The 72089-nt window shown below is 32.3% G+C and overlaps 1 protein-coding gene and 1 long non-coding RNA gene across 2 annotated transcripts; one reads left to right on the plus strand and one right to left on the minus strand.

Moving 5' to 3' along the window:
• Nucleotides 1–15387: 15387 nt before the first annotated feature.
• Nucleotides 15388–29452, minus strand: LOC133189426 (uncharacterized). The gene is made up of 3 exons (XM_061324798.1): nucleotides 28519–29452; nucleotides 16420–16525; nucleotides 15388–15697 (listed from the first exon to the last, which is right to left on the minus strand). The coding sequence occupies exons 1-3, from the start codon at nucleotides 29450–29452 to the stop codon at nucleotides 15388–15390; spliced, it is 1350 nt and encodes a 449-aa protein (XP_061180782.1).
• Nucleotides 29453–49619: 20167 nt separating this feature from the next.
• LOC133189487 (uncharacterized) lies at nucleotides 49620–67548 on the plus strand. Its single transcript, XR_009721481.1, has 6 exons — nucleotides 49620–49726; nucleotides 49993–50139; nucleotides 55864–56083; nucleotides 58595–58694; nucleotides 65495–65579; nucleotides 67325–67548. It is a non-coding gene; the product is annotated as an uncharacterized LOC133189487 (long non-coding RNA).
• Nucleotides 67549–72089: the final 4541 nt, after the last annotated feature.

Genomic DNA, 72089 nt, shown 5'->3' on the forward strand with positions numbered 1-72089 from the left:
GGAGTTTACTAGGTAAAATACTTAGATATTTTTCAAATCCAAAATCACTCTTAAAAATTTTGTAAATTTGACCTTTTGATGAATTATTTATATCACTATGCCATTTTTGAATAAATTGGTCGCTTAGTCTTTGCTTCACTGCTGCAAGTACCCAATTCCTGTCAATGGGACTTTGTTCATACCAAATGTTGGAGAACCCACAAGAGGTTAAAATTTTATAAATGAAATCTACCCATAGGTTTTTTGGACCTCCTTGAAAATATTGAGAACATAGATATTTATACAAAACACAAACTATTTTGTTTTCTAAAAAAATCGGGGTAAGTAATTTTAACCAGTAGGAGATCATTCTTGTATAAATATTAATATACAATGGGAATCGCCCAGTCTCCCCATACACCATATACGAGGGCGTACTACTCTTTAAATGGAAAATATGTTTTAAAAATTTTAAATGTACACGTTCAATGATGTCGAGATTTTCATAACCCCAAATTTCACAGCCATAAGTCAAAATTGGAACAACAACTTTATCAAAAAGATCTAACTGACATTCAATTGGTAAGTTAAATTGTCTTATCTTCCTTATAACACCATACATTGCTTTCTGTGCTTGTTCACATAAATGTTTTTTGGCCTTACAAAATGAACCTGAGCGTGAAAATATTATCCCAAGATACTTGAATTCTTTTACATTTTCAATTGCATTATTATTATAATAAAATACCTTTTTTGACATTGGTCCTTTAGAAAACACTAGAATTTCTGTCTTACTAACATTAACATTAAGTTTTCATTGTGAACAATACAAATAAAAATCATCCAAAGCCTTTTGCAGATCTACATCTGTTTCAGCCAAGATAAGAGTATCGTCTGCATATAACAGGTATGTCTTGGGGAGTGATATTCATTAGTGTTTTTTGAGCATCCCTTAAAAAGACTGTGCTAAGGTATTCTGATCAGACACTTACGGAAAGTGTAAAGATTAACAGAGAATACTTCGAGGAATTAGAAATATATATATATATATATATAAAAATGCTTTTCCATTTTTCCCTCAGAATTTTGAAGACCTTTTATATTACTAATTGAACGACCCTCGTATAAATTTATTGCTATAATTTTCTATAATGGTACTGTCGACTAAAACTTTTCAATGTAAAATTTTTCGTTATAAAAGAAATTATAAAATTTTGTTGTACCATGTGATTTGACAAAGAAGTGACAAAAGAGAATTTGCTCGATTCTTGGTTCACGAGCATAGAGATAAGCCACGAATTGCTCGTTTCTTGGTTCACGAGCATAGAGATAAGCCACGAATTGCTCGATTCTTGGTTCACGAGCATAGAGATAAGCCACGAATTATGGGGAAAGGCAATTGATGTCTTTATTTAAAAAAAAAAAATCTTACACAAAGCTATATACGTGGTGTATTCACTTTCCTTAACCCCGTATCCTTTCATATCACATTGAAATTCTCAAGTATCCCTTCCCATTGATTATAAATAAAGAGAGAGATATGGACGTTAACGGTCACTTGAGTTTAAAACGCAACTTTAAAGGATAATTTAACAAAATGCTAAGTACGTGAACATTTGATCAAAGAGCAAGAAAATATATGAAATGGTCATATGAAAGAGTTTTCAAGGTAAACTATACCAAACCACATACAAAATATGTCCGGGTGGGTTAGGGGCATAGTTCAGTGTGTTATTTCTAATCATTAATGACAAATGAATATTAATAGAACTAGAGCCGAGCTCGTTGCAGAGCAAGGAATAGGTCTTCCGTTGGAGTAGTGACCTTGAGTCAAGGTCATGCCATATTCTAAGATGATTAATAATCTTTTAAGGGACGATCAACTTGCAATGCTTCCCAGTAGAAAGACAATAAAATAATGTACACTTTCTATTTCGTGACCTTGAACTTGTCCAGATGACCTTGCGTCAAGCCATGACGCACTCTGGTTATGACGCAAACCTATCTGTGTTACCGACTTGACAAGTTAACATATGTTCTTTCAGATCACACATCCAGTAAAAGCATCTTGTTCTTAGTGACCTTGAACTTGAGTCAAGGCCGTGACACAGTCTGTATGATACCAACAATACCAATTTTGAGTGTTTCCAACATGACAAGTATACACATGTTTTTTTTTTTTTATTTTTTTTTTTTTATTTCGTTTCCATATAGTTGTAATTTATTATTGTAACTAAGTCTAAAAGTGATTAGCTATTTATTTGCTACGGCATTGAATATAGTTCATGCCAAAAAAAAAAAAAAAAAAAAAAAAAAAAAAAAAACAATCCAGGGATAGTAAGACTGCGATAGAATCTAAGAATCAAATAGAAATGCAGTACGTGATTTCAACAATCCTTCGAAAGAGGCTTCAGTCTATCATATCAGCAATTGTCAGTCTACACCATCCATTTTGGAATACCGATCCCATTGTATTTTCATAGTACTTAAATTTCAGTTTTTGTGTTTTCTTTATTTCATACAGTGTCAAAATACATTGTCATGAGCTCATAAACATGTATAACTGTTAATTATCAAACCCTGCCTCTGTAATTTCAAAAGACATAAGTTAAATTTAACCCCCCGCAGTATATTTTACAAAATAGGTCAAAGGTCAAGGTCAAGTGGACTGTAATGCTAGTATTTTTCAAAATGTTTTATGACAAACAGTGCACATACTAAATAGCATACACTTACCTCATAAATATCAAAAAGAAGTTGTATATCGGCATTATTGGTTATTTTGAAAAGTAGGTCAAAGGTCAAGTTCAAGGATATCTAGGTCGGAAGCCATGGAAAAATACAAAAGCCATAGTCTCAGACTATATGTGATAATTATCAAATTCATACCTCTTACATTTCTCGAGATATAAGGTGTGACAGACGGACGGACAGCAAGACAGACGCCAGGTAAATTGATCGCTAAGTGCTGTTCTGCTCTGCAGGCGACACAAAAATGTTTGTTTGATTGTCTGTTTGTTGTTTAACGTCCCTTGAGCTGCCAGCATTTTCCAATGGAGGACTGCAAATTCAGACCTATACTCGACACTCAAGGCCATTGAGCAGTGGGGGATTTTTTTCATGCCGGCACCTACTGCTACACGGGATATCGGTTTATACGGCCTCATCCGAAGGACCATACTCCACGTTCCGTAATGAAATTGTTTGTTTGTTTGTGTGTTAACGTCCCCGTCGAGATTTTTCACTCATATCGAAACGCCACCACTTGCTAGTGGAGGGCTGTAAATTCGACACTCAAGGCCATTGAGCAGTGAGGGATCTTTTTCATCCCAGCACCTACTGCTACACGGGACCTCGGTTTATACGGTCTCATCCGAAGGACCAGTCTCCACGTCCCGTAGTAGAATAGTTTGTGTGTTGTTTAACGTCCCTCTCGGATTTTTCACTCATATGGAAACGCCACCACTTGCCGGTGGAGGGCTGCAAATTCAGACCTATACTCGACACTCAAGGCCATTGAACAGTGAGGGATCTCTTTCGTGTCAGCATCTACTGCTACACGGGATCTCGGTTTATACAGTCTCATGCAAAGGACCGGTCTCCACGTCCCTCAGAGGGAGTTGAACAACCCGCGACGTAAAGATTAAATCCTTACTCCGCGACTCTAGAGCAAACCCTCAAACCTCTGCGTCACGGGCGACGTGGTGGTATTCGAAACCACGACTACGAATCGTAGGGGTAAAAACATTTTGATAAAGGTACTATCATTATGGAAATCATGTTCTGACTTAAGCCTGTAGAAAGCAATTTCATTTTTTTCTGGGACGGGGCACAAACAATTAATTTTTTTTTATATCTAAGCAAAAAAATTAAATAAAAAATTAAAAAAAACATAATTGCGGGGGGGGGGGGGGGGCACAACCATATAGCTTTAAGCTATATAGTGACTAAGAAGGAATAACTTGTCATTTGTCAAAGTCTTTTACCTAAACTCTTCACCTTTAATTGTCAATAACAGATTCTTGTTACAAAGTGAAAAGTATACATTTATATGTAGTACAGGTATCCATCTCATATGCATAATCTATTTAATCAATCATTTTATCCTAAAGGGAAAGTGAAATCTCAATCAAAATTTGTCACAAATACTGGACTCTCCGATTAATTATAATATAGATGTAAGAACGGATCGTCAATTAGGACTGCAGGTTTGATAAATTCACAGCATGCATCTTCAGCCTTAATATTAAAACGTTGTTCGAAATATTACACTGTATCTATAAAAGTGAAAATTAGAATTGACCTAAAGAATATTTTACACCACAGTGGAAATGCTTCCGTGGCACCAGAAGTTTACAATTTTGATTGACAGGTGTAGCGCCGTGCATGGATTTCATGTAACTATGTACAAATAAGAAATGAATGGATCTAAAGAAAAGAGTTATTGTGATTGACATTGTAAAATAAAACAGAGACAATTAAGAGTAGTTTGGCTGTGCTGGCCTTTCTGACATTTGAAGTAAAGTTTTAGAAAAACTTATCATTGAAATGAAGTTGTAAAAGTGTACTATTGATTATTTTCATTTTCATCATTAGATGTGTACTAATAAGTGTGTTATATTCAAGTCCATGTATATGTACTCTTGTACATTTTTTTCTTTTGAACCGAGTGGAATTAAATTATAAAAAGTTAACATACTTCTTAAATGCATGGCATTTACGTTACACAGTTCTGAACATTAGATATAATTAAGCTTATAGTGTTGGCGATATTTTATCGCATGCTTAAAAATATGTATTACATAAAACATGTATTTTAAAAAATTCAGCACAATATACCCTTTCAGAAACTTATACATACAAATCAAATTACATATAATATGAAATATTTTATTGAATATTATGATCTCTTCGCTGTAAACAGGTATGTTTTGAAGAGGACATTGTAGGCGAAAAGGGGCTCGAATAGCCGCCAGTTTTTTTTTCTTCGGAAAGCTGTACAGTTATCTTGGACGACATATCGCGTACAAGTACAGTGTGCAAAACAGTAGTGAAAATAAAATAATGAATTCAAAGTTTAATTATCCCTCTCAATTATTTTGTGAAATATAATTACCAACAAATATATAAGTTTTTACCAGAGTGTTTACAAAGCGACTTTTCAAGCGGTACATGAAAGCGTTTGACGCGTGACCAGGTACGTGTAATTGCTTTCAAAGCATGCAAACTCAGACTACAGTATCAGGTAGCACAGGTTGCTGGCCTGTCAATCAAATCAGCAGCTATTGTTTTTTTTTTTTTTTTTTTTTTTGTATGATTGTCGGGCGGTATATTATCGATCTCAAGCTAGGTAGATTTTGTGGGCGTTAATGGAAAATTGGGTGTTTAATAAAAGCACATGTACTTGTCATATGCTGGAGTTACAAAACTATAAGCGACAGAGTTTTTCACATAGCATGTTCAGAGTTGGTGTAATCATAAAGATAGCCATTTTAAAAAGAAATAATGTAAAAGTGTTTAGCAATGCGTCTTATTGTTTTCAAAATATATCTCTTTTGAATTCTTTGTCTCCTTGTGTGTCAAGTTAGAATTATCTGCAGAATTAACCACACGTAATGAATTTCCGAAATTAAACACATAATAGCACATAATTGAGAAATAAATCGTTTATTAAATACATGTATGCAGTTTAAAGATTAGGATTCATGAAATGGGGACCTTTATACGTTCTTAATAAAATGTTTTGGATTGAAATTAAATCAAATTAAGATAAGAATAAATGATTTAATTGAATAATTTAAAAAATAATTTTCTGTAAATCATTGTGTCAGCAAAATGAATATATGTGTATGAACACTAATAGCTGCTCCCTCGGCTGCATCATTAGGTTACGTAATTGTAAACAAACACAAAACCCGGGTATATGTGAAACGCAGTTAAATGCAGTTAAAGACTGATTTAATTTTTGCTTCTTTTTTTTTAGATTTAATATAGTGTATGTTTCATCATTAAAAGACGAAAAGATGTTTTGTTTACGAACGCAGGTCGCTGGTTCACACGCAATGGATCTCTTGTAATTTCGGCCACAATAATTTATTAATAAGTATATCACTAACATGACCAACATAGATACGATGAAATAATTTGAAAGATCCGATATGATTAAAAAAAAACAATTATCCGTACATAGTTGAGTTTGCAAAATAGATTTAGAACGGCAATGCCTGTTTAGTGTATGGCCACTGATCACTGGATCTAGGTCACGCGTGATCGGGGGATGGCCGGTTACGTAATTATAAACAAAAACAAACCCGGAGACGTATTGAAAATGTGTGACTCAATAATTTGGAATGAAACAACAGAACACGTAAAAACTTATTTTAAAGTAATATTAGTGTTTATTTTGGATTGGTTTATCATTTATAGCAAGTTTATTTCAGTTATGCGCATAAAGATTTCACCTTCACTTGTCTAATGAAACTAGTTACCTGTATATGGATCAAGCTTCTAGCTCATTTATTAAAAAAGACTCGAACAAAATAACAAGTTCATAAGATCAGTAATATGTTAAAGAACAACTTTGTAGCGACAGCTATTTCGAAATATTTACCGTTTTTGAGTTATAAAACGAAAACTTTCAAGGACCCTAGATCCCTAATTTAAGGGACCAGCCCCTTTTTGGTGGTGCCAAATGAAAGACCTTAAAATTGTGCACAACTTTTATTCAACATGTCTTAACAAAATATTTTTAGTTTAAAAGATACATAGGAAAATATGTGTAAATTTTCGCGCTTTTATGCGTTCTAATTTTTGACCCCTACCTAGTGCCATTTTGAACACAGAAATCAAAAAACAAAAATAGATGTGCACAACTTCAATGCTTCTATTATTTAAATTCGGTAGAATTTCTACTCCAGCTTTTGTAGTCTCGAAGCCTTTATCTGGAAATGAAGCCTCCTAAATTTTCAATTAAGGGGAGATAACCCAAAAGCGGAAGTGGATTTTTGACATGTTTGAGAGCATTCTGATAGAGTTTTGTAACGTCTATAAACCCTGCAAATTTGAGTAAAATCCGTTGAGAAATGAGCGAGATATGAGGCCTCAAAGTTGGCGTCTAGAAAGGAGAAGAAAAAAAAAGAATAATAATCTTAACCATCAGAATCAGTAGAAGGTCTTCCGTTGTGACGGAAGACCTTAACAAGGTAGTAACATCACTGCTATTCGAAAACATTTTGAAACGGTCAAAATTCTCTGTTGACGGAGGGTTTCAAAAACCCTGAGACCAGTGACTAGCAAGCCAACTTTAACCTATATCGACCTAAATGAATTTAAAATACGAATTATAAAGGATTTTTTTTAGAAAGACTTTTACCGAAGTCACGCCCTTGCTATTTACAAATGTAAATAAATTACTCATAGAATAACAATATTTACATTAAGAACAAATTTACAAAAACAAGCAGTACGACATATACTACATTCACTTTAGTTCGTCGTAATGGGAGGGTTCACTTATGTCAATTCCTGATATCCTGTGTTATATTTCTATCTGTCAATTTGTGATTGCGTTTGCTGTTAAATTCTGATGGCTATTGACATTTTTGAGTTTTTTTTTAAATAACCAAGCAATATTAAAAAAAAAGAGAGAGAAAAATACATCTAACAAAAATTGTAGTTACGCCTTATAGAGCTGAATAAACTTCTGTTTCACTGCTCTGATTGATTGCTTCAATAGAAAAAAAAAATGATTTGAGAAGAAACAACCAGCAGATTAATACTCGTTTAATTGTTAATGAATATATAAAAAGGCCTAAGAAAAAAAATAACTTGCTTACTGTTGCATGCTGATAAAAACAGGGACTGTATAAAGAATTTTTTATTATTATTTTATTTGTTCGTTACATAAAGTTGAAACACAAAACTTTTAACCGCTTGTCAAGCTCACTTATTTTTACTATTTTTTTCTTTCCATCTTCTCAACAACTCTCACAGTCTAGGGTACTGATGAAATATAAAACATATTGTTCAAAGGAAAACATGCAGGCATGCAATCTCCTATATATATTTTAAGCATTATGGTTGGTGAAAAATTTAAGGGTCTATAAGGTAAATGTAAATATTTCTTTTTAAACTTCATATTAAAATTTTATGTTGCCATCCCTACCCTATCTGCGAAAGGAAACAAAATTGAAAGGCCCTTTTAGCGACCAAAAGTTCATGCTATTGTTCTTGGGAATATTTTAAATCGAAATTTAGTCACTAGGAATAATTATATCCGCACTTTCTTAAAAATGTTTGGGTATATTGTTGTTACCCTGATCCGTCCGTCCGTCCACCAGTCAGCCTGTCACATTCTCTTCTTCCTCAAACTCCTCTTTTATTTTAAGCATTAATCATTGATCTTTTGGAATAAAATAGTGTCCTGTAATTGTGCAATAAGGTTTCTGAATTTTCAATTTTACCACGGGGGCCAACTGAGGATCAAACAATGACGTTTTTTCTACAAAAACCTGGTTCCTTGACCTCCTCTTACATTTTACCCTGTAGCCAAATCACCTTTTGGATGATGATTGTTGATGTCCTGTAGATGTGCAATAAGGTTTCGGAATTTTAATTTTCACCCTAAGGGTCAAATGGGGGTCAAAAATGACGCTTTTCTACATAAACGTGGTTTACAGGACTTCTCTTACATATTATGCAATAGCCAGATCATCTTTTGAAAGATGATTGCTGGTGTCCTGTAGATATGCAATAAGAATTCGGAATTTTCATTTTCTCCCTAGGGGTTAAATGGGGATCGAAAACCACGTATTTTCCTACACCCTCCCCGCCTTGTTCCTAGAGCTCCTGTTACATTTCATGCAATAGTTAAATTATCTGTTGAGAGATGATTGCTGATGTATGGTAGATATGATAAGGTTTCGGAATCATTTTCGCCAACGGGGGTTGAAAACGACACAAAAATTTGGTGCTCAGTGCATTCCTGTCATGTGCAACAAGAATATATCTGCAATTAAGGTTGAAGTCGGAAACATTTTTAAGGGATTTGAACAATTATTAAATGAGATAGGTTATCTGATCCCAACAGAACACTTATTATTTATCAGATGTCTCTGAAGAGAATGTTGCTCTGTTGTATTATAAGTGTAGTCTACTTCTACTCCAAGTCGTATTGAAATCAGACCAAAACTATGTGAGGGACTACTTGTTTTGTTGTTAAAGAATTCAAAATGCTCTTAATTTTAAGTAACCGCGGCAATACTGTTCATTGACATCAGAAAGCGATGAATAAAATCATGTATCTTATATGGTGTATTTGTGTACCAAATCTTACTGAAATTCGACCAAAACTGCTGGAGGAGTAGAGTTTTGAAAGAATGTCTTTGTGTTTTTTTTTTCTTAATATTGCCTCACACATCTAGTGTGCTTCTTGTTATTTACACTAAGATAATGATAATCTAATCCTGACTGGTTCAATTTTTTACAGGTCCTTTGCTACATATATCTCAAATGATTTGAAGTATAAACGCCGTAAGGATATAAAAATTAGCAATATTGAGACAATGTGGCTTGAAATTAATCTAAAAAATTCCAAGCCTATACTTTATTGTTCAGTTTACCGCCCACCATCTGCCCCCTCCTGCTGGGTTGATGATTTTGTCAGGGAGTTACAGTATTTTACCTGCTGTGATGACCAGGAAGTGATTATTGCAGGGGATTTCAATATCAATATGCACAAAGAACCCCCGCAGAGTTGGTCATCTGCAATGGTAGATTTTGGATTAACACAATTAATTAACGCCCCAACAAGAATTACCAATATCTCTAAAACTCTCACTGACCATTTCTACACTAAATACCCTGCTAACATATGTGAAATAGCGGTACCCCCTGTAGCAATGTCTGATCATTATCCAATATGTGCCACAGGAAGGTCTAACAGCATGCAACGCAAAGGCAAACATACTGAAATACAATATCGTGACTTTAAAATTTTAATGAAACAGAATTTTTGCTTGATTTAAACAATGCAAATTTTGATGAATTAACTCTACTGCATGATCCCAATGACATCTTAAACTGTTTTTTATGATATTTTCAATGCTATAATTAATAAGCATGCAAAAGTTAAAACAAAGCGTGTGAAATCATACTTCCGCACTAAATGGTTAACTCCAGAAATAAATGATGCTAGGAATCCATTCCATAAGCAGGGAGACATGAAAAATTTCAGATTGTGGAGGAACAGTCACATTTTTAATTAATGATGCAAAATCTACATATTATAGGGAAGTAATTGAAAATAGTTCTACATCAAAAGAAATTTGGGGTCACTTAAATCAGCTGGCCTCGAAATCAGACAAAAACTCATCCCCTTCCAATATAACATATAACGGGTTATATCTTGATAATTTACAGGATATTGCAAATGCTTTTAATGAACATTTTGCGCAAATTCCAAGAAAATTATTAAACAATCTTTCATTTACTACTTCTGAATCAGAAAACTTGAACAAAAATACACTAAGGCAAAACTTAGAGACCAAGGCTTTTTTGAAATTCCTTTGATTAATGAAGAAAAAGTATTTAATATGTTAAAGAGGCTAAATGTAAACAAATCTGCTGGCATAGATTTTCTTGGACCTAGATTACTTAAACTTTCAGCTTGTATAATATCCAAACCTCTAACACATCTACTAAATTCTAGCATAATCAAGGGGTCTTTTCCTTCACAGTTAAAAGTCGCACAAGTAACTCCTCTATTTTAAAAGGGTGATAAATCAGACCCAGGAAACTATCGCCCAATCTCAATCTTACCAAGTATATCGAAAGTTTTAGAAAAGCATGTAGCAGAAAATATACGCATCTTTACTTCTCACTTTGATTTATTAATGAAAGCACAATCAGAATTTAGAGAATTTCACTCATGTCAGTCAGCTCTCACAAAACTAACTAATAATTGGCTGTATGCAATAGATCAAGGAAATTTTGTTTAAATTACTTATTTGGATTTTAGCAAAGCATTCGATCTTGTTAATCATGATATGTTAATTAGAAATCTTCAATGCTGTCACTTTCATCCAATATCAGTTAAATGATTTCAATCATACTTGTATGATCGAACTCAAAGTGTAAAAATAGGTGCATACACATCTGAACCACTGTCAGTCACAGCAGGCATGCCACAAGGGTCTATATTAGGCCCTGTATTATTTTTATTATACATTAATGTTATACCATTGTCTGTTGAACATTGTAATATTGATATTTTTGCTAATGACACTACAATGCATTTTCATGGTTACAATATTTCACGTTTTGAAACAACTCTTAATCATGACCTGTACCAAATACAAAACTGGTGTCAACAAAATCAGATGCTTTTGAATACTAAAAAACAGTGTATGTTAATGGGAACACAACAAAAGAAATCAAAATTAGAAAACATTAGTCTTCATTTACAACTTTCCGATCATCCCCTTGAAAACGTGGAAATGCAGAAATTATTAGGTGTTCACATTGATCAAACTCTTCAGTATACTTGTCATGTAGATGCAGTTTGCAAAACTCTTACATATAAATTATTTACTTTAAGAAAAATTAAAAAGTTTCCTCCACTGCATACTACAAAACTATTTTATAACGCTTTTATTTTACCATCAATTTTATATTGTCTATCCATTTGGGGTAACTCTCCTCAAACTCACATCAATAGAATATACAGACTTCAAGAACGATCAGCAAGGATTGTCCTGAAAAATATGATTCACCTTCAATGTCTTTATTTAACATTTTAGGCTGGTTAACGTATCATGAACTTCTATATTTACAGAAAAGCATTTTTATGTGCAAAACATTTCATGGTATGTCTCCCGATTACATGAATAGCTTTTTGAATTACAAAGTTCCGGATCATACATGTTACGCTCAGAAACAAATTCCGAACTTCGTTTACCAAAATATAAAAAAAAAAAATTATTTAAAAATTCTTTTCAATATTCAGGGGTTATAATCTGGAATGAGTTAACTATTCGTATAAGGAAATCCAAATCCCTTCCAATTTTTAAAAAAAAAAAGTGTTGAAAAATCTTTACTTACGAAACGTACTAGTTCTACATGAAAATGTGTTACGTTTTTTCTATCTCCCTCTTTTCTTTCCATATTAACTAAGCTTTGATGTTTTTTTTTATTTATTCTGTTGTAACATAGTTTTTATATTTTATTATCTCATAATTGTGATTTTTGTTTATTGTATATATACATTGTATATGTGTTATAAAGAAGGCCCCGAGGAAGACTAGTGCTTGCACTAATTGGGCTACCTTCAATAAATAATGTATTATTATCATTATTATTATTATTATTATTATTATTATTATTAATTAATTAATTAATTAATAAATAATAATAATAATAATAATATATGATGATTACAACCTTAGGGGTATGTTTACCTGTCTGCAAAGAGTCAGTTGAGGGTCCACAGTGAGTAGTTTTCAAGTATTATTTAATTCGTTTCTGCATACTCAAAGTATGAAGACAGTCATGTTTTTTCTAAAAGATTTAAGTCAGGATCTTACATGTTCTTGTGCAATAGGAGTCCCGCGTGAAATTTGAAACAAATCCTGAGAAAAGACTTTGGGCTGTGTTTATTTATAATTAGATGTTTATCAAATACAAGACTGTGAGTAACTTATTTTTTACATTTCTGGGGGGATAACATTCTAGGTGCAGTACACAGGATGAAAAGCCAGCATTCCCAAATTTGGAAACCCGATGGAAACCTTATGGGAATCGTGACATAAGTAGTTTCCATATAGTTTCCATTTTATGGAAACCACATAGTGGTTTCCACGTAGATTCCCGATATGGAAACAATCAACCTGTGGTTTCCCATAAGTTTCCCAATATGGAAAACCGTGGAAACATGCAGTAGTGGTTTTCACGTAGATTCCCGATATAGAAACAATCAACCTGATGTAAACATCAAAAACTTTCAGGACCAAGTACTCATTGTAGGGGTCAAAGAATACTTTCGCAATGAAAAGGTTGAAGAGAAAGTTTCATGACTCTATCTTTAACCATCTTAGAGTAGAGACCGGACAAAATTTCAATATAAATAAAGAAAATCGGGAAACTCGCGACCGGAAGTGACATCATCAAAATAAAAAAAAAATGCCTTACGTTCATGTTTCATGAAAATTCATCCATGCATTTACGAGAAATCGCGTGCACAATGTCGGTAAGAATAATAATAATAAAAAAGTTGAAAAGAAACAACAAAATAATAAGAAGGTCTTCCGTTGAGACGAAAGACCTTAATAATAATAATAATAATAATAATTAAAGCAAAACTCGTTGCAAAGCAACGAGTAGGTCTTCCGTCCGATTTAAGATGTTGACTGTGATAGATTCACTCAAAAAAAGAAGAAGGAAGAACAAGTTTTGAATAAAATTCAAAATTAAGTTTTGATGTATTCAAAATATGTTTAGAAACACATGAAAGAGTAATGTCTTTTAATTTAAACCCATTTCCGGTTCTTTTAAATTTACTTCCGGTATGACACGAAGTGCTCAAAAGGATTTAAAACTCCAAAATGAGTGTGTACAAATCTTTCCTGAAAGTTTGGTTGAAAAATACTCATTTTTGGGCAACTTCCGGTTCAGAAGTACAACTTCCGGTGGAAATGAAATGACTTGAAACACTGTGTATAGCAATGTTATAAAAATTTTAAAATGAAAAAAAAAATAAAAATTGCATATTTTAAAACTACTTCCGGTGGACAAAGGAAGTGACGCCAGAAAAAAAACAAAACAACGGAGACAAATTCACAGATCATGATCTATTATCCCAGAAAGTTTCATGACTCTATCTTTAACCATTTTAGAGGAAAGACCCGGACAAAATTTTAATATAAATAAAGAAAATCAAGAATAACTCGCGACCGGAAGTGACATCACCAAAATAAAAAAAAAATGCCTTAAGTTCATGTAATTTGCTATCATTGCTGAAAGTTTCATGAAAATCCATCCATGCATTTACGAGAAATCGCGTGCACAAAATCGGTAAGAATAACAATAATAAAAAAAAGTTGAAAAGAAACAACACAATAATAAGAAGGTCTTCCCTTGAGACGGAAGACCTTAATAATAATAATAATAATAATAATTAAAGCAAGGCTCGTTGCAAAGCAATATATATATATATATATATATATATATATATATATATATATATATATATATATATATATATATATATATATATATATATATATATATATATATATATATATTGCTCAGTAAAGAGTCATGCTCAAATCCCCATAAGAGTTGAGATTTGTAACGATTTAGGGGCAAGTTTGCATTTGAAATATACATTTCTGTTAGTCTGGTCTTGGTCCTTTATAACTTTTCTGAAGATCTGATCATGCAAATACATTGTCAGAGATTTGTTTGCTACTACAAATGATTCACTTGTAATGAATTTATGTGATGTGTAATTGCATATAAACCAATGCACGGTATTAAACGCTATAGTATATGCACCAAAAGTCATGTAAGGAAATAATGGAAAATAATCAATTCCTAAAAAGAAATGCAAATCATTGCAAATCTCCGTATATTCTACAGCTTCTAGATTTGCACTGCAGATAATGAGTTTTTCCTGCTTTAAAGCATATCTGATTGATTTAGAAAGAAATATGCAGCTTATTCCGTGTTCATAAGAACATACAATCTGTTAAAAAGTCTTAGTCGGGAGCATTCGTTGAACTTCCCTTTCAACATGTTATTATGGGGGATGAAAAAATTTGGGACATTACCTTTGTATACGCATTGTATAATATTCTTAAAACACATCCAAACACAGGAAAGAAGGTTTTCGGTGACCAATCTAAAGGGTTTTCTTGCACTCGCCAGAAAATCATAGTTTTAACAAAGAGCAGAAAGAGGGTTCACCATCTTCAGTTACAACCTCCTTAAAAAAAATAGCTTTAATAAGCCGTATGTTAGAAATTGACAATGGTTAAAAGATTTTATCAAGATATTTTCTGCTTTTGAAAATGATATTCTCAAAAACTCTCAAAAATTGCCTTTTAAAGAAGATGCGATGTCAAGTTCTGTTCAACGAAAGAAAGAATAAGACAGGGTCCATGCAAATGCAAATGCAATAAATTTGTCATCATGTATTGTAAACTTTCGTAAACCACAAAGTTGAGGACATCCAAATAACATTTCCTTCAATGGATATGGATGGAAATAAAATGCCATATGTTTTCATAAAAATCTAAACTCGTGGAGATATGTTGTCGAAGTCAGTTATATAATTATCAACAGAACTATACACTAATTTCAAATAAACAAATCCTGGATGACACGTTACACATTTCAGGTATACTTTTATTGTCAAGCAATTGTTTGAGCAGGAAGATAATGCTCCCTTGGCCCATTTTCTGGAAGCACTACCATATTATCATTCCGAAACATAACATCAATTTCAGATCCTGGCAAACGAAAACCATCTTTCCTGCTCCCATTTAAAGACCAGTGAAAAGACGTTTCGCCAAAGAAAGGGTCTCTTACACACCCAGGAACTGTTGTTATTTCTTCAATATCCATGGCAATTCGTCTTGTTCGTACCTCCCTGTCATTGCCAATAATATTACACAGGCCCTTTAACACGGATCCAGAAAGAATGGATAATGATGCCATTTTCCTGCAATTAGAATAAATCCTACACCTTCATCTGGATTATTCATTTTTTTAATCCATATTTTCTAACTAACGATAAACAGTATACCGAGCAATTATTTTGTAATTTAACATCTTAAAGTTAGCAAATTAATTTCTTTGTTTTCAATTGCTTAGATTTAACTTTACCGAAAAAAAAAAAAAAAAAAAAAAAAAAAAAGTTTACAGTAAATGACTGTGGTAGAACACTGCATATTTTAATGTATTTCTAAGACAGCTGACATGACAATGTTCAGGGTGAATATATTGATCCGAACTGATAAAAAACTCTGCTTTTCGCCTGTATTTATATATTTTTGTTAATTGTTTTAAATAACATTTATATCATACCCTGGTAAGCATGCATTGTATAAATAGTTACTGCAGAACTGTATATCTGATTAAAAAATATATTGACAGACAGGAGAGCTTTGGTGCAATCCATGTAAAAAAAAAACTGTATACATTAAAATACGCTAATGCATGTACATGTTACGAAGTTCCCGGGACGGACGAATTCGCTTCGTTATAAACGTAATTCATTATATCCATTAAGTTCACAATGTATTTTAAAGCCTTGTGGAGTTGAATTCACTTCGTTGTAAGTGTCAATTCATTATAAGCGTATTCACTATAGGTTGATTTACTGTGTATTTATTGCGCACAAAAAATGCTGTCGGTTCTTGAATTATTTCTTCCAGTTCTTACCTCAACTGCACGAAAGTTCCATTTGCTGAAAGATATTCTTTAAGCCAGTAGCAACTATTCTTGCTGTTGACATTTCCACGAAGCGCCTTTGGTCGATTTGTCTTGTCTTACAAAATGGCAGGGAAAATTTGATTTGACATGGTCTCAATTTCACGCCCAAAAGGGCTACATGAATTAACAACAGTTATGGCAAATGTTGTGGAAATAGTTAATATTTAAGACACACGGTTAGTCCAATTTTGAGATGGCAATTAAAATAAACCGAGAAACAGCTCACTTTTTTAGGCAGAATATACACATTTTAATGGATGACAATGTAGCTCTCTGGTCGTCTATCGTTATGTTATCAGACAAGTGAGCTGCAGATCTATATCTTATAAACAATAAAAAGTAAAAATTTGCCGGTTTACTCAGAAAAAAATTATTTGACACATGCACATTTCACAGAGGTTGGAAATAAATAATGATGCGTTTATAAAATATCTATGAATTTGAGGAAGATATTTTGCGGATTTCTGGTATTTGACAACATTTGGCAATTGTACAAAATACCGGTTATACGGTATTCATAATTAAGAATCATAATTCAGAAATTTAGTATGTATTCTAAATAAGGACACAACGATTTTTTTTTTTTTTTTTGGGGGGGGGGTACATTTTTCAAATTTTCACATTGAAGAAATATTGAGGATCTATTAAGTCTTTTTAAAGTGAATTTGAGAAATCCATCAACAATTTACTTTTGAGGAGAAGCAAATATATATGTTCATTATTACATAAAGCAGTAAAATGTTAGAATTAAATAGGAAGAAGCTAATTCAGAGAATTTGAATTTGTGTCCCACGCTTACGGAAAAACAGAAGAGCATGCGCAGTTCGGGGGTGGGGGGTGGGTCGGACCCCCCCCCCCTGGATTTGTAGTATCATTAAATGTATACAGGTATATTCAAAGAAATAAAAATGCCAATATGGATATAAAGATTTGATTGCTGATTCTTTAATATGTGTATAGAAGATTCTTTTTATATAGAATATTTATCTAACTGTGAAAATGATTTTATGATTTTGTACAAGCCAGACGTCGTAACTTTTTCATTTCACTTGCTGAATACTATCATTATATAAATCAAAAAAAAAAAAAAAAAAAAAAAGGATCGTACGGGATTTGAACCCGGGACCTCTCGCTTGCTAAGCGAGAGTCATACCTCCTAAACTACGGAAGCACTTGATAGTACAGCAAATTAAATGCAAACATTAGGTCACATATATTGTTTATATTCACGTTCGATATTTTCAAAATTTGACACAATACATGGTGTCCAATTTAACCTTTTCTAAACAGTTCTAATAGATGTAATTAGAATATAAAATCCGCCGACAACCTGTATTATACGTAATAACTCTCGACATGGCCCTGTGCTAAAAATAGTGCCAAGCGACTTTTAATACAATAAATTTAAAAAAAAAGGGGCGAGAAGGGCCATAGGGAGTTATGAAATAAGATTTCATTACAAAAGGTCAAACGCTTCTTGAGATATCGCCTGGAAACGAAAGCTTTACAAGCAGACGGAATGTATGAATTTACGTATACAACCTTGAACTTTGACCTTTTGACTTCAAAATCAATAGGGTTCTTCTTTATGCCATAGGGAGTTGCTATGCAAAATTTCTTTCCGAAAGCTCAAAGAGGTTTCGAGATATCGCGCGGAAAAGAAAGTGTTACAGACAGACAGAAATACAGACGGACGCACGGGCGGACAGGCAGACCCAAATTAATATCCCCCACTTTCAGTGAAAGTGGGGGACAAAAAGACATATGGTCACATAACTAAGTTTAACTCCGCCATAACCTCTGATAATGTACCGGTACCTAAATATCAGTACTTGTATGAAGTTTTAACAATTCATTTAGATTCTTTATTTTTTGTAAAAATATAAAATGTTTGAACATTCTTGTCAACATTTAGGACTCAGGAAAATGGATTGATCCACTCAATCAACTTAGTTTAGCTACCTCATAGTCTGTGATAATGAAGTTGCAAAACATTTTTTTAAATCATATTAAGTACTTGTTTGAAGTCTGAACATTCCTGTAAACATGAACAAGTTATGAAATAAAATGCCAACTCAGTGAACTTGAAATGAAAGATAACAGTGTCTGACGCATCTGTTTCATATTTGGATATTTTACAAGAAAAATACGTTAAAGGTAACCAAACAAAACTTTATGATAAACGTAATGACTTTAACTTTTCTATTGTCAACTTCCCTTATGTATCAATTTACCCCTATTACCTGCAAATGGAGTCTGTCTCCCAGTTGATTCGATATGCAAGAGTATGCTCTACATACGAACAATTTCTAAAAAGAGGCAAACTTTTGACAAACAAGTTGATGAAACAAGAATATCAACAGTCTCGTTAAAATCATTATTTCGCAAGTTTTATGGTCTATACAATGACCTTGTCAGCAAATAAAATCCATCATTAAGTTGAATACTGACTGACTTTTTTTCAAAATAATTGTTTGGCCATTATTTACACATCATGACAAGGAGCACACATCGAGTGTGACCTTTCGACACGGAATGCATACTCATACATGTCAACTGATCCCACTTAAGAAATTTTTAGAGGTCTGTGATTGCTCTGATCCGATTTGTTCCACTGATCGTCAAATTTCTCTTTTTCACCATTTTTATATGATATATATTTTTGTGTTTGGTAAAAATAACTCAAGTGTGATATCGCAGAGTGCACATTTAGAGGTTTTTCAGTGCATCTAGAAGTATAAATATAATATTTCAACCATAAGATTAAGATATTAGCTATTTCAATATTTTTTCCTCCAATACCTAAAATAAATGATTTTTTTGTTATGGACAAATGGAGGTTTTTCTGCTGGAGATAATATTCAAAGTTTTCAAGGAGTGATTGTACAAGATCACATTCCCATAAGATATGTTCAATTGTCTCTTCTTCTTTTTGACAAAAAGTACATTGCTTTGAAACAACCTTCTTAATTTTGAATAAAAAAAGAATTTGTTGCCAATATTTTATTTAAAATTCTGTACTGAAACCACTGGAGTTTACAGTTTTTTGTGACTTGAAATGGTAATTTATGAATTATTTTGCATTCCTTGCTATCCAAATCAAATAATTCAATTCATTTTTTGTAACCAGCTGTTATAGAAGAATTTTTATTGAGAATTTCATAGAAGTTTTTTGATTTTTTGCATTTTGATACAAGATAAAAGTTAGACATAATAAGAGGATTTTCTGATTTTTGTAAATTTTTATCGAAATTGCTCCTCTTTATCCAAGCTTTAACTGCATGGATCAAGCTAGAATATTCTAAAAAAATAATCTTTATATCTGGATAAGTATTGCAAAAGCATTCATAGCTATAAAAAAAAGCCATCTACTCCAATAATGTCATTAATATATCTAATATTATTGTCAAAAAGTTTTTTACTATAGAAGGTTTTACCTCCAATATGGATCATAGGGTTATAAAACAGATCAAAAAAATATATGGAGACAAAGGGTCTCCTTGTCTGCATCCCCTCTGAATATCAATTACATCAGAAAAATTACCACCTTGATTAACAGTAGCTTTAATATCCGTGTAAAAAAGAGTGACCCATTTTCTGATGGAAGGGCCGAAATTGAAAAAATGTAATGCTTTTTGTATGAAGTTCCAGGAAAGAGAGTCAAAAGCTTTCTCAAAATCGATCAGTAATAAAAGTCCTGGAATATCTTCTTCTTCTGTAAAGTGCATTATATCATATATCAATCTTATGTTTTCTCCAATATATCTGTTGGAGATAAAACCAGTTTGGTCAGGGTTGATTATTTTATCTAAATATTTTTTAAATCTGTTTGGAATAGAGCCAGATGCTATTTTATATACAGTATTTAGCAGTGTAATAGGACGCCAGTTTTTAAGAAAATGTCTTGGCTTGTCACCTTTAGGTAATAATGTTATAACTCCATGTCTTTGTGTAATAGACATGATATCATTCCTGTAACCATAGTTAATAGATCTTACGACAAAGGACCCAATATATTTCCAAAACATTTTAAAAAACTCTGTAGAGAAACCATCGGATCCTGGAGATTTATTAGCCTTCATATTATAAAGAGTATTTGAGGCTTCTAACAAGGTTATTTCACCCTCTAAATGGTTTGATTCTTCACAAGAAAGTTTGGGAACATCAGTATGTATCAACTCATTATCTAAATTTAAGTCTGTATTCCCCTCTTTAATTGTATATAAATTTTCATAGAAAGATTTGATTTCTTTCAAAATCTGTGACTGATCATGAATAACCTCACCATTATTTATTTCTAATCTTGATATGATTTTACTTGTAAAATTCCTTGACTCCAGTTTACAAAAATAGTTTGTGGGCTTTTCCCCTTCCTCAATCCATCTTGCTCTACTTCTTATGTAATTACCTTGTAACTCGTGCTTTCTAATTTTTTCTAATTCTTGTTTTTTATTGTATAGTTCTTCTAAGTTACTTTTAGAAATATTTTCTTCCATATTTTTAATGTCATTGATCAAAGAATTTTCCTCATTTTCTCTCTTCTTTTTGACATATGATGAATAAGAGATAGTTTTACCCCTTATTTCTAACAGTAAGGTTTCCAAAAATAATTGATCATTTATTGTGAAGAATATATTTTCATCTGGCACTGTGTGCATGTTGTCATAATTGTAAACTGGAATTGCATATTGTCTTTTAACCTGTAAGATAACATCCTTAATACAGTTCAAGTACTTTTCATCATAAAGTAATGAGTTATTGAATTTCCACAAGCCGCGACCTCTCTTAAAGTCATTAAATACTAACGAGAGAGAAATGATAGAATGATCTGATCTGTAACTTGGCTCCATTGTACATGTATCTATTCCTGATAAAAGTGGCTCTGACAGTAGGAAAAAATCTAACCTACTTTGTTTTAATGGAGACTTTTTCCTCCATGAATATCTACGAAGTGACCCATGAAGTTGTCTAAAAGGATCTACATAGCCATTAATCTCTATTATTTCTAAGAGTTTGCTCCTTGCATTTGGATTATTTACTTTTTTATAGTTATAATAATCTAACTCGGGATTCAAAACCAAATTGAAATCTCCACACCAGATAATATTACTACACTGCAAATCTTCTATATGATTTTGTATACTTTCAAAAAAATCAGGTTTAAAAAAATTGAATTTTAATGATGGTATGCCCTTGCAAATTTGAATGTATAAGATTTCCATGCCTCTGAAACCATTCTTCTCAATTCCCAATTTTCCACACAATCACCATATAATCTTTTGAAAGTATTGAACACCCCTGAGAGAAGTAATTATGTAAAAATGCTCTAAAATAAGACTAGATAAATAGCAATAGTATGTATAAAAATACGAGATTACTTTTCCTATCTTCCCCGTTATTCTATATATCACAAGTACTATTTACAAAGGTTTCGAGACGAAATAAATTAACAATATGATCACGCCAATATTAATATAAATATTGCATGTAGTTGAGTGTTACATTGAAAATTTTCACCCCAAGAAAACCGTTGTCAACCTCGGCGCAGCCTCGGTTGACAAATTGTTTTCTTGGGGTGAAAATTTTCAATGTTACACTCAACTACATGCAATATTTTCTATATTATACTGAATGTTTTATACAAATGCATATAACAGTGAACCATGCGCGCATAAATCTGTGCAGTCACTATTTTTTTGGGAATATCACCCGTTGTCAAACAATGTTGACTTGCTATGCGTGGTGTGGCTTCATCATTCAGCGGGTAATAGTGTTTTTATGCCCGTGGATCAAAAGATCCCGGGGTTATATTGTTTTTGTCCTCTCTGTCTGTTTATCTGTCTGTCTGTTGTCAACTTTAACCAAGCCCATAACTATTGCGCTGTCAAGGGTAAGTCTTTAATATTTGACATGAGTGTTCATTATGACAAGACCTTTCCTTGGGTACAGTGGCTGCAACGTTATTGTTGACAAACTAATCGTGTAGAATCGTTCTCGTAACGTGCGCGTTCGTTCGTGTAACGTGAGAGATCGTGCGTGTATCAGGCTCAATCATTTGCGGTTCTAATTGTGCGCGATCGTGCATTCAGAAAAGTGCAAATTTCGTTTTGTAAGTTTTTATCGGTTATGTTTTAAACAAGAATTTAGCTGGTCTGTTTTGATTTGTTTTTTTTAAATCCAAATAAAATAAATAAAGCGCGATTTACATAATTGAACGAACTAACATCGCTAGTAAATAAGCAATATAGTAAGTCGTAAAATATTGTATTCTCTTCAATTAAATAGCGTAACCTACAATGGTAAACTGTATTTAAGATGTTTAACAATTGTTTCTCTGATGTAAATTATGTTTACTGCTAACTGTTGTCAAGATATTTTTTTTAATATCAAATCTGTATATTTTTACAATAAAATAAATAATTCCTCATGCTTTATTTACATAAATATTTAGTCTGTAAATGTACACGGCATGATTGTCGGTGTTACTTTTATCCGTGTTTATCTCTGAAACTTCCTTTATTTTTAGTAGCCCGCGTGGCACAGTGGTTAGAGCGTCTGCTCTAGACTCGCGAAGTAGGGAGTTGATCTTTATGTCGCGGGTTCGAATCCCACTTTGGGACGTGGAGACCGGTCCTTCGGATGAGACCGTATAAACCGAGGTCCCGTGTCGGAGTAGGTGCTGGCACGAAAATGATCCCTCACTGCTCAATATCTGTTAGTGCCGAGCATAGGACAAAATTTGCAGCTCTCCACCGGCAAGTGGTGGCGTCTCCATATGAGTGAAAAATTCTCGAGAGGGACGTTAAACAACATATAATCAATCAATTAATCCTTTATTATTTTTTTTTATATAATTTCTGCATATGAATGATTTGTTTGTTTGTTTATTTTTTGTTTATTGTCCCTCTCGAGAATTTTTCACTCATATGAAGACGCCACCACTTGTCGGTTGAGAGCTGCAAATTTTGTCCTATACTCGGCACTCCGGCCATTGAGCAGTGAGGGATCATTTTCGTGCCAGCACCTACTGCGACACGGGACCTCGGTTTATACGGTCTCATCCGATGGACCGGTCTCCACCTCCCACAGTGGGATTCGAACCCGTGACGTAAGGATCAACTCTTTACTCCGCGACTCTAGAGCGAACGCTCTAACCACTGCGCGACGCTGGCGACTGAAATGATTTGTGAAATATTTGTTAATTCTAGAAATAAACAAATGGTAAGATGGATATAGTTATAATTCATTTTAATGCCCTTTTTTAATTTCATCCCCCCTCACTGCATATCATAAAGTGCAAAAGAATCAAAACTCACGGCCCACGTACCTATATCATCTGATAGAACATGCAGCAATGGATCATAAATTAAATCTTTACAAAGCAATCGAAAAGAACAAAATCAATTTTCCTACGTTGGAAAATTACGTAGATATATATTTGTAATCTAAAATTTATTATAGCTAATAAGTCTTATTTAGTTTCAAAAATATCCATTTCAAAATATTTTTTTTCAGTATTCCAAAGTCGATGAATAGTATCAATAATTATTTGGAATTTGATTTTGAAAATATAATAACTCCTAGAGATTTTTAACCATTTTGCGTGAAAAATCGTGCGTTTCCGTTAGCAATCGTGAAAGATCGTGTAACGTGTAGAATCGTGGACGTGAAGGATCGCTCGTGTAACAGGTTTAATCGTGCGTTAGTCGTGCGGAATCGTTCATGAAATGTAATCGTTCGTGTAAGTTGTCAACAATAACGTTGCAGCCACTGTACCACCATATATGACGTTTTGGCCTTGGAGTTTGACCCAGTTTTGCAAAATTTTACCAAACTTTAACCTTGGCCATAACTTTTGAACGTTTGGAGCTAGAGCTTTCATACTTCACATTTAAAATCCTTGTGACAAGACCTTCCTTTGGATACCAAAAACATTGACCCTTTGACCTTGACCTTCGAGTTTGACCTACTTTTGGAAAACTTTAACCTTTGCGATAACTTTTGAACTGTTGGTGCTAGGGCTTTCGTATTTCACATATGTAATGCTTGTGAAAAGACCTTTCTTTGGATACCAACAGCTTTGACCCTTTGACCTTGGAATTTGGCATACTTTTGGAAAACTTTAACCTTTCCATAACGTTTGAAAACAAATCAACCTTTTCTATATCTATTCAATGGTTGCTGCTAGGCCTTTCATATTTTGCAGGTTTATTCCTCGAGATAAGATCTTACTTTGGGTATCAACATATTTGAGTTGCATTGGAGAAAGTTTAACTTTTGCTATAAGTTGCCATAGGGAGGCATCAGTGTTTCGCAGGTTTCACAAAGACATCTTGTTTAACAAATGTTTGTCGACGAATCAGATTCAACTAATTTACATGAAAGTATAATATTAAGGAATATGATGTCTAACAATTCAACGTGTTCTAGTTAGCATAAAACATGCTACTTTAGCTTACAAGTCACGTGACCATTGAGTATTCACAGAGTTACCCGGGCTAAGAAATCACGTGGTGAATTACAATATTCAACATGCCACAGCCAATGATTCTTTTTTCTCTTTTAAAACATGAGTGCATGCTTGTCTATAAATCTCTTTTTTACACAACATTATTAATGCAACTATCAACGATTGTTAAGCGGAGAACAATAGACAAAATGTACTGACTATATATAAAGTCAATGATAGAGTGGGCGTCCTCATTATCGTACAGAGATGTAAGAAATTTTGATGACCCCCGCCTTTGAAAATAACTTCGTACTTTGTAAAGACATACTTTTATTTAATGTAATTACGTAAAGATGTAGATTAGATCTTCATCATTCCTGCAATTAAAAGAAAAAATGTTTGTTTTGAAGGTTTATTTTGTCGCAATTTTCTCATGTCCTTAAGTGCAGTCATCCTATTGAAAATAGACTTATTACATAGTTCGATAGATTTACAAGTTTTGTAAAGATGTCAGCAGGAAATTTAACACTGTTTTTGAAGAGAAATACTACTCAAAACTGAATTGAAATTATCAAGGAAATTTACATTCAAATCAATAGGAATGCTTATCCAAATATAGCAAATCTCCCAGTTTTAGAAACCCGGCTTCTTTAATCCTTCCTGCTTTAATCGGTTTTCCTCTCTCTCTCTCTCTCTCTCTCTCTCTCTCTCTCTCTCTCTCTCTCTCTCTCTCTCATGGCTGCTATATGGGAGCATCAGTGGTTTACAAATTACAAACATATCTTGTTTGTTAAGATATTACGAAATTGTCTTTTTAAACATCAATTTATATTTCAAATGATATGGTAGATACAAATTTTACTATATTTTTTTCTATATTTTATCAATTCATAAAAAAATTGAGCGTCATTTAAATATTGTACATGCTTACAAAACAGATGGTAATTACTTAACAACAAAAAGCTTTATAAATCAAAAGTATTGAAATGTATACAAGAAAAATATGGTATTGCAAAGGTAAGCTAAAATTGTGAATAGAAACAGTTAAAGTTACAAAAAAAAAAAAAAAAAACAAAGGGGGTTATACTTTTATCTGTTTTTATATACGGTTTTCAAAATCTGCAATGTTCTGTAATCTGTGGGCCATTGCATTCTGTATACTGTTAGTATCCTCACTTTTAAGAGCCTTCGCGTAAGAATTTCGCGATCCATGATAATCACCACATTTTTCTTGACAGATCCCAAGTAAACCCCAAGAAATGTCTCGGAGATGTTTTGGGACGTACCTACCATTGTCAAAGTGAACAAGGAAATAGAGTTTATAAAGTGCTCTCTATCTTCTGTCATCATTGTTAAGCTTATCATAGCATCTCAGGTTTAGCGTATACAGAAAAACAAGAGGAGGGATTCGTAAAATTGGGCTCCCTATTCCTGGCAATGCAGGTATGTCAAAGGCAAGGTATTTTCGTAGAGCATCACATGATATTAATACATCCATAATTACCGCCTTCCTACATTTATACTGCAATGTTTTCCCACTGAATTGTTCCAAATAGACGGAGCCGTTAACTTGTCCATTGTAAATCACATACGGTTTCTTCAGCACACTTTTACACTTGCGAAGTAATGCAATAGCATCTTCATATGATTTGCTCATATACATATACAGTGGCGCCGCGTTTATCCGGACGCCATTTATCCGGACGCTTCACCATCCGGACGATATTTTTTGGGAACCGATTTTTTCCACGTTATTTTGTCTCATTAATCCGGAAATTCGCGTTCCGTATCCGGACGGTCAATTTCTACTACAAAACATAATAGTTCATTGAAAAATGACTCGTTTATCCGGACGGTAATTTTTCAAAAACGACTTTTCACACTTATCTTGCATTCGTGTTAATTGTTGTAAAAACATTGGCCATGCAGTCAGTTTGAAGGCGGTTACCTGTGACCTACAAACAATAGCGTCTATAATTAGCGTGTGTTTACCCCAATTCAATCACACGTTTATCTTTATTATGAAGCTCAAAGAATTTAGCTGACACTGTGCATTAATTAAATAATAATCCGTTCAAAATCATATTGCTAACCGTATATACATCGCTAAATTCAGGAGAATTTTGAAGAGTTGTAAATAAAATGAGCAATAAATACCGAGCGATTTCGTAATGCTCTTTATCATGTCGATTACGTTAGTTTAAAATACGATGTTCCATTTCTAAAAAACGTAAATGTATTTGAAACGCTTTTTTCCCACAAGACAGTATACAAAGGAACATAATAGAAGAACCTATCTAATGTGCTACCGTTTACAAACGTCCATTACATATAAAACTGGCGTTACGTACAGATGTTGATTACGTTTTTCAAGGTATTTTTTAATGATCGAAATTCAAACTTAGCGTCTGTAGAAAAAAATAATATTGATAATCATGAAGATGGCTTGTGTTTACGAATGTTTTTAATACTTTTTTTTTATTAGTTTGCAGTGTTCAGTTAATTTTACAGTAACCCTGTGTAATGAATATACGGGGAATATACCGGGTTAGTTTATATTTGAACATTTTCAATGATGGTGCTGAACAGTTCTGTCATATCATATAAGTTTCAATAATTATAATATATGGCAAAATAAAACAACAGTAGATCAAAATTTGCTCAACCCATGAAGTCACATGTCAAAGAGAAGGTGAATTAAAAAAGGAGGTTTCGGCATAAAATTTGCCATCCATTTTTTTTTTTAATTGTGTAAATTACATTTTACTATATTTTTTCATTAATCAATTACTGCTTTTAAAACAATTAACCGAAATATAATTTAAAAGTTTTTTTTTCTTTGCTGTCACATTTGAAACAAGAATGTGCATATATACATGTACATGCTTATATAGAGAGTGCTTTTTGATATGTGATTCAATTATCCGGACGATTCATTTATCCGGACGATTTCGTTGGGGACAGAGGCGTCCGGATAAACGAGGCGCCACTGTACATTGCTTTGTAAAGAGACGTGCTCAAATCTCCAGTTAGTGCTGAGATTTGTAACCAATTATGGGCAAGTTTGTGTTTGAAATACAAATTTCTGTTGGTTTGACCTTCGACCTTTATAATATTCCTAAAGATCTGAGCATGCAAATACATTGTCAGAGATTTGTTTGCTACTACAAATGATTCACTCGTAAGGAATGAACATGATACGTAATTGGATATATACCAAAGTGCGTTATCATAATTTATAACGTCTGCAAAACCAGATATGTACGAAAATAATGGAAAATAATCAATGCCCGAAAAGAAATGCAAATCATTGTGGATCTCCATATTTTCCACAACTTCTAGATTTGTACTGCAATTAATGAGTTTGTCCTGTTTTAAAGCGTTTCTAATTGAGTTAGAAAGAAAGATGCAGGTTATTCCATGTTCATAGAGAACATACAATCTGTTAAAAAGTCTGCATCGGGAACATTCGTTGAACTTCCCTTTCAACATGTTGTTATCCGGTATGAAAAAATTTGGGATATTACCTTTGTATACCCAATGTAAAATTTTCTTATAACACATCCAAACACATGAAAGAAGGTTTTCCGGTGACCAACCTATAGGGTTTTCTTGTATTTGCCATAAAACCACAGTTTTGACAAAATACGAGCAGATAGAGGGTTCACCATCTTCAGTTACAACCTCCTTGAAAAACATCTTTAATAAGCCGTATGTCAGAAATTGACAATGGTTGAAAGATTTTACCAAGATATTTTCTGCCTTTGAAAATGATATTCTCCACTCGCGACTGGCATTTGCGGATTGTTTGCTTCCTATTGCTACAAAATGGCAACCTTCATTGACAATTATTTGAATGGTGTCCTCCTGAGGCCAAATAGTAGATCTAGTGATCCATTCTGTGGCTGTTGGAGGCCAAAAATTGCCCCTCAAAGAGGATGCGAAATATATTTCTGTTCCAACGTGAGAAAACGTCATGCATGGTCCATGATAACGCATGAATATTCTTGCTACATGCTCATTTATCCCTTGGAAAAGTGCTGAATGGTGGACATAGATATTATTTCCGTCAGAAGACGTGCCTTGGGGTAAGATGCCAAGTTTATTTATCATATTCACAAATAGAGATAGCATGTCACAGTCTATTATAAAGTCTTTATAAAAAGAACTATATGCTGTTTTCAAATAAACAAATCCTGGCTGACTTGGTACACATTTCAAGAAGAGTTTTTCTGGCAAATTTTGAGCAGGAAGATAGTGCTCTATCGATCCGTTTTCTGGAAGCACTACTACAAATTCATGCCAAAACATGATATCAATGTCAGATCCTGGCAGACGAAAACCATCTCTCCTGCTTCCATTTAAAGACCAGTAGAAAGACTCTTCGCCAAAGGAAGGGTTTCTTATGCACCCAGGAATTGTTATTTCTTCTATATCCATAGCAATTCGCCTTGTTCGTACCTCCGTATCACTGCCAATAATATTACACAGGCCCTTAAACATGGACTCAGACAGAATAGATAAAGGTGTCATTTTCCTGCAATAAGAAATAAATTCTACACCTTCATCTTGAAATTCATTTTTTAATCCTTATTTTCTAACTAACGATACACAGTATACCGAGCAATTATTTTGTAATTTAACATCTGAAAGTTAGCAAATTAATTTCTTTGTTTTAAAGTGTTGAGATTAAACTTTTACCGCAAAAAACATTTACAGTAAATGTCTGCGGTAGAACACTGCATATTTTCATGTATTTCTAAGACAGCTGACATGACAATGTTCAGGGTGAATATATTAATCCGAATTGATAAGAAACTCTGCTTTTCGCTTGTCTTTATATATTTTTTGGTAATTGTTTTAAATAACATTTATATCATACCCTGGTAAGCATGAATTGTATAAATAGTTACTGCAGAACTGTATATCTCTGATTAGAAGAAATATTGACAGACTGGAGACCTTTGGTGCCGTCCATGGAAAAAAAAAACTGTATACATTAAAATACGTTAATGCATGTACATGTTATGAAGTTCCCGGGACGGACGATTTTGCTTCGTTATAAACGTAATTCGTTATATCTGTTAAGTTCACAATGTAATTGAAATCCTTGGGGAGTTGAATTCACTTCGTTGTAAGTGTCAATTCATTATAACCGTATTCACTTTAGGTTTATTTACTGTGCATTTATTGCGCACAAAAAATGCTATCGGTTCTTGAATTATTTCTTCCAGTTCTTACCTCAACTGCACGAAAGTTCGATTTCATGAAAAATATTCTTTAAAACAGTGGCAACTATTCTTGTGGTTGACATTTGCACGAAGCACGTTGGGACGATTTGTGTTATCTTACAAAATGGCAGTAAAGAATGGCAGGGAAAATTAGAGATGGTCTCAATTTCACCCCAAAGACCTTCAGGAATTAACAACAGTTATGGGAAATGTTGTGGAAATAGTTAATATTTAAGAAACACACGGTTAGTCCAATTTTGAGATGACAGTTAAATAAACCGAGAAACAGCTCACTTTTTGTGGGCAGAATATACACATTTTAATGGATGACAATGTAGCTCTCTGGTCGTCTATGTTATTAGAAACATAAGCTGCAGATCTATATCTAATAAACAATTACAAGTTATAAATTTGCCGTTCACTCAGAAAAAAATAATTTGACACATGCACATTTGACAGCGGGTGGAAATAAATAATGATGCGTTAATAAAATATCTATGAATTTGAAGAATATATTTGGCTGATTTCTGGTATTTGACAACATTGGCAAATGTACAAAATACCGGATGTTCGGTATTCATTATTAAGAATTCAAATTAAAAGAAATTATTATGTGTGTTAAATAAGGGCACAACGATTGTTTTGGGGGGTGGGGTTACATTTCTCAAATTTTCACTTTTAAGAAATATTGAGGATCGATTAAGTCTTATTTAAAGTAAATTTGAGAAATCCATCAACAATTTACTTTTGAGAAAAAAGCAAATATATATGTTCATTACTACATAAAGGAGTAAAATGTTAGAATTAAAAAGGAACAAACTAATTCAGAGAATTTGTGTCCCCCGTTTTAGAGAAAACAGAAGAGCATGAGCGGGGGGGGGGGGGGCTCCCCTGGATTTGTAGAACTATTTAATGAATACATGTATATTGAAGGAAATAAAAATGCCAATATGGATATAAAGATTTGATTGCTTATTCTATAATATGTGTATAGAAGATTCTTTTTTTATAGAATACTTTTCAAACTGTAATAATGATTTTATGATTTTATACAAGCCAGACATCATAACTTTTTCATTTCACATGCTGAATACTATCATTAAATAAATCCAAAAAAGAAAAAGAAGAAAAGAATCGTCCAGGATTTGAACCCGGGACCTCTCGCTTGCTAAGCAAGAGTCATAAATACTAGACCACGGAGGCACTTGATAGTACAGCAAATTAAATGCAAAAATTAGGTCACATATAATGATTATATTCACGCTCGATATTGTCAAAATTTTACACAATACATGGTGTCTAATTTAGCCTTTACTAAACAGTTCTAATAGATGTAATTAGAATATGAAATCCGCCGACAACCTGTATTATACGTAATAACTCTCGACATGCCCCTGTGCTAAAAATAGTGCCAAGCGACTTTTAATACAAGAAATAAACAAAAAAAAGAGGGGGGGGGCAGGGCACCTTGAGAGGGGCCATGGGGAGTTATGGAATAAGATTTCATTGCAAAAGGTCAAAAGCTTCGATCTTGAGATATCGCCTGGAAACGAAAGTGTTACACGCAGACGGAATATATGAATTTACGACTTGAACTTTGAACTCAAAATCAATATGGGGTCTTCCTTAGGCCACAGGGAGTTGTTATGTAAAATTTCATTGAAAAAGCTCAAAAAGTTTGTCAAGATATTGAGCTTAAACGAAAGTATTAAAACAGAGAGAATTTATTAATTTATGACCTTGACCTTTCACCTTTTGACTTCAAAATCGATAGGGTTCTTTTTAAGGCCAAAGGGAGTTGCTATGCAAAATTTCATTGCAAAAGCTCAAAGGGTTCTCGAGATATCGCGCGGAAACGGAAGTGTTACAGACAGACAGAAATACGGACGGACGGACAGTCAGACCCAAATTAATATCCCCCACTTTCAGTGAAAGCGGGGGACAAAAAGGACATATATGGTCATATGGCTAAGTTTAACTCCGCCATAGCCTCTGATAATGTACTGGTACCTAAATGAAATCTATGAAGATAACGAACAATATTCAAACTCAAAAGTCCATTAAACAATACAAAATAGGAGAGAGCAAGCAGGGACCTCTAAACATCAGAGGTGGGAACAGGAGCCATGGAGGACTGAGCATCCCCTGCCGACCGGTCACACCCGTCGTGTGCTCCTTATCATGACCGGGAAATAACGGAAAAATCCGTCGACAATTCAGTGTGTCAGTACTTGTATGAAGTTTAAAAATTCATTTAGATTCTTTATTTTTTTGTAATAATATTAAAATGTTTGAACATTCCTGTCAACATTTAGGACTCAGGAAAATAGACCACTCAATCCACTTAGTTTAGTTACGTCATGGTCTGTGATAATGTAGTTGCAAAACATTATTAAAATCATAAGTACTTCTGTGAAGTCTGAACATTCCTGTCAACATGAACAAGTTATGAAATAAAATGCTGACTCAGTGAACTTGAAATAAAAGATAACACAGTGTCTGACGCATCTGCTTCATATTTGGATATTTTACAAGAAAAAGACGTGAAAGGTAACTAAAGGGAACTTTATGATAAACCTAATGACTTTAACTTTTCGATTGTCAACTTCCCTTATGTATTACCTACAAATGGAGTCTGTCTCTCAGTTGATTCGACATGCAAGAGTATGCTCTACATACGAACAATTTCTAAAAAGAGGCAAACTTTTGACAAACAAGTTGATGAAACAAGAATATCAACAGTCTCGTAAAAATCATCATTTCGCAAGTTTTATGGTCTATACAATGACCTTGTCAGCAAATAAAATCCATCATTAAGTTGAATACTGACTGACTTTTTTCAAAATAATTATTTACACATCATGATACATCAGGAACACACAGGGTGTGGCCTGTGGACACGGGATGCATACTCATACATGTCACCTGATCCCACTTAAGATGTTTTAAGAGATCCGTGTTTGCTTTGATCCGATTTGTATTTGTTTCAATGGACTTTTAAGTTTGATTAATTTTCGTCATCTCTGTATATTATCCATTACTCTGTTTTCAACTCTGCACGTCCAACAAGCCAGTGACGTCATATACACCTGTTGGTACAGCAAGATCATACGACGGACAATATTGTTACATAATATCGGGTCATAGTCAGAGCATGTTTAGGTTATTTTGTGAAAAACTGAACAGAAACATTTTTCTCTTTTTGAGCATTTAGTAGCACAGTATATCTATTTATGTCTAAGCTTACCTATTGATCTTACCTGTGACAAATAGTTGATTTTCCATTATTCGAAACATGCTTTTTTGTTTGTTCGTTTGTTTATCGTTTCTTTGAGAATATTTCACTAATATTGAGACTCCACCACTTGACGGTGGAGGGCTGCAAATTTAGACCTTTACTTCGCACCTACGACTTTGAGCAGCGATGGATCTTTATCCTGTCAGCACCTTCTGCAAAAAAGCCTTCCTGTGTCTTACCGTGGCCTGAACCCGCGAGGTAAGGATAAGCGCCTAATTACTGCAAAACCTATGAGCAAGCAATCAAAGCATTGTGCCATATATAACTATATATACTACTATCACAATCAATCAAGAGGCCCTATAATGGGCTACAGGTTAAGTTTACATGTGTTACCTTTATTTCACAAAATAATCTAAATTGAATATTTTTTTCTTGATAAAAATATGTCCTCAAGCAAGGTTTGATTCATTGAATGATAACTATAATTCAAAGCACTGAACAAATTTTTGCATCTTTCGCTTCTTGGTTATTAAAAAAAAAAAAAAAAAAAAAAAAAAAAAATAAGTTTTGAATTCCATGAATGATGCAAACTAAAAATTATTTTGAAATTATTTATTGTTATAATATTTAAGTTAATGCTTTAAAACCTTAATTACAAAGAAACAAAAAAAAAAAAAAAAAAAAAAAAAAAAAAGGATAATTGAGCAACTTCAAAATATTTTACTCTTTTAACAGGAAAAGAAAAATAACATGCTTGAAATTTTTTTTTTTCTGTTTAAATACGTATAAATGCAGATACTCTGTTATTAGGTAAATTGATATACTATCTTTAGTCAATAACCTAAATTTTGGAAAAATCATCTTGTTTTTGAAATTGGCATGCGTACATCATGTACATGTATGTTATTGATGTTTAAATTGATTTCGCTTTGTTTAAGGTAATTCGAGAGGTGCCATAAATTACATCTTTAAATTAAGAAGTATTTAACATCTGTCCATTCTTTTTTCATGCATTTACATAATTCTTGTATTTCTCTTTGAATACAAGGAGTTATTTTGCAAAAAAAAAAAGGGGGGGTTCATATTCACTTCAAATAGTATCTTATTTCATTTATTTATTTCTGCAAAAAGAAAGTCTCCTCACAATAAAAGAAATATTTATTTCGAAGGTGGGGGAGGCGCAGTCTACTCTTGTCTACAGACATGCCGCTTTTTAAAGTTCGTTGAGGCAAATGCATTTGTTTCAAGAGTATTTTTCACAGACACCTAGGCCTGACAAATGGATGGTGTACCCCGTGCACCTCCATTGAAATTCTACCTCGAAGCGGGGACCCCTGCATGTTGGTAAGACTATTTTCCTTACCTTTAGTATTTTATTTACGGTACCCGTGTAGATGGCCAATCTTCAAAATTTAGCAAAAGCGAAAAATGATATCGGAAAATAGATATTATATGCTAAGAAATCATATATTTTTAATAGTTTAAGTTTAAGCAATCGTGCCTAATAAAATTCTCAGAATATTGGAGGGGGTGGTGTGACAACATGTACATTCAATAGGTGCCTGTGGGATATTTCACGATCTCCAACACCTCAACTAGCAACATACAAGATGATGACTACCAATGTAGCAAAGAAGATCTTGCTGATGGGGAAGTATATACTATTAGACACACAGTGATTTTTTTTTGCCGAACTATTCTTCCAATAAGATAAAGCAAGAATGAAGATGTGGATAAAGAAAGGGTATACATAGACGCGTTGTTTGAAAGTGAATGTGTCTGCAGTGTAAATGATGTAGAAGTATTTTCTGATGCAAAGAAAATACATGTATGTTTTTTTCTCAGAAATACACAAGTTTACCGAAAGTAATTGGGACAGAAATATTTAGTCAAAACTGGAGGATCAGTTGATCATAACGAACAAATCTGTTAGTACGCAAGAAAAGAAAAAGGAGTGAACGTCAAAGATTCCGACATGTTTAAGATGAGCTGGAATATTAATTGCCTAGGAGAAGATATTAGAACTAACACAGTATTGTCTAATTTATCATTTTGGTCAAGGCAAACAGCAGCGTAAATGTCACAAAGAATGCACGACCAGAGCAATAGAAGAACTTTAAAATGCCATGAAACCAAATGGAAGATATCTTAGCTTCAGACTTTTTCTGGGTCCTACGAGAATGTTTAATATATTCGATTTTTTGCAGTACGTAGCTTTTCCCATTCTTTAGCCGCGCCGCTGTTTTCCTACAGACCCAAAAGTTCAATGATATTTAGAATGATTATATGAAAACTTCCCTCTCAGATCATGCCTTCCATGCTACAAAGTTATATAAATGGTATAAAATATATCATTTTCAGTTTTAATTCTTTTTATATCATAATGGGTACATGTATCAAAATAGTCGTCTTTTTGCCCAAAATCATAATTTTTAATTTGTTGTATGCTTGCGTTAGTTTTTGTGATTTGTAAAAATAATTGATCATCAAATCTGTCACTGTACTTTGTGTATAGTTTCCTTTTAACTGTTGACCGGGGACTGGTGGGGACACCTAATGAAGATCTATTGGCTTACCAGTCGATATACCGTACACTGTTTATTTTATCCTGCTTTTCGATGTGCATAAATTTGGTCGAATGTCATCTTTAATCGGATCGGCTCTTCTTTCTGATTTTGATTTTGAAATAACAATCATCAAAGACCGTATATATTTTGATAAATTCTTACTTCTGCATTATTTTGAAAGAAAAAAAAATATGGGTACTTCACCACGAATCAATTCAAATTGTTCATGATGGAATTCAATGATTGGAAATATAATCTTTGCTTTTATTTTTTAAATCTTAAACATTTCTTTACCCAAAGAAAAATTACGAAACTTAAAAATATTTATCCTTTATCCGAAGAAAATTACTATACATTACGACATTTCCTATGAATTCAGCAGGGGAACGTGGTCTTCCACACACGAAAGAAAAATAAAACGTGATTTTAAAAAAATAAATATAAAGCATTCGTTTATGGATGAAAATAATTTTAAAACAATAATTTTATATCTGCTTATTGTACCTAGCTCTCTCAAAAGGGGGGAATCTTAAAAGTATACATGTTAATTAACAATCATTTTGAAGTAAGTAGTTAGCATTGGCATTTTCAAAACTTCTTGATAAAGGGTTGCTTGTGATATGAAGCTCAGGATTATTTCATTTAGAATCCAAGACATAAAGCAAAACTTGCTTTCTTTACAATTAAAGAAAGATAGAGACGGGGGGGGGGGGTTTAAATATGACAATGTCTTCTACATTTGAAAAGAGGGAAAAGAAAATGTGCCAAAGAGATATATACCATCTACAACCCTTTTTATTAAATAGAAACTCGCTGTTATGGTAACAGAAATGTTTTCCGTCTCTTCTTCGTCACCAGAAACGTTTAAAGAAAGATAGAGATTGGAGGGGGGGGGTTAAATATGACAATGTCTTTTACATATGAAAACGAGGGAAATGAAAATGCGCCAACCAGAAATGTACCATATACAACCCTTTTTATTTAATAGAAACTTCTTGTTATGGTAACAGAACTGTTTTCCGTCTCTTCTTCATCACCAGAAAAGTTTTTCCTTTACACTTTGTACTATGCGTCTTACGTCAGTGCAGTCCCCGTAAGCTACATAAATAAAATTAAATGAATAGATTCTAGTGTCTAAGTAACGTTGGTCCCACGTTTTTGGAAAAAAAAAATAATATATTTAATTTCTTCTTAACCATATCAAGAAACTGGTAATATATACATGTAAAAACTTAAATGACGGACCATTACATGCCCTAGGAATATTACAGAAAAAAATAGGAAGACAAAGGAATTATTTATAGCTTTAAAAAGATCAAACATAAACGTACATACAACGTTTTTTGGCCACTCATATCAAAAAACTGCTGATACGAATTTTTCAGTTTGTAAATAGACATCGGCACATAAAAATCATATAAAAATATTAAATAATCCAGTGTTTTCATAAGAACCGACTACCGGCCAAATTGACCACTTCAATTGATATAAATCAACTTAGAAATTAATATTTACAACATAACTGTTATAATGTCCACAAATATTTTATCCATAAACCTCAACCCTACTCATTTACATTTGATCTCAAACCTTTTTATAATAAATTAAAGGGAAAACATCGAGTTATTACAGAAATATGTTGGGGTAAGAAAGGAAAAGTAATTTTTGAAATGAAATTCTGATAGCATACAATGGTCATGTGACACCAACATTTCCTAAATATTTTTTTTTTCTACTTTAATGGCAACATTGGAGAAAATTTTAAATGAAATTTGCACATCTACGAATAGTGATTATTATTTTTGTGGAAATTTTCAATACGATTGTTTAAGCCCTCTACGAGAACATTCGCGGACAGGACCATGTGTGAAAATATCGCAAAATAGATTACTCGACTGCAACTTCTTAAAAATTATTCGTTCTTTTTGTCCATTTTATTCCATTTTTTACAGGAATCACTTTGATATTTTGCAACTAGCAACTGAAAAACAAAACAGATTTGATGAGAATTTACTGAAAAAAGAAAATTAAAAAATATATGACTTTTCCTCTGTTGCCATGGCAATTGCGGCAATTCTGAAAATTTTAAAGGATGTTAGCACAACTACAGTTGGTGATTATCATTTCTACATGCATATAGTTTCATTAAGTTTGTCCAGGACATTTTCGAGAATCTTGCAGGACAAAATCACTAGCAAATGGTTACAAAATTGGTCACGTAACATCAACTTTTCTCAAATCAATCGCAATTTCCGTCCATCCTTTTCCAATTTTTTTGCCATTTTTTTTTTTTTTTTTATAAAACGCAAGGAACACTTCTTTAACATTTCAAAAAGATGGGATTAAAGGTTACTGAGAAAGATGTAATGAAGTTAAAAAAATATCTTTTCTTTCCATGGCAACAGTGGCAACATGGAAAATTTTGAATAAGGATTGCACATGTTTAGTTGATGATCACCCTAACAGTCAAGTTTCATCAAGATCGACTGACCGATCTTTAAAATGTTTTGCGGACAGAGTTATTCGTCGAACAATAGCAGTGTGTCTCCCCGACTTCGTTCGAGGTGACATAAAAATAATAAGAAAGAGAGTAAAAACAAAATGTTCACAAATTTTGTTTGGGGAACATAATTATAAAAGTGAAAAAGAAATCTAAGAATAACAAAAGGGTGTTCTGTAGAGGACGAAAGACCTTTATTTTTTTTTAGTATTATTATCATCATCATCATTATAATTATGAACAAAGTAAAACTAAAATTTGTGCATAAGATGAGACGTTTGTAATGTTTAAAGGTGTTTTAAAGATTTCATGTTTACCTTTTTTTCTTTATCCTTAAAAGTTCATCTTTTAATGCTTAGCAATCAAAAAGTTTATTTTTCAATTTGAATTTTAAATCTTTAACCTACGGGGCTATAGCGGGATATTCTTGCCCCCCCCCCCCCCCATACTAGCTGCAGAACTACCTCCCCGGAAAAATGAAAATTAAAAAACATTGACAGACCGGAGAGCTACAGTGCCACCCATTAAGAAAACTGTATTATAAATGCGCACAACAAATTGCGCTCCAATTTTCATTTTGATGTTGCATGTTAACCTAATAAGGTCACATGTTAACATAATTTTATTGCATGCTGACTTAAATAAGCTGATATCAATATCGCATAATGGCAAAGATATCTTGCATGTAAACAAAGTTAACTCGAATGTTGACATAATTAGGTCGCATGTCGAATTCTCTAAAGAGATTGGTAGCTTGCATGTTAATATTTTTTTTTAGCATGTAGACGTAATTATCTTGCATTCTGACATACTTTTCTTGCATGTTGACATAATTTATCTTGCATGTAGGGAACAGAAATATGTCACTATGTAAGATTGAAGACCGGCTGTTTCAATTTACCTTTATCCTTAATAAGCAGTGTTCAGATACTCCATATGCCAGTTCCTCCGCCTCTGATCACTTATCCAAATGAGCTTTTAATACAAACTGCAAAATTGTCCTTGGTTTTTGTTGTTGTTTTTTTTTTTTCAGAATAAAGGCGGAACAGAATTCTACATAATTAAATTATCCTTTAAATTTCTCATATTTTTCATTATTTCCTTTCTTTATTTTAATGACTACCTTCATTATTTCCGTGATTTATCATTCAAGGGGTGATGGAATTTTCAAATTTGGAAGAGTCACACTTGTTTATTATGACTATGTAGTTCATTTACTTGCGAAATACCCAGGCGCAGAGAATAAAATTTTTCGAAGTTTTCGAAAAAATAATGCATTCTCATTATAAAATCTCCATAAAGCCCCCTCCATACACCGGAACCCTTACTCCATGAACGTAGATATTCACAGCTTTTAAAGAGATACCTGTCCTCATAATAACCATGCATATATTTTTTATACCCAGGTCAGAGAAGATTTGCAAAGAAGTAATGCATTTACACAAATTATATTCAACAGATGTCCGCACACGCACCAATTAAAAGCCTTAACCTAGGGGATTTGGATTTCATTATTTCGGAAGAGGCATTCTTTGTTTATCATAACCGTGTAATTAGTTTGTTTACTAAATATTCAAGGACAGAGAAAAAATTCAAAGAATTTATACATTTTCACTATTTGATCTAAAGCCCTGCCCTTACACCAGAACCCCTGATGCACGGGCCATGAAATTCATATATTTTAAAACTCAGCACAGTTAAGACTGTATAGAGGGTGCGGGGCCTAAATTATACGGGAAATGTTTACTGTAACATCACATAAAAATTGCAATTTCTCACAATTCCAAAAAATGAAATAGGTTGCGATTTTAAACTGTATAAAAGTAATGTACTACATCAAAACTTACCATTTCATTCATTTTTTTTTTTTTTCGCAAGTTAAATCCACTCAGCAAGGTATAAACATGTCACTGATTGCAATGCACTTGTCGACATGACGTCATCGTGGCAAAATTTGAAGCAATTTATTTGCAATGAAAGGCAAATCGAATACTTTTTTCACAGTGGAAAAAGCAGTTTATTAATAAACCGAAAATCACTTTCAGATGTTAGACCACAAATTCCACTGTGAAACCTTTGTTTAGTGCAATTATTTAATCATTATTTAGAGAATGTTTTGAATTAATTTTATCGTGTTTTTGTGTACAGAGTGGGACTGAGATACCTCATTTAATCGCCTTTTCGCAAGGGCATACATATAATAGATCTTGACCATTTATTTTGAATATACATAAAGGAATTATTCCTTAGCTTGATTAATGCTGCTACTTTCCTGAAATCGAGAGCATTATTTAACAAATGCATGCAATACTTGGTAAAGATCATACTTAGTTCAACTTGACCCCAAATACTTGAAATTTAGAGTACTAAAATGAAATTTCTATTTCAAGCAGCAGCACTTTCCAAAAGCTACAAAAATGTAGAAACAATTATTCACCCTTTTTTTTTTAATTTTGACTAGGGTTTGCGATATCGAAATTTGTTTATCAAAGTATTTTTAATATGATTTTAAGATCGTTATATTTCATTTTTTTTCAAATCCCTAGAAACAATTTTCTTTTATTTAAAGAGAATATTACTAGTGAATTTACATATCATTTCAAAAAAGCTACATTATTGACATAATGTTAAAAAAAGAAGGCACTAGCCCATCAAAAATGTTATAGAGAAAAGTTTCATGGTAAATCAAACAATCAAAGAATTAACTAAAGTAAATTATAGTTAACTATAGTAAATTATTATTAGGGTTAGCATATTTTTGGTTGTTTTTTTTTTTTATTAAAGTTGTATTTTTTTTAGCAGTTTATCATAAGACCATAATTAATCCATGTTGTTTTTTTTTCTTCCCCTTTAAACTTGATAAGTGATTTTGTTCGACCATAAAATAGTCTCTTCTTCCGACATTTTCCCTTTTTTTTATTTCAGGAAGCGTAAACATGTTGTAGATTTAACTATTTCTTTTAATATTATTTCCTTATGTTTTTCAGTTTCAATACGCAACCTCTATAGCTTCCTTTTCTGACCGTCACCATTTTCCCATGCATCTCATGCATATGTGTAAATACAAGCCAGCATGATATCTCGGCAGTGTACATTCCATGTATTTACAATTTCATCACATCTAATTTATATTTCTCAGAAAAAAATTCTCTCTCTCTCTCTCTCTCTCTCTCTCTCTCTCTCTCTCTCTCTCTCAGTATTTATGTGTTTGTGTGTGTTACAAATATAATTTCGATTTTAAATCTCATCTTGCTCTTTAGGAAAATGAAACCATATTAATTTATATTTTTTCAGTACTGACCATCTTTTACTGCGCAACTTAATGTCCATGTTTTTGATTGCAAAACAGAAAAAAGAACAAATAGGCCTCTAAGTTTTAAAAACATTATTTTGAATATCAACATCCTTTAACTCTTTTTTTATCACACAATAAGCACAAATTGATTTTGTGTGTGTGTGTGTGTGTGTTTCATGCAATAATTATTGAAAAAATCTTTACTCCAGTTAGTGATTCCTTTGTTCACTTTGACATTACCCCCCCCCCCCCCATCCAAATACATTTTCACTTATTTGTGTTGATTGCAGTAATTGGATAAATCTTTTCAGTAGTTGGTCAATTGAGAAAGTTATTTCTAAAGGGAGATACGCACTCAGATTTATACAATAACACTAAAATCAGTCATATTTAAACGGTCATGTGATAGGAAAACACCAATTTAATGTGATGCATCAATAAGTAGATAATAAATAATTGATATGAGAATGATTGAATTCACTACATGCTTTCCTTGTTTAACTTTTTTTTCTTGAAAATAGCATACACGTCTTTTTTCATAACAGGATGGTGTGCAAAACTTTTGAAATTATGTTTTAATTTTTTTTCATTACGTTGTTATCCTGATCTATTAAAAAGTGAACTTTTATAAACTTTTAATAATAATAATAATAATAATAATAATAATAATAAAATTCAAGTAATTAATATTTTTATTAGTATTAGTAATATTTTGAGATGGCAGTTTTAAAATTCGGAGTAATAAATCCAGGACCGAGCACAATTTGTCGTGCGAAATAAATGCACATTTTTTTCTCTATAAAATGCACTATAGCTCTCTGGTCTGTCAAGGATAGTTTTTTTCTGCAGAGCTACACTTCTGCAGCTACCTATAACTACATACAAATTAAATTATACCAGCTTGCAAGAAAAGTACGTCAACATGCAAGATAATTATGTGTACATGCAAGAAAGTAATGCTGTTCTGCAAGTTACAAATCTTTTTTTTTTTTTTTTTTTTTTTTTTTTTTTTTTGAAAATTTGTATTTCAGGTGGTTAAATTTAATTACTAACCCCAGTATCTGACATCATGGATGGAACATAATTACATGTATATTGACATGCGGTTGATTCATGTTAACATGCGAAATAATTATGTCAACAATCAAGATTATTATTTTGACCAATAAGATACACATAATTATGTTGACAAGCAACTTTTTGGTCAAAATGCAAGATAATTATGTTGACATGCAACGTATTTATGCCAGGAGTCCCATAAAATGACAATTTTTTATATTAATGTTATATGTTGAACTAAAAAGGTCGTATGTTAACGTAATTTTGTTACATGCTGACTTAAAAAAAAATAAGCTGCATATCAACGAACAGTATTTATCTCTCATATTGACATAGATATCTTGAATCTTAACACAATTAAATCGTCTGTTGACATAATTAAGTCGCATTTCAACATAATTATGCTGTATCTTGCATTTACAATGTGAGATACTGACGTTTATAAGTGAATTTCCTATTGTAGAATCAAATTCTCTGAAAAAAGATTGGTATCTTTCATGTTAAGATAATTCTTTTGCATGTAGACATAATTATCTTGTATGCTGAGATCCTTTTCTCGCATACTGACATACTAGTAATTTATCTTACATGTAGTTTTCAAAATATGTCACCATGCTGGATAGATGACCGGCTGATTCCGTTTACCTTAGTCCTTAATTAGCCATGTTCACAAACTCTGTTTGCCATTGTCTCCGTCTCTCATCACTAATCCAAATAAGTTTTAATACAAATTGAAACTTTTCTGCAAATTTGTCCTTGGTTGTTTTCAGAATAAAGGCGGAATAAAATTCTACATAATTAATTTTTCAATTATATTTCTCATTTTTCCATTATTTTCTATGTGCAAACATCCTTTTTTCTTTTTTTAATGACTACCTCCATTATTTCCGCGTTTTATCTTAATTAAATTCCTAGTAATGTTGGTCGATTTTGTGTGTGTGTGTGTGTGGGGGGGGGGGGGTTCTGAACATTTCATGGTACTATGATTTTTATTACGAATATCTTAGCGAATTATCAATGTAAAAATTACATTATGTACGTTGCCTACGACCTTAATGCATAAAACAAAAGAAATCAGTTCACATGTAGCACGTCTTAAGATACTTTAAGGAGGTTATAAACAAATGTTTTTTTTTTTTTTTTTTTTTTTTTTTTTTTTTTTTTTTTTTTTTTTTTAGAACACTAAATCATGCAAAGGTGTTTATAATGAGTTAACTAGTTAATTTCAAAATAAGATACCTGCTTTTTCCCCCGAAAACTGTTCAAAGACAATGGAGGGCCATTACTGAACAGTAAGCACTGCTGACTTGTTTACATACACTGACAATGATTGAAAATACTGTGTTCAATTACATTATCTTATTCTTGTACTATGTGAGACACTGACGTTTGTAAGTGAATTTCCCATTTTAGAATCAAATTATCTGAAAAGATTGGAAGCTTTCATATTGAGATAATCCTTTTGCATGTATACATAATTATCTTGCATGCTGATATGCTTTTTTACCATGTTGATATTATTTATCTTGCATGTAGAGAGCAGAAATATGTCACCATGCTGGATAGATGACAGGCTGATTCTGTTTACCTAAATCCTTAATAAGCAGACTTCATAAAGTTTGTTTGTCAGTGCGTCGTCTCTCATCAATTATCCAAATGAGTTTAATACAAACTGAAACCTTTCTACAAAATTGTCCTTGGGTGTTTTCAGAATAAATACGGAACAAAATTCCACAAATTAAGTTCTCAGTTTTACACTATTTCCTATGTGCAAACATCCTTTCTTGTTTTTTAATGACGACCACCATTATTTCCGCGATTTATTTTAATTAAATTCCTGGTTATGTTGGTCGATTTTTTGGGGGGTCTAAGAACATCTCATGGTACTATGATTTCTTATTTCGAATACCTCAAACTAATTAAAATTAGATGTTCCGAATCCGCTACTGCTTCTCAACATCTAACAACATCCCATTAGGGGTCACGTCAGAGCGACCTTTCGATTATGAATAAGCATAAAAATTGTGGCCAATCAGATTCAACCTTCTGTATACGATTCTAAAATTAGTTCCACGGCTACATCTTTACATTATTGATTTTCAGTAGACTGTCTTACGTTGAATTAAAGTAATTTTGGTATAAATTGAACGTATAGTTCGCCAATCTGGCATTCTTACCTAAATAATGCAAACGAAAATGCACAAATTACATGTATACGTCTATATATCCCGCACGTCACATTCACATATAGCACGGTCTTTCCCATGCATATTTTGTTTACTAAGAAACCCCTCGGGCGTTTAGGTTTTGCAGTGAAATAAAGAAACGCATCCGAACTATAAGCCAAGATTTCAGAGACGGCGATTTCATTGGGTAATCGAAAGGTCGCTCTGACATGACCCCGAATGGGATGTTGTAAGATGTTTGAGAATCGGTAGTGGATTCGGAACATCTAATTTTAATTAGATTGCGAATACCTTAGCATATTATCAATTGGAAAATTACATTCTGTACGTTGCCTACGACCGTAATACATAAAACAAAAGAAATTAGTTCACATGTAGCACGTTTTAAGATATGTTAAGTAGGTTATGAACAACATGGATTATTTTTTGAATTTGAGCACATTTAATCATACAGAGGTGTTCATCTTAAAGGTGCTTGGTCACAGATTTGAAGTAAATATTTTCTCAAATTTTCTGTATAATTTCATGACATGTATTTTGCTACAGCATTTCATACTAAAATATAATAAAAATCTTATTTCATCTCGAACTTATTAAAACTTCGAATTTCTGGACGCGTTGGATTGACACATCCTTGCGCTTTCACATATTTTAATTTTATTCTTTATACTTAAGAAAAGTGGCAATTTTGTTGTGTATTAATGAAAAAAAAATATTAGAACTATAACCCAGAAAATTCAGAGCAGAAATGTTCGATAGCAAACTCCACTCACAGTATTCTAAGTCCGTGCTCAGTGGTGTGTGCATAGTTTAACAATTGAACACACCCGGTGAATCGTAAACATTAACAATAACAGAGCTCGTGCACTGTTTACAAAAACAGTTTACGTTTCACGGGTGTATTCAATTTGTTAAACTCTGTACACATCACAGAGCACGGCCTGACAATACTGATGAGTTGGTTTTTTCTACTCTGAATTTACTGGATTATAGATGTAATATTTTTCATTAATACATAACAAAAGCGCTTCTTTTCTTAAATATTAAGGATAAAGTTAAAATCTGTGTAAGTGCAAAGATGTGTTAATCAAACGCGTCCCGGAATTCGTAGTTCCAATGATTTCCAGATAAAATAAGTTTTAAATTATATTTTCGTGTGAAATGCTATTGCTATATATAAGTCGTGATATTATACAGAAAATTTGAGAAAATATTAAGTTCAAATCTGTGTCTAAGCACCATTAACTAGTAAATTTCAAAATAAGATATCGGCTTTTTTTCCCCCAGAAAACTGTTAAAAGACAATGGAGGAACATTAGTGAACAGTAAGCACTGCTGACTTGTTTACATACATTGACAATGATTGAAAATACTGTATTCAATTACATTATCCTGGTCTTATTTAATGTAAAGAATATTTTTTTTTTTTAATACAAATTTTCGTATTAACTGTATATTCACGTTAAGTCTATCGTAAGTCCAAGGGCAGATCGCTTTAACTGCTTTATTCTACCTTGCAGCTAGAGCTAATTAGTGTTCAGAGTTCAGGACACTTAAACAACTGAATATGTCCATAGCATATTAAGAAATATATATATATATATATATATATATATATATATATATATATATATATATATATATATATATATATATATATATATATATATATATATATATATATATATATATATATATATATATATATATATATATGGTTGTGCCATTTAGGAGACCGCTCATATTTATATATTGGCATTAAGTAGCCTCGTAGAATAAGTGGACCAAAACCGGTCGCCTTAACATTTTGACCCTCTCTGAACAGAAAATTAATGACTTTTTAATATTAAATTGACAATAGTTAATTTTAGTTTAGTATATTTTTGTCCCTTAAATACAAAAAATATGCCAAAATTTTATGATTATAGAAATTTTTAAATTTAAATTTCAAGCAACGTATATATTGGTATTATTATATATCGTCATTATGTAGACCAGCTAAAACTTGCAAAATTAAATAAGATCTGCTATATATGTCTTATTTCTCCTAGTATTTAGTTTTAGATATTGTTCTCCCACTAATTTTGGGTATGTACAATTTGCTAAATAGAATAAAACTTTTTACGAGAAAATGAGCTTTAGAGTTTCGTGTTCATCAACTTCAAGGTTTTCGTGCGCAATGCCTTCCGAAAATTTTCGGAAATCCTCGGTATCCTTTACGACCTTCGGAGAAATAGGAGTCAGACAAAATTTTGGTAAGTAATAACAAATTATGATTTTTTAAAAATACTTATTCATGATACATTGACTATATATTATGCACCCAATATCTTGCGGTTAACGTCTGGTATTTATTCATTGATAAAGACTTACGTATACTTATTAGCATGGAGGAAATTCGAATTGTAGTTTACCAACAGCGTGGTTTCAACAGATCGTTTGTTTGTTTTGAACATATTTTATTGACATAAGCAAATGGATCGGAAACAAGTTCTTACAACTTACTTGTTCCTAACAATTGATTACATGTACTTGAACAAAATAATTGTAATCTCTGCTTATTCATAAATATATACTGAATAGCATAATATTAGGCTGGTGGTATCGTTCTTGCGGAGATAAATTAAATATTCGATAATTTACCTGAAATACTAACTCTAATTTCCTATTATATGTGGGGTAGGGTTGGGTTGGAAATGGGAGTAAGGTGTTTCTAGGTTCAAACTTTTTTCACAGCCTAATCCAACCAGCCTTTCCTGAACAATTTTAATAGTAAAAGATTAATTGGGGGAGGGGAGGAGCCCCCCCCCCCCCCCTCCAACCACGATATCACATCTCTGATGTCTATGGCAGCGGATACATACATGCATACATGTACATACAAATTTATGTATCTGACAGCATCCCCCTTAGATTTCTTGTACATAAAACATAAAGTTGATTTGGACAAGCCCAATATAGCAACAATTTTGAAATATCTTCAAAAATAAAGAGGAATTAAGGGCTACAAACTGCTAAAAAATTCAAAGGGACCAGATTAATATTTTTGATCGGGTTAGAAGTGGGGTTTGGGTGCAGGATGTGTGGAAATATTTTGTGGTGTATATTCCATATAGGCAAAAAGGCTGTAGGCTATGACACATCAATTTTTTAAGGATAGAAATTTGGTTGAAAAGGGGGGAGGAAAGTTGATGATAAATGTTATCTATTAATTTCATTTTGTTGCAAATGCCAAAAAAAAGAAGCATTTTTGACAATGCGCATTTTTGTACCCATACTTACAGTCTAACTTTCTGTTTAATGACAAAAATATTCCTACAACTGGAAATAAAAATTAAGCCAAAATTCAAGTATTATATTAGGTCTGCATCAGCCTCCTTGCTTACCCATTATTTGCGCCTCAAGTTAACTCTGTGACATCACACTAGCCGACACATTACATGTAGTAGAAAGTAATAATATTATTATACACCAATGATATTCTAAACAATCTATTACACTGTACCTTTTGGCATGAATGGAGGATTAATTAACAGGTTATATCAGAGATGAGCATATCAGTTAATAGTTATATGTATTACACTTTCCATGATTGAGTAACAAAAGATATACTGTGTAATTCTTGCAATATTTTTTCTATAATAGTAGACTCAGTTAACATCACCACCGTTAAAGAGTTTCGATCTACAGCACTGCTGATTTAATTTCTCAGATTTTATTAGAGATCTACAAGTACCTTTACAGGTCACTTAATTAGTACATGTATCTCAAATTTAATTGGGCAAATGAGAATTTTGTCTTTAACAACTTAAATGAATCAAAAATGTATTGCATGTTCAACATGTTCAGGGTAAATTATTTCCTTTATCATGAATTTATTCTAATTTTATGGGAGAATATATTTATAATTATGAAAGTACTAGTAAATCAGTCTACACATAAGTAAGAATTACCTCAACTATTTGAATTACTTTGCAGAATTTATTGCATTGTCTTTATTACTTAACAATCATGTAAAACTTTATTTCATGGCCGTAGGAACGGGGGGGGGGGTGCCCCCAATAATTTTGCCGAAATATAGAATACTAAAGAAAACATAGCTACTATATGCTTGTGCCCCCTCAATAAAAACGCCTGATGACTTTTTTTTTTTTTTTTTTTTTAAGCTTGTCAAGGAATTTTTTGTTGTTAGTGCCCCCCAAAGAAAATGCATGGCTGTCCCCCCTCCCCCAAACTGAAATTGCTTCTTACGGGCCTGTATTTATTGATTTTTTTTTAATGTTTCATTTATTTATAAACCTATTAAGTGTTTCATTTTGAAAAGAAATATTAGAAGATAATCATAATTTCAGAAAGAAGTTGAAATTAAATAATAAAAGAGACCCTAAGAAAAATTGCTTGTTGTCATTGTCAAGCTTGAACAAGTCCTGATTCATATGAAACAGATCCTGATCAATTTAAGCAGAAACATATAATGAAAAAAAATACTGTTTATCTTATGCAGTTGCCATGGAGAAATTAACTTGCTTATACTCTCAATTTAGTTATAAAACCATATAACAAGCAATAATTTTTTTTATTTTAATAAAATTGTTATGCAGAGTCTACATATATTACTTGTATATCTACATATGTAGATTAGAAACTTTCGGTCGGGTTCAGTTTAATTTTGATCGGGTTAGTTAATACATTGTTGAGTCTTTTGATCAGCATGGACATGGTTTGATGGTATGATAATATTTTTACAGTTTCAATTTCTAAACTTTCCAGGAAAGTTTAATTCCTGCATTTTGTACAATGGCTATATATATGCCGTATATTTTCCCATGAATTTTTTTTTGAAATTATATTTTTAAAATTCTGACAAGATTTCTGAGGAAATTTTTAACTGCCTAGGGTGAGATTTATGACAGTCTGAGACATTTTAAACCAAGTCTCTGAATAAATTAGATTTTGTTGACTTGTTTGCATTTATGCATTTATTTTTATTATAGTGTGTTCGGTACCACATAACATGCGAGAATACCTTCTCCGGTATGTTGGAGAGAAGATTAGCAAGAAAAAATCGCGTGAGAAAATGAGAAGTTGACAGAAAAAGATTTTTTTCATTATCGAAAGGGACATGTACAACATCCATAATGGTAAGAAAAGATAATTATTTATAGTCATATTTATTTGTTTCTATAATGTTTCTTTCGATAACTTTTCACTCATATTGAAAAGCCAGCACTTGTGAACCTCTGTACTCAGGACCCTTGAGCAATGAGTAATTTTGTTCATGCCAGCACCTAATACAACATGGGACCTCAGTTTCATTTGAACACCGGTCTCCACATCCTGCAGTGGGATTCGAACCTGTGATGTTAGGATCAACTCCTTTATCTGTGACTCTAAAGCAAACACTTAAACCACTGCGCCATGCAAGCAGCTAGTCATACATGTATTCCTTCACAAGATGAAACACTTCCTTTAAGTTTGGCTTAATGGTGGCTTATAGGTCCTTAATGATGGTTTAATGGTTGTCACCATTAAGCACCTTTAAGCTACATTTAAGTTATAAATAAACCACCATTAAGTTACCATTAAGCCATATCAAAGTCCTTAATGGATGCTTAAAGGTAGCTTAATGGTGGCTTAATGGTGGCTTATAGGTGCTTAATGGTAGCTTCAAGACAATCATTAAGTCACCATTAAGCCACCATTAAGCCAGACTTATAGGTGCTTAATGTCCAAACTCCATTAAGCTACCATTAAACCACCTTTAAGCCACCATTAAGTCACCATTACGCAGTCGATAAAACTGCTTTTACGGGTTAAATATTATTTTTATAATGATTTCTTCTCAAAAATTATAAATGTCGAGTTTATACATTTGTTAATTGAGCGAAAATAATGTAAAAGAAAGAAAATTAAAAAAAATAAATAAATGAAAAAAAAGCATTCCCAACAGGATTCGATCCCGTGAACTTTAGATTGGAGGGCGAGCGCTTTAACCACTGAGCTATCGAGGCTGTTTAAATCTAATTGAAAAATAAAACCTTTATTTTTAACAAAACTTGTTTGGAATGGTTACAGGTACCTGTATATGTATTTTTTTCTGATGTTTATATTTATTAATCAATAATACGAATAATTATATTTATATATATATATATATATATATATATATATATATATATATATATATATATATATATATATATATATATATATATAAAAGAAATTTTGATAAAGTTTTATATTACGTTAACATTTCTTAACCGTGGACAGGAGTTCGGTGTGATGGTGTGAAACAACTTTTTGATTTTAAGTAATTCCTCGTTCTGTTATTTGCAGATTTATAAGCATGAAAAGATTGAAATTCAACAGATATAACAAATTTTTTTTATTAAAAAGGAATATATCATCGAAAGAGAACGATTGGGGGAAAAAAAAAACAGATTATAGTTCTTATAAATATGCTGCGGATTTTTGACAATCTTTGCGTAACAATTAAGTTATAAAATATTTTTGTAACATATCATCTTCAGTTTTAATTCTTTTTATATCATTATGGGTATCAAAATAATTGTCTTTTTGTGTACAATTATAATTTCTAATTTGTTATATGCTTGCGTAAATTTTAAGTTTTGTAAAAAAAAAAAAAAAAAATAGATCATCAAAATCTGTCACTGTACGTTCCCGTGTATAGTTTCCTGTTAATTGACCGGGGATTGGTGGGGACACCTAATTAAGGTCTATTGTCTAACTAGTCGATATACTGTACACTGATTATTTTACCCCGCTTCTCAATGTGTATAAATCTGGTCGGATAACCTGTTTAATCTGATCGGCTGTTCTTCTGAAAATTGATTTTGAAATAACAAACATTGAAGACCGACTATATTTTGATTAGTTCTTACTTCTGCATTATTTTAAAGAAATTCTTACTTCTGCAGTATTTTAAAAGAAAGGAAAAAATAATGACACTTAACCACGAATTAATTCAAATTATTCATGAATTAATTCAAAAATTGGCAATATAATCTATACCTATATATTTTTTTTATATCTTAAACATTTCTCTACCCAAAGAAAAATTAAGAGACTTTGTTCCAGAAGAAAATGACTCTAATTACATTTCCTACGAATTCGGCAGTGGAACGTGGCTCTCCAAACACGAAAGAAAAATATGTGATTTTTTTTAAATTAATATATATTATGTATTTATGGAGAAAAATAATTTTAAAACAAGTATTCAAACAAACTGATTTTAGGGAGCGAAAATCTTAAGGCATTTGGTGAAGCTGTTCTCAGTTCCCGAGTTTATCCGCATTGACAAAGATGTTAGAAATAGCGAGAAAAAATTACGAATTGAATAAGTATTTGCGTAAATGATACTGAAACAACTTCAAACTTAACAAGTTAGTTTAAAGACTTGATACTGGATGCGTTAAGGTGGATTAATTAAGTTTGGACATTAAGTCACCATTAAGCTGCAGCTTAAAGGTGGCTTAATGGTAGCTTAATGAAGTTTGGACATTAAGCACCTAGAAGCTGCAGCTTAATGGTGGCTTAATGGTGGCTTAAAGGAATTAACGTCTATAAGCCACCATTAAGCTACCATTAAGCCACCATTAAGCGATTACTTAAAGATGGTCTTTCGTCCTGTGCCTTATGATGTGAGCTAGCATTATTTATGAAAATTACATGTGCTGTAGATCATAGGTTGCTACATAGTTCTTTGTGTGTTGCGCTTAAAAAATATGGTGTTCATCAATGATTCATTTTGGTGTGCATCCTGCGTAAAGTATGCACAAATTTTGCTCAGGACGCATTATTTTAATAAATGTGCATCCCAATGGACGCAATAAATTTATAGAAGAACGTGTATTATTTGGTATAATCCGATTTTAAACTTGACCGATTGCATCATATCCATGTGCTAAGCGATATGCATGAACAATTTTAACAGGTATATATAAGGTTGCCAACAACAGGTCAGATTTCACAATTGCAGCCAATTAACCAGCAATTATCAGAAAATATTTGAAAGTTAGATAACATAGTTCGATTATCACTGATTATGTCTATACTGTGGAACATTTCTGAAGCGAATACTATGTAAAAGCTATACATGTAACCTGTATCATTTTTTTGTTTTTGTTTTTTCCTTACAAGCTAAGAAGTTTAAAATTTAATCATTTTTATTTCTGACTGTTTTTTTCATTTCTTCTTAAAATTTCTTTGCTTCATTCTGCTTCTGTGCATTTTATGACTGATACATTACAATGTGTGAGATCGTATGTACGATCTAAAAGTAGAACCAAAGTGCACAGTTGACAATATATTATATTTATGACACAAAATCATGTAGTCTTACTTGGACAATTGATAGTAAAATTATAGAACTACTCACAGCAACAATAAAGCATTTGCTCTTTCGTGAAATAACTTTTTATATTTCACCAGAATTTCCTCTGTAATATCTAATATATGACCCTTGGATTTGGATACTCTGATTTTGTCATGGGACTCATTGTTGTCATTAAGGGGGGTCCTTTGGACCCATGATAACCATTTTCAAAATGAATCACTAGTTCATAGGTCTGGGACTAAAAGTTTATGAGGACATAATATCTTAATATCACCCACCCATTATCATCTGATCAGCATGATCAGTACTATTAAGCAGGAAAACAAATATTTGAAGAGACATACTGTAAAAATAATTTTGTAAGATCTTGGAAAACATGTAATTTTGGTAGTAGATTGACATATAAGTATATAATTTTTTTTGTGGATAACAGTTGATTAGGGTAGGTGGTCACTGGTGTGATTTTGACCCATTATCTGATTATTTTTCATACTTAAGTTTTGTTCGAGTATATGTCAGTGTTTGTTATGCTACAACGTTTTCTGGGTAATTTTCTCTATGGAATACCTTTTTACAAGATTTCTTCTTTTTTTTTGGAATTATTTATTGAATTTGCGAAATACATGTGTTTGACTTACAAGATATATGTGTTGGGTTATTTCTAGTTAGAACAATCTAACTTTGTCTCGGAACAAGCCCTCGATCACCACAGTTAGAATATGTCCCATATACTAGCAATGTAGCATATTGGAAAGGATCCGCTCAGAAATGATTTTGAAGAATACAAAAAAAATTGCACTGAAAATAACTATCAAATTAATCATAACAAACCTTTTTGAGATTTTATATGCCTTTTAACCTAAAAAATAATCCATAGAAATAAGAAAATTCAACTCATTTTCTCAACCTTTTTTCCTCGCTTCAAAGGACAAGGTATGATAACGGCTGAATCTGGCCCCTTATTTGATGTAAAAATCAGAACATAGTTAAAATAGTGATAGTTTGTAGTTAAGAACTAAAAATGATGCTTGTTTTAAAACCAGCACTAATTTTGATTCAAAGCTTACACGGAGACCAGAAGAGGGTGCAGAAGTAGGACAATTTCCTGAATTTTCTCAATTCTATTGGAATATCCTCAAATTTGAGATACTTTTCACTTCGGGAAACATAGAGCACAAGCTTGCCTATCTGAGATTTTTATACATAAGATGCATCTGATACTAGTATATGAAATATATAAATTTGGTAGAGGGGCAAGCTTGTGCTCTATGTTTTCTGAAACAAAATGTGCTGTAAAATCGATGAAAATTTGCATAAAATGAGAAAATTCGGAAATTGACATATTTTCTGATCTTCCTGTGACCTGTATGTATCACATAACTTAGAACCAATACTCATTTTCTGGCAGGGGTGACAACAGGTTTCTATTGTTAAACTGTTGTATCATTCTAAACAACACCCCAAACCAGGGGCCAAAAAGGGGTCTTCGCCTATCTTGTCCTTTACACGCCATGTTGAATTCGGAACTCTCTGGATTGTTCATAGAAAATGCAGTCAGTTCGAGTTATCGAACTTGCTTATTTTGATAAATTGCCAATACACGGAACGAATTCTATCTTTAAACCAGGTCTGTAGGACAATATCATTTTAATGATTAGAACATTCTAATCTAGGTTATTGAGATCACAGCAACAATATATAAACAAAATTAAAATTGAAATTATAATTCGCATCATCTCTTTTAAAAAAGAAAATATAAATTCATATTATTTTGTAAAACCAAAAAATATTGGTTTAAATATACTGACAATAAAAAAAGGAGACAATAATTCTCAAATTATGAATAACTTTAAAACATTGAGTGCACCTACAAGCACAGATCCCATGATTTGTAATATAATGCACACACAGGCATGTAAACTGAAGTATATCAAACATACAGATTTTCACTGATTAGCTAATATACATGTAGAACTAGTTTCAACTAAATACTCGTACAAATACAAAAGAAAAAAATAATTATTTTCCAAGCAAATAAAATGAAGAAATTAAAAGTTTTTGATTTTATTTTGATTTAAAAATTATCAAAGAATATTTAAGTTGAACTTCATGAAAAAGAAAAGCTGAAATCAAAATATTTGTATCAATTTAAATGTCATGCTTGATAAATTTTGGAAATACTGACAGATACACCCTTGCATAACACATATACATGACTAAAATTGTAAATTTTTAGAGACTTTGGATATGCATGGTGTCAAACTTTGTCTCATTTTAATATAAAATGAAAAAATTATAACCGATTAAAGATATTGTGATCTGTATTGTAGCATAAATATTGTGATACCTGATATAGTATATTAGATATAGAATAGTAGACGAAAGTGTATTATCCCAGCCCTTTATATTTGCAGTGCAGTATAAAACAGTTCAATTATATAATAATGAAGTCAAGAGAATATGGACATGAATATATGTAAATTAATAGATTTTGTTTTCATTTTTGCAGGTGTGTCTGATGGAATTTGTCATTTCATTAATAAATAATGCTGATAAAGATGCAAACTTAGCAATTGTGCCTAAAAAGTGACAGCTTTGACAAGGAAATATATCCATATATAACAGTTACTGGTACTGTCTGAATGCAGTGAAAGGATCCAGATGAACAGATGAAGAGATTAAGTACAATGTACATCAATTACTTGGATGAAGAGAATCTGCAACATGGGGTAAGGTATATTTGCTGCTTTATTAGTTATAAACTGTAAATAAATTGTTAGCAGAAAATAGACACAAAAGCTTTAATTAAAGCAAATCAGGGGTAAATACTAACTTTTAAAGCATGCAGATACTCAGTGATAGACTGATAGTTTGATAGTATCATAAAAACCAAAAGAACTTCAGTGACTTTGAATTCCTGATAGCCCTAGCTGTTAATGAACTAGTTGCCCATTACAGCCTTTGGCTGCTTATGGAGTCATGACGTGATTGTTGGGGGAGGAGGAAATGAATTCCCAGTGGAGATGGGTATGAAGGTTAAAAATAGGGCCACAAAGAACCAGGTTATGGTGAGGCAGACTTGCCTCCTTACATTTTATTGTAATTATTTAACCCTTCACTCTTTATGAGTGAAATAATTCTCGAATGGGACATAAAACAACACTCAATCAATCGGTCACACTTCACTCGCTGTTCACAGCACTTGTTGCTTTGTACTGGGCACTACTGGCTCACTTAAGCAGGTTAAGTTCAGTTTGGTGTTTACTAGTCATTCCAATGATAAATAAGTCTGAAGAACATTTTTTGTGAGTCGACTGCACAGCAGTGCAACACCTGAGGTTCAATTTACCTGGCATCTGTCTGTCTGTCCATCTGTCACACCTTATATCTCAAGAATTGTAAGAGGTTTAATTGTTTTTGATATTTGGTTAATATTTTGCGTGGCACTCTGACTTTTTTTAAATACCATGGTTGCCAATCTTGTGACCCTTGAACTTACCTTTGACCTACTTCTAAAAAAGTTTAAAGTGCCAATATTCAGCATATTTTTGATAATTTAAAAGAGGTAAGTCTATGCTATTAATAGCATGTGCACAATTTATCATAAATTATAATGAAAAATACCAGCGTTATAGTTCACTTGACTTTGACCTTTGTTTTACTTTTCAAAAAATATTTTGAATGGTTAATTTAACTTAAATGTTTTGATTTTCTAGAAGTAGTGTTTTGATAATTAGCATTGATGAGCTCATGACACTCTACTTTGAAACTTTTTGATATCCAGTTATCACACAAACTAAAACTTAAATCCTTTGAAAACAAATCGGGATCAGTATACCACAATGGGTGGTAATGTAGACTGACAATTGCAGTAAAGACAGCCTGAAATCTTTTCAGAAAAAAACTGTTGAAAAGATTATTGACCATTATATGGTGACGTCTCTATTTTAGTGAAAAATTCTTAAACAGGATATAAAATGACATACAATTAAACAATCAATCCAACTACTGAGTGAGCTTTCTAGCTTGTGAACTACCAATTACAGGTAAACTTCGGTATCTCGACATCACATATGTCGACAACCTGGGATATGTCGACATCCTTCCGTGGTCCCGGCAGTATTTACTATATAAATGATTTGCAAAAACTCTGATATGTCGACCTCGTTAATGTCGACAACCCGGGTTATCTTGACGTATATTTACAGTCCCAAGAGCAAATGTCGACATCGGCAATTTTCTGCTCTACTGAACCTAACTGTTTGTCAGATAGGGTCGCTCGTCACGCACGGACGACTCCGGGTATCTCGACGTCGTCAAAGTTTCACACCTTTCACACCCATGTTTTGACTGCACGCTGCTTAATTAATTTCATAGACTGTGTTTGTAGGTGAATCCAAAGCCCCTTCGGCATCTTTGAGAAGTTAATTGAGCTTGGGTAATATCATTACTAAATCTACATGATTCTGCCTAAATGTACAGAATGTTATTTATATCGAAACATAACATAACTTTTAAATTTGAAAAAGATAACTAAATTATAATGAATAAAAAACACACTGAAAATTTCAAACTAAGGAATTAAAAAAATGTTTTAATGATATTTGTAGTTAAAATGTATTCAACAGGAAACAATCCGATTAACGACATGATTGACCGAATCAGCTGTAATTCGTGCATCTGTAACATCACTACGTTAGTTTAGATACATAAATCTCTTTAAAAAAATTAATTTTAATGTATATTCTTCCAGAATAGAATAAGAAAAAAAATAATCTGCATTTAATTTTTTTTTACCGTATATCGGATGTCGACTTTATACGGTTCGAAGTTTATAGAGCACATTTCGTATCCTGTTCTGACGAAAAGGCAACTTACACGCGAATGCAGCTCAATGCTGTAACTTTGTTCTGAAACTTTGTGAATTTAGAAAGATTTCGATAAAGAACACGTTTAATAAACTAGATTTTTAAAATAACTTCTTAGATTTTTAATAAAAATAGAGGGAATTCTGAAATATGTTGAGCTACAGTCTATATTAAAGTCATGTAAATATGATATGCTTGGCTGTTTTGCTATGCAATGAAATCTTGGATGTCAAGTCTCAACTCTGATATCTCGACACCTCGAATATCTCGACATTTTCCGATGGTCCCGTCGATGTCAAGATAACGAAGTTTACCTGTATGTCCAATTGGAAGTAATATTTGAATATTTTAAAATGTGATTGTACATTGTAGGAAATAATGTTCCTATAGAAAAGTCAAAGAATGTATACATGTGAGATTCTGAAGTAGCCGTACATGATGAGTAGGAATTTGAAGTGAATTATGGGAAAAGGTATGTAATCCATTAGTTTGCTTTAAAGTTAGTGATTTTAAATCTGAACACACTGTGTAAAAGGAATTTTTCCGCCATATTCCTTTATTCACGCTATATTGTAGGGTCCCTATATAAGCCACTCACTTAGTCACTGTTCAGTGTAATCTGTTGTCACCTGTCTGTATAGACAGACTGACGTATGCTACATAGCTCTGGGTAGCGACAAAAAATTACTGTGTACTTCTTTCACGGCAGGAGAGAAAGATGCCAATGAAACTTAGTACAACAGTCGCACAGGTCAGTGCAGTATACAAACATACACAAGTACACGTAACTGCAATAAAATAAATGAACAAAGGCAATGCAAGATAACCAGCATGAGCATGTGTCACCATTCCACTCCGATACCTGTGACAATAAAGCAGTCAGGTGTAACAAATGCGAAGAGTATACCCTGGTGCTGATATAGTAGATGATATATAATCGAATATGGTGTATGCCTATTTATGAGATGTGTTCAGCTTTAATTGATTGTTTTTCTCTGACTACATGTACCATAGGTCATAGTCATTTATGGTATATACAGTGGCGCCATGTTTATCCGAACACTTCACCTTCCAGATGCTATTTTTTGGGAATAGATTTTTTCCATGTCATTCTGTCTCATTAATCCAGAAATTCGTGTTCCACATCCGAACGGTCGATTTTTACTACAAAACGTAATTTATAGTTCATTGAAAAATGACTCATTTATCCGGACGGTAATTTTTCAAGAAATGACTTTTTCATACTTATCTTCAGGGGTTGAAATTTTCTTGGAAATCCCACTAGCCCAGGGGCTACTGATTAGGAAAAAATTACTAGCCCAAATAAGAAACAGTTCAAAATTAATCAATATTATTTTTAACAAACTTAAGCCAAAGAGGCGTCCGGATAAACAAGGCACCACTGTATATATCTATAATACATGCATATAAAAGTACTTGCTATTAACAGTGAGTACAGTAAAATTTTCCCATTAAATATATTAATTTTTTCTATGTGGTTTACTTTATGCCCAATTATCAGCAGTTTCCATAATTGCCATATTTAAGTATAAGAACTAGGTTGCTATAGCAGACAAAAGGTAAATATAAAAAATCTAAAGTGCAAGGTACTTTATCACTGATTGAATGTTAATTAGGGCCTGCATGAAATGTTAAAGCTATATAGGATTCACATTGTCCATCTTTATGTCTTTCAGCCAGCAATTAACACTTCAGTTGTGACACAATAAACAAGTTTTAGTTTATGCAGTGTAATACTATACAGGGTATTGATGCATACAGTAAATGAGATCATTAGAATGGTGTATTTATATACTGTATATACTTGATATCAACAATTTTTCTCAGTGGTCTACTTTATGCCCAATTATAAGTGGTCTCCTCAATGGCCATATTTAAGTATAACATATGTATAAGTACAGGTTGCTATAGCAGACAAAGGTAAATATAAAAATCTAAGTGCAAGGTACTTTATCACTGATTGAATGTTAATTAGGGCCTGCATGAAATGATAAAGCTCTATAGGATTCACATATTGTCCATCTTTATGTCTTTCAGTCCAGCAACAATTCAGTTGTGACACAATAAATAAGTTTTAATTTGATATGCAGTATAATATAATACAGGGTATTGATGCATATAGTGAATAAGATCATTAAAATGGTATATTTATATACTGTATATACTTGATATCAAGGGTTAATTCAATTTACTCAATTTTTCTCACTGGTCTACTTCATGCCTAATTATAAGTGGTCTCCTCAATGGCCATATTTAAGTACATGTATAAGTACAGGTTACCATTGAAGACAAAAGGCATATACAAAACTCTAAAGACCATGATACTTTGATACTGACTGAATGCTGATCTGGACCCTTGAAAAGCACTTAGTCTCATTTATATGACAATGTGTGGTTTGATATAAGTTAACTGAATTACCTAGGTAACCATGGTAACATATTTCTATCTGTTTTTGGATGTTTTTGCATAAGCAAGGGCTTGGGTCATGCATAAACTTTTCACATTTTTCAACTTCTTCTGAAGAACTACTGGACAAGTTTAAACCAAACTTCACAAAGTATCTTTAGAATAAGGATGGCAATGATTAACTGGTTTATTAACTATTAAGAAAGATCATAACCAGTTAAAATTTTCATAACCAGTTTTGTAACCAGTTACAATTTACATACTAACCACTTAGTAGATACAGTAGCTGCAACGTTATTGTTGACAACTTACACGAACGATCACGTTAGACGAACGATTCCGCACGATTCACACACGATAAAATCTGTTACACGAACGATCCTTCACACACACGATTCTACACGTTACACGATCTTACACGATTGCTAACGGAAACGCACGATTCTTCACGCAAAATAGTTCAAATTCTTTAGGAATGGATATTTTCAAAAAGAAATAAGGCTTAATACTTATTTTAGATTTCAAATAATGATTGATTTTATTTCATCGACTTTGAAAAATGAAAAAAAAAAATAGAAATGGATATTTCTGGAACTAAATACATGTAAGATTTATGAATTATTTTAGATTACAAAAAATTATTTATGTAATTCTCTGACTTTAGAAAACTGATTTTTTTTTTTTTTTGTTCTATCAGAAGATGTACATGTAGGTGGACCGTGAGTTTTGATTGAATTGGATTTCATAATATGCAGAAAGGGATAAGTTTGAAAAAAATGGCATGAAAATGAATTAAATTATAAGTTATATCCACATTTCAATTTGTGAATCTCTAAAATCAACAATTATTTTACAAATCATTTATTTGCAGAAATTAAAAAAAATAATCAAAAGTAACCTCCAGAGATAACGCTGATAAATGAAACCCCGAGAATCATGTCGTGTAAATGTACATTCACCGACTAAATACTTATGTAAGCATTGAGAATTATTTATTTGTAAAAATGTTTATTTTTGATCTATTGATTTTAAAAATATCTTGACCATAATTAGCAATAAATATAATTAACATCAGAGAAAAAAATCAAAAATCTAAGTACGGTTTATCAGAAAAAAAATCATGCTATTTGACGAGAACACAATATTGTACGACTTACTATATTGTTTATTTCCAAGCGATAATTAGTTCATTCTGTTTTCAGTTATGTAAATCGCGCTTCATTTCTTTTTAATTTGGATTAAAAAAAAAAAAACAGACAAGTGAAAGGCTTGTATAACAAAAACATTCCAATAAAAACTTTCAAAACAAAATTTACACGTTTCTTAACGCACGATCACACATGATTAAAACCGCAAACGATTGAGTCTGATACACGCACGATCTCGCACGTTACACGAACGATCACGCATGTTACACGAACGATTCTACATGATTCTTTTGTCAACAATAATGTTGCAGCCACTGTAGTTGGGATGGCAATCGAATACAGAATTGCAAATCGGTTAACCGCAAAATGTTCCGACCAATTAACCGGTTAATTGTATCAAACTACACAATGTCATTTTCTTGACTTTTTTCAAGTACCTCTATTCCTATGCACAAGAAGTCTTTAAAAAAGTTGTTAGAGGTCAAAATCATTCTATTTGTCTTTCTTGATCATAAAACTACGCACATATTTTTTTTCAATAGACAAGAAAAAATTCAGAAAACCATAAACTATGCCTGAGATATCGTGGATAATTTTCATGAGCGTATGTCACACAAGTTCATTCTTCATTATCACCATAATCAAAACTAAGTCTAAATTGTATCACTTAAGGGGAAGAAGGACCTTGAGCTGAAAAAATACTTGTCATTCAATTTTTTTCATATTTTGTGTATTTCTAATTTAGTATGTCCCACATATCTTAAAGCAGTTATATCAGTAGGTTTCTGACCTTATTTTAGAGATATTGATTGACAAATACTATGCCCTGCAGTATCTTAGTGGAGTTTTAATTCTTCATGTTTCCGGGCCCAATACTCTGTCCATAATGGGATTTTTTAAGCATATATAAAAAATATGCAACTGGACATGTATCTCTTAAAATATTTCAGAGTATGAATAGGTTTAAAATTCGAAAAAGCAATTTTATCCTGTCACACCGCATCTGGATAAGGAAAGTTACGTACTTTTTGAGACAACTTAAGCAACAAAAAAAAACGTAATTTACAAAAAATTCTATCATTCAATATTTTTAAATTTATGTTGAAATGCAAGTCCTTCAAATTATTGGTTAACTGTAAAAATTTTGAATGGTGAAGCTGACCTCAGTATTGCACAGGACATCATTACAGAGGACATAAGCATGACAAAAACGTGTCATATTTACATTTCTTGAGTACGGGAAAAACCAACTATGACGTCACACGTAAGCTAAATAAGCAAAATAAGATATGCCTACATAAGATTTCTGTCATCAGCCATGCAATCATAATTTTTATGTTCCCCGTTTCTCAAAATATTTCATCACATACTGATTATGACCTGATTTTACATAATAATACCGCCCCTGTATTCACCGAGTATGATCTTGCTGTACTAATAAATCGTGTATGACGTCACCGACTTGTTGGACGCGCAGTTTAGGGAAACAGAGGAGTGGATCAATCTTTTTCATAATTTGTTAATGTTTACATGAATGTTAAAACTTTTTACTTTTTTATATAAGATGGCAATTTAAGTTAAAAAAAAAAATGTCAAAAAATTATACAAGAACTGATGCTTTACACGTTTTGGACTTATATAAACGGAGATTATGACGTAGATAAAAAGAGTCATGTGACCATGTGTCCTTCATCCCCTTAATTTACAATCTTATGTTTGTATTTTAATCTAATGTGATAGATAACTGCAAAAGATACACACACACCAATTCATGATGCTCAACGGTGATTATTATCATTAAAGAATTAGAGGACAGTCGGGGTAACGACATGATGTTTTAACAGTAATTAACATATCTCAGACTGACCAATTACCCCGCAATTTTAATCTGGAGAGCCATAATGACCTCCCAATCAGCCTTAATAATAAATGAAAACGCTAAATTAAATGTTTAGGTAGGAATTTCTATTTTGAAAGTGAATTTTAGTACATTGCCTTCAGTTTTACATGTATTATAATTTTTTTACGACTAATCGATTGCAGATTTTCTAATCGATTGCCATCATTCCAACCAAGTAATCAGTTAACAGGTTAGAAATTGCCATCCCTAGTAAATAGTTTTTGTCAATGAGTATTTGTATTTACTTTTTCAATAATATTTTCATTTTTTGAAATAAAACTTGTAACATGTTTCAAACTGAAATGTGACAATCAAGCAGTTACCATATCTTGCCGAATATAATATGCATTGGTTTAAATATGCACCCCCTTTTTCAGCCTGATAACTTGGGGAAAATTGCAGCTCGGTTGTAAAGATTATTTGCTACAAAATCTTATTTCGTACAGGGCACAAGTTATTTAAACATTAAGATTTTAACAGACTTGAAATTTCTTTGACAATAACTTAAAGATAAGTCACTTGACATATGTGTTGTAATCAACACACACCCAAAACTTAAAAAAATGAAGAACGAAGGTTATAAATCCCAATAAATGTGTTAATTTTCCCAATAGTAATTTCTCCCAAAAATTAAAGAAAATATAGCTGGATATATACCGGTAATAACTTAACTTGCTATTCATATTCCTCTGTTTTATAAAACAAATTTAGTTGATTACGAAGACCGGAAACCCAATATATATGATTTTAAAGTACGTATAATGGTTATTCCAAAATTTCCTAAGAGGTCTTTATTTTCCCAATCTTCCCAAAAAGCAGTGTGAAAATGAAAACAATTATATGTACAGCAAATAAGAAGTGCCCTATCTTGTCAAAAATGTGATTGGAATAGATAGACCATTTCTTTATCCAGGTGAATATCATTACCGCTACATTTTCAAAATGGTTATTATTTACCGCTACATACTCATTACCGCTGCAAAAAATGTACACATTACCACTACATTTAAAAGTTTACATTACGAATACATTGCCTCTTTCATTAGCCAATGGATTATGCATGTACAGATTGATACAAAGTACATGTACAACATATCCAAGCATAAGACCTTTTTCCACTGCTCACCATGGGAGACGAAAGTAGGGCTTAACAGGGTGGCTTTTTCCCACTTTTTTATTAGTCCCCTACCGGTGAAACCAGAGGAAATTATAGGTTTCCTCTGAGTCTGTCCATCTGTCTGTCTGTCCCTCTTTCAGTCTGTCCCATTTGTTTTCCGCACTTTTTTCTAAACGCTTGCAGATATTGAGCTGAGTTTTGGTATGTTAGTGTATCTTGATGAGTTACAGTTCAAGTTTGCATTTTGTTATGCTTCTGAATCAATGATTTTTAATGGAATTGTGGCAATTCAATTTTTAGTAGGAACCAGATTACACTTGCCGGTAGGGGACTAGTATTGCTAATGCAATACTCTCAAAATGCTTGTTTAATCTTAATTATAGTAGGTATTTAAGTATGCAAGTACAATACACTGTACATATAAATGCTTGTTCAAAATAAAGTTTTTCTCGTAATTTCAGCCTAACGCAACAGAAACTAAAAATTCAAGAACCTATTGGTAATTAATCTGATGTTTTTTAAATAGATTGATCGAAAGTACATGCAATATAATTCATACTATATAAAGGTGCAGTGTTTAATTGATTTGTTACAAAAAATAGCAATGACCATATCACCAATGCTAATGTAGTGGTAAATATTTTTAATATTTAATAAGTTCCACATTTTTTTTTCACAGTGAAATGGTAAAAAAGAAACTGCTAGCGCTACTGTGCAGACTACCATCAATCAACATGATCAACAAAATCAAGTAATCCTTCTGAGTAAGTGACCTGTAGTATTATCTGTTTTCACCTAGGCCAATATGAGAAGGATGAAAGTTATTATACTCAATACACTAGTTTGGAGATTGTAGCTCTTCAACAAGAGAAACACAAAAAGAAGCCATATCCGCATGAAAGTGGCAGAGATTGTTGATAAAGTATACACAATCATGATTAAATAAATGTCAAAATGATGGCTTAATTAGGGCCTTTTAAAATGTAATTAATATTAAAGAAAGATTATACATGCATATTATGTCAAGCAATGATGATTTTGGTGATCATATTGAGCTATACTTTAGTAATACAGGTTTTTGGATGCTTGAGTCTCTGATTGACAATATATATGTAGTTTTTGGAGACCAGGTCTTCCAATAATCTGTCAGAATTCCCATGGGTACTAATTGCAACCTGTTGTTAGGCTAGCAGACCTCTTTTTATATTCATATGAAGCAGAATTTATTTAAAATCTTGCACATGAGAAGAAGAAAACACTTGCTGTGGTCTTGAACTCGACAGTGAGATATATCGATGATATATTATCAATTAACAATAGTTATTTCCAGTCATATGTCAACTATATATATTATACCCCAGTGAGCTTGAAATAAAAGATACCACAGAGTCTGACACATCTGTTTCATGTTTGGATATTATTTATTTCCATCCCTAATTAAAATTTTATAAATTGATTATGTACATGTAATATTAAATGCATGTTTCTTGGAAAGTAATGTTTTAAGTGTTTCCTTACTACTATTAAGGATTTTCATGGTATATCAGATTCTTGTTTATTATCCTTTTCTAAGTGTTACTTTTCTCTAAGCAGTAAACAGGCAGTTGTATCACTAATGATAGGTGGAGACACATATCAAGTTACCTACAGTTACAGCCAAGGTTTAATGAAGAATCATCTGGAGTCTGGCAGTGAGAGTGACAGTCGGCAGTGGATACTCACTCCTCTAAGGCACCTGATCCCACCTCGGATGTTTTTGAGGTAGAGGTTGCACTGCTCAAATCATAATTTGAATGGACTCTTTCACGGAGGTAGGAAACGTCTATTGGATGGGGGCAGTGTACTATTGAATGCAATGCATGATTGATCATTGTGGAATTTATAAGGACTGATAAGAAAGAAATCCTAGAGAAATATCTTGCTAAACATGCGCTGAACCAGCCTAATAAATTTTTGAGAGGAGCTAATCCTGTATGTTGCATTTTTTACGATACTTTTTACTAAGCGGACTTTTCTTATTAAATTCTAAATGAAAATTGTTACTTTTGAAAGTTGATAAAATACTCTAAACTTTCATTACTTGACAAATCTACTATTTGGAGTTCAATTCTTGGCAATACATTGTAGTTTCGGCATAATGATTGTTCGAATCATTCCATTGTCACCACTGTAATGTTATGCCCCAGAAATCTTGTGAGATTTAGAGCTTCCTCGACTCCCATGCTAATTAAAGAGCAGTTGTAAGTTAGATAATTGCGAGATACTCACAATACTACGTACGTATTGCAAAATACTGGTACTTTTAATTCAATTCACATGTGCTCACCTTTAAAATGCATTCACAATTCTTTATAAAGTTGGTGACATTACGTATGAAAATATAAAGTCTAGTTACATGTTTAAAGTATGCTTGTGGTACATGTATGCATTTTTTTTTCTTGAACAGTAAAGGAAGGGATGAGAGAGTTCATTGAGTGCCATAAACTTTCATTTGTATGTTATTTTTTAGAGATGGAGTAGTACACAAGCACAATTTTTTAAAGAAAGAAAAGTCAATGGAATGAAAGCCAAAGAAAAGGTGAAGTGAATTGTCACTCATTATATTTTAAATTTAATGTGGACATGGTCATTATTTTAGTTATGTCATAACCTTCTTATCAATTTTAAGCAGTGCAGACAGATGCATTTCTTATTGCTTTGAATAGAATAAATTATCAAAAAAGTTTGTATATGTTTTTTGATATAGAATTTATATTAAAAAAAATTATCAATTACTGCAGTTTTGAATTTCAGTACACTAGAAATTTTTCTGCCCTGCCATGAATATGGCTGGGGCATATAGAGTTTGTCATGTCCGTCTTCTGTCCTTTCAACCTTCTGTCTGTCCTTCCATTCCGCTTTGCTTTTAGCTCAGTTCAAAACTAAGTTTCAAAGAAACTATTCAAGATATTTTTATCAATCTTCATATGCTGATACATATTGATAAGAGGTATTCAATTTCATCAACGTACCTTGACCTTTCCTTTAACTTTGACCTCACTTTTCTTAAATTAGTGTTTAGCTCAGTTTTAAAGAAACCATTCAAGATAGTGTAATCAAACTTCATATGCTGATACATACTGAATCAACATTTTTTAACCTTGACCTTTCCTTTGACCTTGACCGTACTTATCTTAAATAAGTGTTTAGCTCAGTTTTAAAGAAACCATTCAGGATAGCATAATCAAACTTCATTTGCTGATACATACTGATGAGAGCTATTCAACTGCATCAACATTTTTTGATCTTGATTTTTCCTTTGACCTTCACCTCACTTTTTCTAAATTAGTGTCAGACTTCATATACTGATACAGACTGATGTAAGGTATTTGACTGTATCAACATTTTTGACCTTGACATTTCATTTGATCTTGACTTCATTTTTTTTTGAAATGGTGATTAGCTCAGTGTTAAATAAACGGTTTCCATTCAAAATATTTTTATCAAACTTATTTTGCTTATGCGTATTAGTGAGAACTATTCAACTGCATCAAAAATGTATGACCTTGAACTTTCCTGTGACCTGGACCTCTCTTTTCTTAAATTTGCATTTTGCTTAGTTTTAAAGAAACCATTAAATATAATTTTATGTGAGCTTATGCACTTAACAGAATTTGGTGGGAATTTATCATCTATATCCAACTTTTTCGATTTCAATGTTAAAGAAACTATTTTAAGATATTCTCATCAAATTTCATACACTAAAAATATTTTTATGTTGCATTACTAATTTGCCCAATTGGTGCAGTGGTTAAAGCTCTAGAGTTGCGGAGTAAGGAGTTGATCCTTATGTCGCTGGTTCGAATCCCACTGTGGGACGTGGAGACCGTATAAACCGAGGTCCCATGTCACAGTAGGTGCTGGCATAAAAAGATCCCTCACTGCTTAATGGCCCTTAGTGCCGAGTATAGGTCAAAATTTGCAGCTCTCCACCGGCAAGTGGTGGCGTCTCCATATGAGTGAAAAATTCTCGAGAGGGATGTTAAACAATAAACAAGCAAATAAAAATTAATATACCCTCAGCGGGGCATTCATGTCCTATGGACATATTTCTAGTTTTGCCCTCTTTTACATTTGTACATGGATATACTTTTTATTTTTGCTCTGTAAACAACAACAACAAAAACATTATACCATATAATATGCACAAGATTATATGCTAGGAATGTATTGTGAAAGATGCATTTCAGCTGACAAATGTAGCATCTTTAAGCCAGCTTTTTAAAAAATTTTCTGAATGACTTTCAGGTACTTCTTTTATATTTGCAACTCATTTATAGGGATGTATTAGTATGGTAGCCTGTCTGCCAACACCTTGTAGATGAGACTCTAGCACATATTGTGTGAAATGGTTCTCTTAATTGACATGAGAAGGTCACTATTTTTTATCAAGATAAAAATTACTTGTATGTCTTGTAATAACATTATTTAATATATCCCTTTCATAGCACACATGTTCTTTCAAAGAGAAGAAAACATTTATAATTTTTCAAGGTCAATAATCTCATGGATGAAATGCAAACTGTACTATTTGAAATAGGTGGTATAGGTATTTCAGAGTCTGTATTACATCTTGCCAGTTTATTGTTCGAGGGAATATTCTCATCAAATAAACTATGTAAAGATTTGCTTTTTAATGCAAAGTATTTTTATAAGTAATAACTTCATTTCAACTTACAATGAACAGTTAATCAATGGATCTCACTTTGTATCTAATGCATTTTTAGAACACAAATTTGTGGTTTAAAACATGTTGTAATAGTTTAATAATGCTATTCATTTTTTTTAATTGACAAGAAATGAAAATGTAATGATTATTTCAAAATAGTGTTTTATTCCTCTTATGTATATTTATAGATATGTAAAAGATTGTTATTTTTATTGATGTTATTTTTGTGTACAAAATACTAGTTATTTATTACTTTATACAAAACTAATGTTGTGAAGATTGATAATAATAGAAGGCCTTATGCATATATTGAACAGTATACAAATGTCACCAATGTAATACACATTTACAAATAAAATGAAATTTTACATGACTTGCACATATTTGCATTATTTGTTACAGTTATAACAAATCTAATTCATTGTATTTATTGTTTCCAATTTTTATTGTCTATTCAAACATGGAAAAATTATATGTGTAATGATGTTAAAGACACAAGAATATGAATTAAAATAAGACTGTATGAACTACCTTTAGATTTATGAATTCAGTAGACAGTGACTGTGACAAATGTGTATTTAGGATAGAGATCTTAGACATGAGAAGAAAAGGGGTTGTTTTACAAACTTTTTTTTGCATGGGGAAATATTGACATTTTTATACAACAACAAATGAAGTTACTGGAATTGTGAAGTCTACGTGTCTTCTGTGAGTAGACATCTTTTGAAACAAAGGTAGCTTGGGGCCAGAAATATTCTAGACCCAGTAGTAAAGGTCTTTTGCACAAGGTCATAGTCACTGTATATCAAAGTATTAAATACTTACCAATAATTGTTTGTAACCTCAGAGTATGATCCTAACACAGGTTAATACAGGTCAAGGCCATAGGGTTTAGAAATGTAATAAATATTCAGATAATCACATAATTCTGTTTGTTTGTTTGTTATACATCCTTTAAGAATTTTTCACTAGTATTGAGACACCACAACTTGCTGGTTGAGGGCTGCAAATATAGACCTGTACTTTTGAGCAGTGAGAGGTCTTTTCTTGTCCCAGCATATACTGCAACAAGGGAATTTGGTTTCATTGGAAGAACCGGTTTCCATGTCCTTCATTGGGATTTGTACCTATGACTTAAGGAACAAGTCCTTACTCCACTACTCTAGAGCAAATGCTCTGACCACTGCGCCAAGCGGGCAATCACATTATTGTTATACTCGATGTAAATCAAGGCGAAGGGATAATTGTGACTTGGGGATGTATAACAACCCTGCATCAAGTTCAATTTTTGACCACTATAAAATAACTTCCAAAGATTATATTATCCTAGGGTTCATTATGCTCAGAGTATATGACATAAATTGGATATATAAAATTCTAAAATACAATTTTTTTTTTTTAGAAAAGTACAAGGTTATAGTTTCAAGAGGTCATATCTAGCATGTACAGGTGATTGTGGCTTAGATGATGATTCTATACCATAAGTCGTCATGTGACTACGACGTTTTAAATCAATGTGTTTCTTTGGTGGTGGATGAAATATTTTCTTAACAATTACTATCGGTCATTTCCTATATTTCCATAAGATTCAGGACATGAAAATTTGTCTACGAATAGACATCACCCTATTAGTTCCTTCTAGTTAAAATAAGGAATCATCATACTGGGTTTTAAAGTGCCTAATATTTTACTTAAGATAAATGCAAATTGACCAATAAATACTGGTATGAGAAGTACATTTATGCATGTGTAGTTTTTTATTTAAATAATTAGAAAAAAGAAAATGGTCTACATAATCACGTATATATATATATTCTGGTCTCCTTTATGCATTATATATACTTGGTCTACTTTAACCCTTCGGGATCCTCATAAAATATATACATGTCTACCTTAAACCTCCAATGTATTTACAAAATATTAAGGAGACCAGAAATGTCGTATATTTTTCAGGAAGCAACATTTAGGGCTGAGGGGGTAAAATTTTCATTATTGAAGCCTATTAGAATAAATTTGGGTGAAAGTGTGAATCAGAATGTCTCAAATAAAAGAAATGAAAAATGTCTACTTAATGCCTCAAAATAAGTGCGGTCTACTTTATGCCAAAGTCCACCTTATATATATATATATATATATATATATATATATATATATATATATATATATATATATATATATATATATATATATATATATATATATATATATATATATATATATTTACCTTTTTGAAGCAAATGTAGAGCACATAATAAATTCCACAGGAATAAAACAACTATTTGTTTATTTTACATAAAATATATATTTTTATATATAGGTATGAATGATCAACATATACACATTCGTATGTTTTTATTTCAAGGACATGTGATGAAAAAATAATAAACAAAGGAAAAGAGACTAGATTTGCATAAGTAATCTATCGTTGGTTAGTTAGACCCCCCCCCTCTCTCTCTCTCTCTCAATAAAACTAACGAAAAAGGTCATTATGTTGAATTTTTCCGAATATATGGATAAATGCTTCGAAAAATGTGATTTTTTTCCCAAAACATGATACATGCTTTGC

Source organism: Saccostrea echinata, unplaced genomic scaffold (assembly GCF_033153115.1).
Source record: "Saccostrea echinata isolate AGI-Se365-2 ecotype Australia unplaced genomic scaffold, CSIRO_AGI_Sech_v1 ptg000018l, whole genome shotgun sequence".
In the NCBI taxonomy this organism is placed as follows: domain Eukaryota; kingdom Metazoa; phylum Mollusca; class Bivalvia; order Ostreida; family Ostreidae; genus Saccostrea; species Saccostrea echinata.

Bases quoted from the DNA above. Each gene is read 5' to 3' on its own strand.
- LOC133189426 (XM_061324798.1), bottom strand. From the start codon at position 29,452: ATGACACCTTTATCTATTCTGTCTGAGTCCATGTTTAAGGGCCTGTGT. The intron at 16,526-28,518 runs GTTGGTCACCGG...CCATTTTGTAAG, and splicing joins AATACAAGAAAACCCTATAG to ACAAGACAAATCGACCAAAG. The intron at 15,698-16,419 runs GTAAGAACTGGA...TTCTAATTGCAG, and splicing joins GGAACTTTCGTGCAGTTGAG to GAAAATGGCATCATTATCCA.